General features: G+C 46.2%; 1 protein-coding gene across 2 annotated transcripts; it reads left to right on the forward strand.

The window, feature by feature from the left end:
* Positions 1-241: 241 nt before the first annotated feature.
* LOC138303514 (zinc finger protein ZFP2-like) lies at positions 242-34,125 on the forward strand. Of its 2 annotated transcripts, none has more exons than XM_069242699.1 (4): positions 242-352; positions 1,395-1,917; positions 16,871-16,926; positions 29,995-34,125. In XM_069242699.1, exons 2-4 carry the CDS (start codon positions 1,524-1,526, stop codon positions 31,387-31,389), a joined length of 1,845 nt encoding a protein of 614 aa, XP_069098800.1. In that variant the 5' UTR covers positions 242-352; positions 1,395-1,523; the 3' UTR covers positions 31,390-34,125. The 2 variants fall into 2 exon arrangements, with proteins under 2 accessions (XP_069098800.1, XP_069098801.1); XM_069242700.1 differs by lacking the exon at positions 242-352 and adding an exon at positions 403-883.
* Positions 34,126-72,089: the final 37,964 nt, after the last annotated feature.

Here is a 72,089-nt window from a genome sequence, read left to right on the forward strand (position 1 = left end):
CGTATTTTGACATATGCGTTCGTCTGTAAAAGCGGTTGTGTACGCGTGCTTTACGGTGTTCAGCTTGTTGAACGCATGCGTCTTGGATTAGTACAAGTATTTTAAGCATGCGCACTAGAACATAAGCGGTTTCTGCACAAGCGCGCTGTTATAGGTATCGTATACGCATGCGCCAGAGGATGGTGGACATGCGAGAGACACTTACTAGCCAGTTCAGGCATGCGCTGCGGATCAGTGTACTGGTCCTGCGCATGCGCCGTGGGACGCTGTCTGCCCACTGCTTGCTGTGCACTAAGGGGGATGTTTGTGTCCTCGGGGCTTCCCTGCCCGTGAAGCCGCCGCCGCCGCGCCGGTGAGTCTCCGGGGCCCCGCGGCTTTCGGGTGAGGTCCCGTTGGGGCAAAGGCCAGGAGCAGCTGCGCGCCGTGCGCCTGAGAGCGGGCAGCCCCGAAGCGGCCCCGCGGCCCGTGACATGAAGCGCAGTCCGGCCGCTAGAAGAGCCCCTCTCCGAGGGCGGTGCTTTCACCCTCATTCCTAGAGGAGTGGAGAGAGTCGCTGACGCGCAAAGTCCTCACTTTATTTCTTACATAGCACGAGTCTTGCCACAGACATAAGAGCGCTTCGCGACAGGCACAGAGTGTCTTTCGTTTCAGCGCCTGGAGCCTGGCTGGGACGCGCATTCACCTTCTTCCCTATCTTGCATGCGTGGCAGCTGGGACCGCTAGGCCACATTGCCGCTCTGAAAGCTTCACTTGATCTGGGCTGAAGGCTCCAAGAGGACTTCCAGCTGACCAGAGCCAGACATGTGGCTCGAAACTGGCTCAAGGTTTCATTGGCTTTTCCACCTCCACAAACATCCACGCTCTATAGACTTCAACACAGACGGTTAGCTTTGCATCAGTTAGCTCACTGTTTCTTCTTTCAGACCTCCCACACCACAAATATCTCAAAACAGCAAATCCCATTTACGCAGAAAACAAACACTCTGCTCCTCACCAGAACAATCCTAAACCACAATTGTTCCTTACCTTAATGATAATCACCAGCCTCTACACTACCTATCCACTTCCTATCACTTATTATAGACCCTTCTCTCTCTCAATGCCACAAAACACCCATTATTTTATTTCATAAATCCAGACTCTATTCCATACCAAAAACCATGGCTGACAAGCGACTCCATTACATGCGTGGCAACTTCAACCACAGCAGCTGTTGTTCTTTAGCCAGTGGTGCTGGGATTTTCAAGTCCTTGCAATTGAAGAACCTACTTGTGAGGTGCTGGCAGCAGCACAACTACTGCCTGTAATGTGTGTTCTGCGACTTCTTTCTCTTCAGTTAGTCATTGAGATATTTGATTAATTCTTCTAACTGAATGTCCCTGTGTTCTGTCTAGGTTGTTGGTCCATCTCCCAGTGATCACCCGGAGTCCATCGACGAGCTAAAGGTTGAAAACGAGGAATCTGATGGGTCCCATCAGCACTTTGGAGACTGGGTGAAGGTGAAGGTAGTGGACGGGCTTCCTATGGACCACCAGGGCTCAATTCGCTTGATAAAGGTTGAAAAATCAGACGATTCCTCTTCCAGTAACAGCTGGAGCTCTGATGACTGGATGAAGGATGAAATAGAGGAGGAGTCCAAGGACTACCCGTTCTTTAATAAACCGATGAAGATGCAAGAATGGGAGGAGGCATCTGCAGATGATTACGAGGATGAACTTTGTATTGTTAAAGTTGAAGACGAGGAGATACCAATTGAATATTGCCAAGTGTCCAAGAACCATTGGAAGAATGAAGGAGAGGAGAAACCTCCTAATAGAGAGCCTCAGGACTTTATGAAATGTAAAGATGGCGAGGAGGGATTTCCCACGGACCCTCAGGATTCAGTAGAAGAATGGAGGATCCAAAATTCAACTGAAGGTAAGAAGAACTACATCCAGGAAAATAATTTCTTACAAAAAATGTGTGATGCGTTCCATAACACACAGTACATTAGTCACTCTTAGAGGCTAGCACTAAGATACTTTATAAAGTACAATATAAATAATTTACGCACTGTGAGAAAGTAGCCTCTTTCTAGCCTTGTTACCCCCACTTTAGGCCTGTTTGTGAGTGTATGTCAGGGTGTTTTCACTGTCTCACTGGGATCCTGCCAGCCAGGGCCCAGTGCTCATAGTGAAAACCCTTTGTTTTCAGTATGTTTGTTATGTGTCACTGGGACCCTGCTAGTCAGGACCCCAGTGCTCATAAGTTTGTGACTGTAGGAAGTTGGCTCTGTATGTGCTATTTCAAAGTAAGGAATAGCATGCACAGAGTCCAAGGGTTCCCCTTAGAGGTAAAATAGTGGTAAAAAGAGATAATACTAATGCTCTATTTTGTGGTAGTGTGGTCGAGCAGTAGGCTTATCCAAGGAGTAGTGTTAAGCATTTGTTGTACATACACATAGACAATAAATGAGGTACACACACTCAGAGACAAATCCAGCCAATAGGTTTTGTTATAGAAAAATATATTTTCTTAGTTTATTTTTAAGAACCACAGGTTCGAATTTAACATGTAATATCTTGTTTGAAAGGTATTGCAGGTAAGTACATTAGGAACTTTGAATCATTTCAATTGCATGCATACTTTTCAAGTTATTCACAAATAGCTACTTTAAAAGTGGACACTTAGTGCAATTTTCACAGTTCCTGGGGGAGGTAAGTTTTTGTTAGTTTTACCAGGTAAGTAAGACACTTACAGGGTTCAGTTCTTGGTCCAAGGTAGCCCACCGTTGGGGGTTCAGAGCAACCCCAAAGTCACCACACCAGCAGCTCAGGGCCGGTCAGGTGCAGAGTTCAAAGTGGTGCCCAAAACGCATAGGCTAGAATGGAGAGAAGGGGGTGCCCCGGTTCCGGTCTGCTTGCAGGTAAGTACCCGCGTCTTCGGAGGGCAGACCAGGGGGGTTTTGTAGGGCACCGGGGGGGACACAAGCCCACACAGAAATTTCACCCTCAGCAGCGCGGGGGCGGCCGGGTGCAGTGTAGAAACAAGCATCGGGTTTTCAATGTTAGTCTATGAGAGATCAAGGGATCTCTTCAGCGTTGCAGGCAGGCAAGGGGGGGCTTCCTCGGGGAAACCTCCACTTGGGCGAGGGAGAGGGACTCCTGGGGGTCACTTCTGCAGTGAAAGTCCGGTCCTTCAGGTCCTGGGGGCTGCGGGTGCAGGGTCTTTTCCAGGCGTCGGGACTTAGGTTTCAGAGAGTCGCGGTCAGGGGAAGCCTCGGGATTCCCTCTGCAGGCGGCGCTGTGGGGGCTCAGGGGGGACAGGTTTTGGTACTCACAGTCGTAGAGTAGTCCGGGGGTCCTCCCTGAGGTGTTGGTTCTCCACCAGCCGAGCCGGGGTCGCCGGGTGCAGTGTTGCAAGTCTCGCGCTTCTTGCGGGGAGTTGCAGGGTTCTTTAAAGCTGCTTCTTGAAACAAAGTTGCAGTCTTTTTGGAGCAGGTCCGCTGTCCTCGGGAGTTTCTTGTCGTCGTCGAAGCAGGGCAGTCCTCAGAGGATTCAGAGGTCGCTGGTCCCTTTGGAAGGCGTCGCTGGAGCAGAGTTCTTTGGAAGGCGGGAGACAGGCCGGTGAGTTTCTGGAGCCAAGGCAGTTGTTGTCTTCTGGTCTTCCTCTGCAGGGGTTTTCAGCTAGGCAGTCCTTCTTCTTGTTGTTGCAGGAATCTAATTTTCTAGGGTTCAGGGTAGCCCTTAAATACTAAATTTAAGGGCGTGTTTAGGTCTGGGGGGTTAGTAGCCAATGGCTACTAGCCCTGAGGGTGGGTACACCCTCTTTGTGCCTCCTCCCAAGGGGAGGGGGTCACAATCCTAACCCTATTGGGGGAATCCTCCATCTGCAAGATGGAGGATTTCTAAAAGTTAGAGTCACCTCAGCTCAGGACACCTTAGGGGCTGTCCTGACTGGCCAGTGACTCCTCCTTGTTGCTTTCTTTGTTCCCTCCAGCCTTGCCGCCAAAAGTGGGGGCCGTGGCCGGAGGGGGCGGGCAACTCCACTAAGCTGGAGTGCCCTGCTGGGCTGTGACAAAGGGGTGAGCCTTTGAGGCTCACCGCCAGGTGTTACAGCTCCTGCCTGGGGGAGGTGTTAGCATCTCCACCCAGTGCAGGCTTTGTTACTGGCCTCAGAGTGACAAAGGCACTCTCCCCATGGGGCCAGCAACATGTCTCTAGTGTGGCAGGCTGCTGGAACCAGTCAGCCTACACCGATAGTTGGTTAAGTTTCAGGGGGCACCTCTAAGGTGCCCTCTGTGGTGTATTTTACAATAAAATGTACACTGCCATCAGTGTGCATTTATTGTGCTGAGAAGTTTGATACCAAACTTCCCAGTTTTCAGTGTAGCCATTATGGTGCTGTGGAGTTCGTGTAAAACAGACTCCCAGACCATATACTCTTATGGCTACCCTGCACTTACAATGTCTAAGGTTTTGCTTAGACACTGCAGGGGCACAGTGCTCATGCACTGGTACCCTCACCTATGGTATAGTGCACCCTGCCTTAGGGCTGTAAGGCCTGCTAGAGGGGTGTCTTACCTATACTGCATAGGCAGTGAGAGGCTGGCATGGCACCCTGAGGGGAGTGCCATGTCGACTTACTCATTTTGTTCTCACTAGCACACACAAGCTGGCAAGCAGTGGGTCTGTGCTGAGTGAGGGGTCTCTAGGGTGGCATAAGACATGCTGCAGCCCTTAGAGACCTTCCCTGGCATCAGGGCCCTTGGTACCAGAGGTACCAGTTACAAGGGACTTATCTGGATGCCAGGGTGTGCCAATTGTGGAATCAATGGTACATTTTAGGTGAAAGAACACTGGTGCTGGGGCCTGGTTAGCAGGGTCCCAGCACACTTCTCAGTCAAGTCAGCATCAGTATCAGGCAAAAAGTGGGGGGTAACTGCAACAGGGAGCCATTTCTTTACACAAGCCCCCCCCAGCCCACAGGCCAGGAGACTCAGCCAAAGCTGGGAGAGTCTTCCTAGTCTGTCAGGCGAGGAAGAGTAGAGGAAATGGGCTGGTTTGTTGCAGGGCCTACTCTGCCTTACATCCTCCTGTTCAGGTCATTCCCTCTGGGGAACTGACCCACTTCCACAGTGATAGGACCTAGTCTGAACTGCCTTTTGTCTGTGCTTTTTATGTCTTCACCCATTCTCTCTATTTTGGGGTTAGAGGTATCCACCTCTGCTAATCTTATCTTAGCCAGGGTCACCCCTAGTTTACCCAAAGAGGTTACCCAGAGCTGGAGTAACCCCACCATGACCAACAGGGGCAGGGGGCCTAACTTGCTATTTGGCATGGGGTCAGACCACCATGCCAAGGATAGTGCAGCCATAAAGGCTAACACCCAGCAGAGGCCACTGACAGCTGTCAGTGCCCAGAACCACACCTTTAGCTCTTCACCTACAAGGGAAGGGGCTAAGTTACAGGCTTCTTTGGGTTCAGGGTGCCTGTCTGCTGTATTAGAGTGGGGGGTTACCACATCTTGTAGTAAACACCCTTCTTCCACTCTTTCTTCTGTTAGCTGAGGAGCCACCCACTCAGGCTTAACAGTTGCCGGACTAGCCAGGACTTCTTGTGGGTCAGGTTGGACTTTATCAGAGCCACTTTTGGAGTTCTCCTCTACTGGAGCAGAATCTCCTTGGCTTGCTGGAACCTTGGCTAAAGGTTGTCCACCCTTCCTACTCTGTTTCCTTTTCTTTTTCTTCTGGGGCCTACTTGCATTTACTGCAGAGGCAGGCACTCCAGAATCCTTGGGAGAGGACTGGCCCTGGACCAGTTCTTCTCTTAGGCTCTGACTAACCTCTGGGTAGTCATTTCCAAGGAGACAATCAAGGGGGAGGTCTGTACTGACTACCACCCTTCTCCAGCTAAAAGTTCCACCCACTTCTATGGGCACAAGAGCCACAGGCCTATTGGTGACCCTGTCTGGGCTAACTCTTACTCTGGTCATCTCACCTGGGATGTACTGGTTTGAGAGCACCAGCCTGTCATGCACAATAGTGTGACTGGCACAAGTGTCTCTCAGGGCAGTGGCTGGGATTCCATTCACCTGTAGGTGGTGGAAGTGTCTACTTCCCTCTGGAATCTCCAACTCACCTGTTGGGCCCTTTTTCCAGTTGAAGGCTATGAAGACCTCCTCATCTGAGGAGTCATCCCCAATGGCTACACTGGTCACCCCTGGGATTTTGCTAGGGGGTTTGTTTTTGGGACAAGAAGTGTCCTTGGTGTGGTGCCCTGTCTGTTTACAGTTATGGCACCATGCCTTAGTGGCATCCCAGCTTTTACCCTGGTACCCACCTTTGTTTTGGGTTGTGTCTCTGGGCCCACGCACCTGGTCTGGTTTTTGGGGGCCTACAGGGGACTCTTTTTCTTTGTTTCTAGTGTCACCCACTTTCTCCTGGGGAGGCTTTGTAACCCCTTTCTTTTGGTCACCCCCAGTGGAAGTTTTGGTTACCCTAGTCTTGACCCAGTGGTCTGCCTTCTTTCCCAATTCTTGGGGTGAAATTGGACCTAGGTCTACCAGATACTGATGCAACTTTTCATTGAAGCAGTTACTTAAAATGTGTTCTTTCATAAACAAATTATAAAGCCCAACATAGTCATACACTTCATTTCCAGTTACCCAACCATCCAGTGTTTTCACTGAGTAGTCAACATAATCAACCCAGGTCTGGCTCGAGGATTTTTGAGCCCCCCTGAATCTAATTCTATACTCCTCAGTGGAGAATCCAAAGCCCTCAATCAGGGTACCCTTCATGAGGTCATAAGATTCTGCATCTTTTCCAGAGAGTGTGAGGAGTCTATCCCTACACTTTCCTGTGAACATTTCCCAAAGGAGAGCACCCCAGTGAGATTTGTTCACTTTTTTGGTTACACAAGCCCTCTCAAAAGCTGTGAACCATTTGGTGATGTCATCACCATCTTCATATTTTGTTACAATCCCTTTGGGGATTTTCAACATGTCAGGAGAATCTCTGACCCTATTTATGTTGCTGCCACCATTGATGGGTCCTAGGCCCATCTCTTGTCTTTCCCTTTCTATGGCTAGGATCTGTTTTTCCAAAGCCAATCTTTTGGCCATCCTGGCTAACTGGATGTCCTCTTCACTGGAGTTACCTTCAGTGATTCCAGAGAGGCTGGACCCTCCTGTGAGGGAGCCAGCATTTCTGACTACTATTTTTGGAGTCAGGGTTTGAGAGACCCTGTTCTCCCTAAATAGGACTGGTAGGGGGGAATTTTCCTCCAAGTCACTATCTTCATCCTCTGTGTTGCCATCCTCAGAGGGGTTGGCCTTTGCAAACTCTGCCAACAGCTCCTGGAGCTGTAGTTTGGAAGGTCTGGGGCCCATTGTTATTTTCTTTATTTTACAGAGTGACCTTAGCTCCCTCATCTTAAGATGGAGGTGAGGTGTGGTGTCGAGTTCCACCACAGTCACATCTGTGCTAGACATTTTGCTTCTAAAAGTTGGAATACTTTTTAAGAATCTAAAACTAGTTCTAGGTTCTAATTCAAACTTTTACAAACTTTTAAACTCTAAAAGAAATGCTAAACAGGATCTAACACAAGGCCCTAGCAGGTCTTTTAAGAATTTAGAAAACTTTTCAAATTGCAAAAATCAATTTCTAATGACAATTTTGGAATTTGTCGTGTGATCAGGTATTGGCTGAGTAGTCCAGCAAATGCAAAGTCTTGTACCCCACCGCTGATCCACCAATGTAGGAAGTTGGCTCTGTATGTGCTATTTCAAAGTAAGGAATAGCATGCACAGAGTCCAAGGGTTCCCCTTAGAGGTAAAATAGTGGTAAAAAGAGATAATACTAATGCTCTATTTTGTGGTAGTGTGGTCGAGCAGTAGGCTTATCCAAGGAGTAGTGTTAAGCATTTGTTGTACATACACATAGACAATAAATGAGGTACACACACTCAGAGACAAATCCAGCCAATAGGTTTTGTTATAGAAAAATATCTTTTCTTAGTTTATTTTTAAGAACCACAGGTTCGAATTTAACATGTAATATCTTGTTTGAAAGGTATTGCAGGTAAGTACATTAGGAACTTTGAATCATTTCAATTGCATGCATACTTTTCAAGTTATTCACAAATAGCTACTTTAAAAGTGGACACTTAGTGCAATTTTCACAGTTCCTGGGGGAGGTAAGTTTTTGTTAGTTTTACCAGGTAAGTAAGACACTTACAGGGTTCAGTTCTTGGTCCAAGGTAGCCCACCGTTGGGGGTTCAGAGCAACCCCAAAGTCACCACACCAGCAGCTCAGGGCCGGTCAGGTGCAGAGTTCAAAGTGGTGCCCAAAACGCATAGGCTAGAATGGAGAGAAGGGGGTGCCCCGGTTCCGGTCTGCTTGCAGGTAAGTACCCGCGTCTTCGGAGGGCAGACCAGGGGGGTTTTGTAGGGCACCGGGGGGGACACAAGCCCACACAGAAATTTCACCCTCAGCAGCACGGGGGCGGCCGGGTGCAGTGTAGAAACAAGCGTCGGGTTTTCAATGTTAGTCTATGGGAGATCAAGGGATCTCTTCAGCGTTGCAGGCAGGCAAGGGGGGGCTTCCTCGGGGAAACCTCCACTTGGGCGAGGGAGAGGGACTCCTGGGGGTCACTTCTGCAGTGAAAGTCCGGTCCTTCAGGTCCTGGGGGCTGCGGGTGCAGGGTCTTTTCCAGGCGTCGGGACTTAGGTTTCAGAGAGTCGCAGTCAGGGGAAGCCTTGGGATTCCCTCTGCAGGCGGCGCTGTGGGGGCTCAGGGGGGACAGGTTTTGGTACTCACAGTCGTAGAGTAGTCCGGGGGTCCTCCCTGAGGTGTTGGTTCTCCACCAGCCGAGCCGGGGTCGCCGGGTGCAGTGTTGCAAGTCTCACGCTTCTTGCGGGGAGTTGCAGGGTTCTTTAAAGCTGCTTCTTGAAACAAAGTTGCAGTCTTTTTGGAGCAGGTCCGCTGTCCTCTGGAGTTTCTTGTCGTCGTCGAAGCAGGGCAGTCCTCAGAGGATTCAGAGGTCGCTGGTCCCTTTGGAAGGCGTCGCTGGAGCAGAGTTCTTTGGAAGGCGGGAGACAGGCCGGTGAGTTTCTGGAGCCAAGGCAGTTGTTGTCTTCTGGTCTTCCTCTGCAGGGGTTTTCAGCTAGGCAGTCCTTCTTCTTGTTGTTGCAGGAATCTAATTTTCTAGGGTTCAGGGTAGCCCTTAAATACTAAATTTAAGGGCGTGTTTAGGTCTGGGGGGTTAGTAGCCAATGGCTACTAGCCCTGAGGGTGGGTACACCCTCTTTGTGCCTCCTCCCAAAAGGAGGGGGTCACAATCCTAACCCTATTAGGGGAATCCTCCATCTGCAAGATGGAGGATTTCTAAAAGTTAGAGTCACCTCAGCTCAGGACACCTTAGGGGCTGTCCTGACTGGCCAGTGACTCCTCCTTGTTGCTTTCTTTGTTCCCTCCAGCCTTGCCGCCAAAAGTGGGGGCCGTGGCCGGAGGGGGCGGGCAACTCCACTAAGCTGGAGTGCCCTGCTGGGCTGTGACAAAGGGGTGAGCCTTTGAGGCTCACCGCCAGGTGTTACAGCTCCTGCCTGGGGGAGGTGTTAGCATCTCCACCCAGTGCAGGCTTTGTTACTGGCCTCAGAGTGACAAAGGCACTCTCCCCATGGGGCCAGCAACATGTCTCTAGTGTGGCAGGCTGCTGGAACCAGTCAGCCTACACAGATAGTTGGTTAAGTTTCAGGGGGCACCTCTAAGGTGCCCTCTGTGGTGTATTTTACAATAAAATGTACACTGCCATCAGTGTGCATTTATTGTGCTGAGAAGTTTGATACCAAACTTCCCAGTTTTCAGTGTAGCCATTATGGTGCTGTGGAGTTCGTGTAAAACAGACTCCCAGACCATATACTCTTATGGCTACCCTGCACTTACAATGTCTAAGGTTTTGCTTAGACACTGCAGGGGCACAGTGCTCATGCACTGGTACCCTCACCTATGGTATAGTGCACCCTGCCTTAGGGCTGTAAGGCCTGCTAGAGGGGTGTCTTACCTATACTGCATAGGCAGTGAGAGGCTGGCATGGCACCCTGAGGGGAGTGCCATGTCGACTTACTCATTTTGTTCTCACTAGCACACACAAGCTGGCAAGCAGTGGGTCTGTGCTGAGTGAGGGGTCTCTAGGGTGGCATAAGACATGCTGCAGCCCTTAGAGACCTTCCCTGGCATCAGGGCCCTTGGTACCAGAGGTACCAGTTACAAGGGACTTATCTGGATGCCAGGGTGTGCCAATTGTGGAATCAGTGGTACATTTTAGGTGAAAGAACACTGGTGCTGGGGCCTGGTTAGCAGGGTCCCAGCACACTTCTCAGTCAAGTCAGCATCAGTATCAGGCAAAAAGTGGGGGGTAACTGCAACAGGGAGCCATTTCTTTACAGTGACCTATAGGTATGTGTTCCCTGTGTGATGCCTAACTGTCTCACTGAGGCTCTGCTAACCAGAACCTCAGTGGTTATGCTCTCTCTTTACAAATTGTCACTAACAGGCTAGTGACCAATTTACCAATTTACATTGGCTTACTGGAACACCCTTATAATTCCCTAGTATATGGTACTGAGGTACCCAGGGTATTGGGGTTCCAGGAGATCCCTATGGGCTGCAGCATTTCTTTTGCCACCCATAGGGAGCTCTGACAATTCTTACACAGGCCTGCCACTGCAGCCTGAGTGAAATAACGTCCACGTTATTTCACAGCTATTTTACACTGCACTTAAGTAACTTATAAGTCACCTATATGTCTAACCTTCACCTGGTAAAGGTTAGGTGCAAAGTTACTTAGTGTGAGGGCACCCTGGCACTAGCCAAGGTGCCCCCACATTGTTCAGAGCCAATTCCCTGAACTTTGTGAGTGCGGGGACACCATTACACACGTGCACTACATATAGGTCACTACCTATATGTAGCTTCACAATGGTAACTCCGAATATAGCCATGTAACATGTCTATGATCATGGAATTGCCCCCTCTATGCCATCCTAGCATAGTTGGCACAATCCCATGATCCCAGTGGTCTGTACACAGACCCTGGTACTGCCAAACTGCCCTTCCTGGGGTTTCACTGCAGCTGCTGCTGCTGCCAGCCCCTCAGACAGGCAGCTGCCCTCCTGGGGTCCAGCCAGGCCTGGCCCAGGATGGCAGAACAAAGGACTTCCTCTGAGAGAGGGTGTGACACCCTCTCCCTTTGGAAAATGGTGTGAAGGCAGGGGAGGAGTAGCCTCCCCCAGCCTCTGGAAATGCTTTGTTGGGCACAGATGTGCCCAATTCTGCATAAGCCAGTCTACACCGGTTCAGGGACCCCTTAGCCCCTGCTCTGGCGCGAAACTGGACAAAGGAAAGGGGAGTGACCACTCCCCTGACCTGCACCTCCCCTGGGAGGTGTCCAGAGCTCCTCCAGTGTGCTCCAGACCTCTGCCATCTTGGAAACAGAGGTGCTGCTGGCACACTGGACTGCTCTGAGTGGCCAGTGCCACCAGGTGACGTCAGAGACTCCTTGTGATAGGCTCCTTCGGGTGTTGCTAGCCTATCCTCTCTCCTAGGTAGCCAAACCCTCTTTTCTGGCTATTTAGGGTCTCTGTCTCTGGGGAAACTTGAGATAACGAATGCAAGAGCTCATCCGAGTTCCTCTGCATCTCTCTCTTCACCTTCTGTCAAGGAATCGACTGCTGACCGCGCTGGAAGCCTGCAAACCTGCAACATAGTAGCAAAGACGACTACTGCAACTCTGTAATGCTGATCCTGCCGCCTTCTCGACTGTTTTCCTGCTTGTGCATGCTGTGGGGGTAGTCTGCCTCCTCTCTGCACCAGAAGCTCCGAAGAAATCTCCCGTGGGTCGACGGAATCTTCCCCCTGCAACCGCAGGCACCAAAAAGCTGCATTACCGGTCCCTTGGGTCTCCTGTCTGCACGACGAGCGAGGTCCCTCGAATCCAGCGACTCTGTCCAAGTGACCCCCACAGTCCAGTGACTCTTCAGTCCAAGTTTGGTGGAGGTAAGTCCTTGCCTCACCTCACTGGGCTGCATTGCTGGGAACCGCGACTTTTGCAGCTACTCCGGCCCCTGTGCACTTCCGGCGGAAATCCTTTGTGCACTGCCAAGCCTGGGTCCACGGCACTCTAACCTGCATTGCACGACTTTCTAAGTTGGTCTCCGGCGACGTGGGACTCCTTTGTGCGACTTCGGGTGAGCACCGTTTCACGCATCCTCGTAGTGCCTGTTTCTGGCACTTCTCCGGGTGCTACCTGCTGCTGAGAGGGCTCCTTGTCTTGCTCGACGTCCCCTCTCTCTCCTGGTCCAATTTGCGACCTCCTGGTCCCTCCAGGGCCACAGCAGCGTCCAAAAACGCTAACCGCACGATTTGCAGCTAGCAAGGCTTGTTGGTGTTCTTTCGGCGGGAAAACACTTCTGCACGACTCTCCACGGCGAGAGGGATCCGTCCACCGAAGGGGAAGTCTCTAGCCCTTTTCGTTCCTGCAGAAACCTCAGCTTCTTCTGTCCAGTAGAAGCTTCTTTGCACCCGCAGCTGGCATTTCCTGGGCATTTGCCCATCTCCGACTTGCTTGTGACTTTTGGACTTGGTCCCCTTGTTCCACAGGTACCCTAGATTGGAAATCCACAGTTGTTGCATTGTTGGTTTGTGTCTTTCCTGCATTATTCCTCTAACACGACTTCTTTGTCCTTATGGGAACTTTAGTGCACTTTGCACTCACTTTTCAGGGTCTTGGGGAGGGTTATTTTTCTAACTCTCACTATTTTCTAATAGTCCCAGCGACCCTCTACAAGGTCACATAGGTTTGGGGTCCATTCGTGGTTCGCATTCCACTTTTGGAGTATATGGTTTGTGTTGCCCCATCCCTATGTTTCCCCATTGCATCCTATTGTAACTATACATTGTTTGCACTGTTTTCTAAGACTATACTGCATATTTTTGCTATTGTGTATATATATCTTGTGTATATTTCCTATCCTCTCACTGAGGGTACACTCTAAGATACTTTGGCAAATTGTCATAAAAATAAAGTACCTTTATTTTTAGTATAACTGTGTATTGTGTTTTCTTATGATATTGTGCATATGACACTAAGTGGTACTGTAGTAGCTTCACACGTCTCCTAGTTCAGCCTAAGCTGCTCTGCTAAGCTACCATTATCTATCAGCCTAATCTGCTAGACACCCTATACACTAATAAGGGATACCTGGGCCTGGTGCAAGGTGTAAGTACCCCTTGGTACTCACTACAAGCCAGTCCAGCCTCCTACACGCACACCATCTTTCCTCTATGCGTGGTGGAAGAGGGTTATCAAAGACCAGAAAATCTGCTGAAACTGTTGGGGTCAGGTGGAGCCAGATGTTGAGAAGACATCTTATTTGAAGAACATCTTCTCCTTCGTTCATCCCTACCTGACTCTCCATCATGATGCTGGCCGCTGTACTTGTCTTGTCCTGTGTCTGTTTCGCTCTCTCTTTCTCACTCCCTTCTGCCCTAGCTCTAGTTTAATGAGGCACCAGATGGAAGGTGGATTTCACGCAGGGTGTAGCACTGGGTGACACAGGACACAGACTACTTAGTGCTAATACCCTCATTAGCCCTGTGGCTGATATCGTTGCCTCAAAAGTCATCCATTGTTGGTCAGTAGAACATAAGGCCCTCGTTCTTGTAAAATAAACACAAAAGGCACACCTGACATCCAGGTTGTGTAATCCCTCCTTAGTCTGGGAGGCGTGAATAGGTGGGATGAATGCCAGGGGAACAGTCTCTCCATTACAATGGAATTCAAAATGCACTTTCGGTAAAAAAGTAGGATGAATCCATAGAATCTAATTATTATCGCAGACTAATTTCTGCAGTGCAAATTGATTACAGCTCAGTAAATGCCAGGCTTATGAGAAAGTTAGCAAGAAATAAGTCTTAACGTAAGATGCTTTGGCTCAAGAAATTTGTGCATCAACATGATGTGGACCAGATTTAAGTTCCAGGAGGCCATGGGGTGCTTCACTAAATAAAACAGATGCATTAGTCGCATCAGTTGTCTTGTTATAGAGTTTGTTCCAATAGAGGAGTACTCCTTAAGCCTGTTTTGACAGGCTCCAGTGGCCGCAAAGGTGCGCCTTGCAGGTATCAACCTGCCTGCTTTTGTTGGACTGGTGACAAGAGAAAGATCTAACACAGTGGACTCAGATGGTAGGTAGTGTGATGTTCCTAGCTGGTGGCAACTGGCAGAATCCCTGTCACTTTCTGCACTGCTGGGTCTTCATCTTTCTAGCAGCCACTAGGGCTTTCAGGTTCTCCGAAGAGAGATCTAGGTGTGCAAAGGTTAGCTCCTCAGAAGCCATGTGATCACACAGAGCAACAGTTGTAAGGGATGGAGCAATTTCTCACTCGAAGAACTGGATGACCTTTCTCTGGCGAAGGTTGATATGTTTTTTCTGAATCGATAGAGCAGTTCTAGGAATCACACTTGCCGAGATCAAATCGGAGACACCATGATGACCGAGCACCCTGGGCTCTCTCTGACCTCCTAAACAACCCTCAAGGTTAGAGGTGCTAGCTGATAGTCAGACTAGAATGCCCTCTCCAGTCCATCATCATGTTATTTAATGTTCAGGTGAGTGGCAAAGGCATCTATGCACAGAAGACCACAGGCCTTACAATAGTGTTGAGAACTTGTAGAGAATTTCGCAGTCTTGGCAAGAGGAACTCCTCTCTCTTGCTGTCCATTTTGGTGTTGTCCAACCCCGCAATGCAGAAACATATTATTGAGGTCCACCAGCTTGGGAATGGTGTACAAGAATCATTTGCCCAGCTATCGGGGCCAACTGCATAGAGACTGGCTGGCTTTACCAAAAAGGTTAGTCAGTCAAGGAGGTGAGTAATTACTGGGACTCTCTATGATCTACAGTTGAACTCCCCTAAGAGTGGATTGCTCTAGCAGTCATTAAATTAGGCCCTCACTTTAAATGCACTTGATTTTGATGCAGTAAAGAATAATTCTAGGCGATTGCACGTTTCCTTGACTACACAACCCAGTACAAGGACATGCTTTTACTTGTTCTTCCCCACCCCTTCTGGGAAGAAAACTACTGATACTTTTCACTAGGTCAGATCAGGTGGAAAGCCTCAGTGAGAGGGCCGGTACAGGTAGGGGCTTTGGTTTGGGTGAGTTCAAAGGGTCAGGGCAGGCTTGGGCCTGTCCATGGGGAGCAGTGTTGGGTCCCCAGTGCTGCTGTAGGGTTCAGGCAGGGACCGGGCTATGCTCCTGCACCCAGCACCTGCCCCTGGAGTGTGAAACCGAGGGTGAAGTACCCAACAAGCTGATTGGTATTCATTAGATAGTAAGAGTACTTAATATTTTTTATTTTGCATTCGTAGTGAAGTGCCATGTTATATAGTAGTTGCCTGTTGGGACTTAATGAGCGAAGGGATGTTAATTCTGTACTGGACGTTCAAGCTACTTGAGTTGGGCTTCCCGAAGGAGATTAGATTTGCTGCTTATGGAAATGTAAAGCTGAGGTACAGGGCACATCTTTAAAATAATTCAGTCTAAGAAGATACATTTGAAGTTAAGGTGTAATTTCCTTGACTTAGTGCCAGAATGAATGGAATGAAATAACTTGGGGGAGACGTGCAAAACGTTTTTCTGGTTTCTAGTCACAAACTGTCTAAATCGGTGTTTGTAACCGCAGAAATGTTTTCTACAACATGCTAATGCCATTTTAGGAACGGTGATTTTTTTTGTTTTTGCCAACGCCTAAACTGTTTTGTGACTCAATGCAAAACTACTATTTGAAAGGAGGTGTTTAAGGTGTCCATTCTAAATACGCAGGTCTATGTTTTGAGACTGAAATTCGGTTGCAAAACATTGAAAAGTTACAGACTTTCGATTTGGGGTTGTAATACATTGACAAAAGGGAAGGGATCCCCTAGGACCTCTTCTCATTTGTGAATGTACAACAAAAAATGTTTTTTGGGAGTAGGTAGTAGTCTTTGTGACCACTGCCAAGTCTCAAAATAACTTTCCACAAAAAGAAAAGATTTCTTTTATATACAGCACCATTTACTTCAAACAAAACTGGCTGCATTTAAAAAAAAATGTCTACTTTATTAAAAGGTGATCACCGACATGGTGGTGGGCTTACCCTAAATGGGCATAAATTAGACTGAGTCATTAATTAATATTAATGAGGTAGGTTGTTGGATTGTGACAGACTCCGAATCATATGTCAGTTAACTAGCCTATTAGTATTTAGGTTGGTTTGTTGAATTATTTTCAGGTTACAAAAATACTGATGACAAAGTGGAAGCAGATTTTTGCTGCCCATTATGAGTATATTGGGCCCTGAGTGCCACCGCCTTTCTGTGGCATGCATCTCAAGCAAGTAAGGAAATACTGCCATAAAAGGTCCTCCAAGAATGGTTCTTAGGTGACTGAATGTTCATAAAAACAAAGGAAAAATCAGTGCCACCCTACTGAGAAAATGAAAACAGTCATTTCCCTTGTTCCTGTAAAAGGGATCTACCCCGGACCAAGAAACGGGAAAGCATTGCAATAGGTCGAAAAGAGTTCTGCCTCATCACAGCTGAAGAATCCTAAATGGGAAAGGCCCTCGCTGTCTGTGCTGAGTACATTTGCTCATTTAGATTTGTCTCCTTAATCTAGTGTGCCTTTATCTGTGAGGGGGAAGAAGTGTTGTATCTGGAGTCTATGTGCATATCTTTAAATAATTCCAAATCATTCAGAAGGTTGCAGATCGGAAAGACGTACAGCTTCTACTGCGGAAGCCCACCTGGACTCTCTGCTCCCTAACAGATGTCTTCTCTTTGCAGGTACCCAGAAGAAGAGGAGTTCTAGGAAAGAAGGACCAACACATGCTACGGAACAGGTAAAGAAAAGAACTTGTGCCGTATAATAACACTCTGTTTACTTGCATCGAGTGTGGGAGATTCTTAATGGTTTGGGGTAAAAAGTGGACTCAAACTGGTTGCACTGGTCAAATCCTGCAGAGAAGGATGAAAACTGAAAATGTAAGATAGGTATGTAATATGAGTGAAAAATGTTGTGCTGTGGATGATAGGTCCTCTCCTAAATGAAAGGGACAGCAGATTCTGTAAATGCTGTTGCACAAAGCAGATAAACAACAAGTGCACCACGCTGTGTAAAAGAGATGGGCAGATGAAAGCTACAGCTGTTTCCCAAGCCAGCCGGTAAAAAGAAGGCAGCACTCCTGGTAGCCACAGGGCAGGGGTTGTGGCGTACAAGTTCTGCCTTAGGGCCTACAGGGCTTATCTTTATGCAGTACATGTTGTGGAGCTTCTGTACACTATTGGCAACGATTGTGTGCAGGTGCAATATAGAACTTACTAGTTTGAGAAGATACAAAAAGAAAGCAGCTCTTGGAGAGCAAGGAGGGGAGGCTGGAGGTGATTCTAGGAACAGCTTGGAAATAAATTCACCAGCTCACATGAAGGAGTGGTGAGAAGTGCGGGGACTGGAAACGGAAGCCTTGCCACCTGTGTAAGTAACAGCAAAGATAATGTATTGGAATAAGGTGCATGATGGGGACATATTGAAAGGAAATGAGGTAAAGAGGCGATTAAAAATAAATTTTTGTTTCAGGACAGTATTTGTAGCAGAAACATTGAGCACCATAATATATTTGACAAACAGGGAGTGCAGAATTATTAGGCAAATGAGTATTTTGACCACATCATCCTCTTTATGCATGTTGTCTTACTCCAAGCTGTATAGGCTCGAAAGCCTACTACCAATTAAGCATATTAGGTGATGTGCATCTCTGTAATGAGAAGGGGTGTGGTCTAATGACATCAACACCCTATATCAGGTGTGCATAATTATTAGGCAACTTCCTTTCCTTTGGCAAAATGGGTCAAAAGAAGGACTTGACAGGCTCAGAAAAGTCAAAAATAGTGAGATATCTTGCAGAGGGATGCAGCACTCTTAAAATTGCAAAGCTTCTGAAGCGTGATCATCGAACAATCAAGCGTTTCATTCAAAATAGTCAACAGGGTCGCTAGAAGCGTGTGGAAAAACCAAGGCGCAAAATAACTGCCCATGAACTGAGAAAAGTCAAGCGTGCAGCTGCCACGATGCCACTTGCCACCAGTTTGGCCATATTTCAGAGCTGCAACATCACTGGAGTGCCCAAAAGCACAAGGTGTGCAATACTCAGAGACATGACCAAGGTAAGAAAGGCTGAAAGACGACCACCACTGAACAAGACACACAAGCTGAAACGTCAAGACTGGGCCAAGAAATATCTCAAGACTGATTTTTCTAAGGTTTTATGGACTGATGAAATGAGAGTGAGTCTTGATGGGCCAGATGGATGGGCCCGTGGCTGGATTGGTAAAGGGCAGAGAGCTCCAGTCCGACTCAGACGCCAGCAAGGTGGAGGTGGAGTACTGGTTTGGGCTGGTATCATCAAAGATGAGCTTGTGGGGCCTTTTCGGGTTGAGGATGGAGTCAAGCTCAACTCCCAGTCCTACTGCCAGTTCCTGGAAGACACCTTCTTCAAGCAGTGGTACAGGAAGAAGTCTGCATCCTTCAAGAAAAACATGATTTTCATGCAGGACAATGCTCCATCACACGCGTCCAAGTACTCCACAGCGTGGCTGGCAAGAAAGGGTATAAAAGAAGGAAATCTAATGACATGGCCTCCTTGTTCACCTGATCTGAACCCCATTGAGAACCTGTGGTCCATCATCAAATGTGAGATTTACAAGGAGGGAAAACAGTACACCTCTCTGAACAGTGTCTGGGAGGCTGTGGTTGCTGCTGCACGCAATGTTGATGGTGAACAGATCAAAACACTGACAGAATCCATGGATGGCAGGCTTTTGAGTGTCCTTGCAAAGAAAGGTGGCTATATTGGTCACTGATTTGTTTTTGTTTTGTTTTTGAATGTCAGAAATGTATATTTGTGAATGTTGAGATGTTATATTGGTTTCACTGGTAATAATAAATAATTGAAATGGGTATATTTTTTTTTGTTAGGTTGCTTAATAATTATGCACAGTGATAGTCACCTGTACACACAGATATCCCCTTAACATAGCTAAAACTAAAAACAAACTAAAAACTACTTCCAAAAATATTCAGCTTTGATATTAATGAGTTTTTTGGGTTCATTGAGAACATGGTTGTTGTTCAATAATAAAATTAATCCTCAAAAATACAACTTGCCTAATAATTCTGCACTCCCTGTAGTCAGAGCAACATGTTTCACTCTACATTAGAGAAGTCATCATTCTTAGACAGGAGATATATTTACCTACTACCTTCTTGACAAACCTGTCACGCATCCGTATGCTTCACACATACTGCCAAATTAGCCTCCACTATACTTGAGGCTCTTGATGAATGTAGGAGTAGGCATGTGCCTTCTGTGACTGAAAAGTGCTCTACTCATGTCCAGTCCACACCTTCACAGTGTTCCCTACATAAGAGTAGGCATGTGCCTCTGTGACTGAGAACCTCTCTACTCATGTCCACTCCACACCTTCACAGTGTTCCCTACATAGGAGTAGGCATGTGCCTTCTGTGACTGAGAAGTGCTCTACTCATGTCCAGTCCACACCTTCACAGTGTTCCCTACATAGGAGTAGGCATGTGCCTTCTGTGACTGAGAAGTGCTCTACTCATGTCCAGTCCACACCTTCACAGTGTTCCCTACATAGGAGTATGCATGTGCCTCTGTGAATGAGAAGTGCTCTATTCAAGTCCAGTCCCCACCTTCACAGTGTTCCCTACATAGGAGTAGGCATGTGCCTTCTGTGACTGAGAAGTGTTTTACTCATGTCCAGTCCACACCTTCACAGTGTTCCCTACATAGGAGTACGCATGTGCCTCTGTCACTGAGAAGTGCTCTATTCAAGTCCAGTCCACACCTTCACAGTGTTCCCTACATAGGAGTACGCATGTGCCTCTGTGACTGAGAAGTGCTCTACGCATGTCCACTCCACACCTTCACAGCGTTCCCTACATAGAAGTAGGCATGTTCCTTCTGTGACTGAGAAGTGCTCTACTCAAGTCCAGTCCACACCTTCACAGTGTTTTCTACATAGGAGTAGGCATGTGCCTTCTGTGACTGAGAAGTGCTCTACTCATGTTCAGTCCACACCTTCACAATGTTCTCTACATAGGAGTAGGCATGTGCCTCTGTGACTGAGAAGTGTTTTACTCATGTCTACTCCACACCTTCACAATGTTCCCTACATAGGAGTAGGCATGTGCCTTCTGTGACTGAGAAGTGCTCTACTCATGTCCACTCCACAACTTCACAATGTTCCCTACATAGGAGTAGGCATGTGCCTCTGTGACCGAGAAGTGCTCTACTCATGTCCACTCCACACCTTCATAATGTTCCATACATAGGAGTACGCATGTGCCTCTGTGACTGAGAAGTGTTTTACTCATGTCTGCTCCACACCTTCACAATGTTCCCTCCCATAGAGCAGTATGCTGATCTGTTCTGACTTGGGAAGGAGGTTGCTGCCCATCAGCATGTGTTAGTGAAAGCTTAAGGTGATTTGACTCACAGTAACCCAAGGGGACATGATGTAAGTGTGTGGAGTTTAATAGAAGTATTATATGGAGGTTCATCATTCCAAAGCATCAGAGCGGCGATACAGGATGAATAATGCCTCATCTCTCGGGTCTGAGGTTTGCACCACCATGCAGTGGGACCCAGTGTGAAAGATAGGATGAAACCACAGCAGCTTGCAGGAGATCACAGGTCTGCTCTTTCCAGACAAGATAACTGAGAAAGCAAAGGAATAAAAGTTACAGATATGGATGTCCTCAGTTGCAGGACTGCCTCTCATTTACTTTAAGTATTTATGTAGCTGAGACTTAGTTGTAGGGATTTGATGATGTGTTTTGTGCAAATGTGTGTTGGGTTGCTTGTTATTTATTATATTATTCTTGCTGGTGGTGTATATCTGATGCTTGGGTGCCCATTACCTTGCCTTAAAATAAAACCTGCTAAGATAAAGTGCTTCCTCTCTGACCCAGGAAGATCGACAGGCTCTGACATCCAGTTATGGATCCCTTCCGAGCAGATGATGGTATCGCCCTCCCAACTTTGGCTGAATCACTGTGCTCCTGTGGCTTCCTTCCTCCTGCATTCCTGCAACCCGTGCTGTACCTCCTGAGTGGAATAAACCCGTCCTCCCTGCTTACTCCTTTTGAAACACTGTGCAGGCTGTCCAGTTTCATGCATACGTGGGGGAAGTACTATCTTAGTAGAGATTTTAAAATGTGCACCACTTCCCCTCATAGTCTGTACTTCACTCTGCACCCCTCTCATTACTCATTTGAGGAACGTTGACCACCTAACGCCAATTCTCATATCCTTGCACTGGCTGTATGGATAAAATTCAGCTTTGGTTGCGTGTATGGATAAAATTGTGCTTGGTTGCGTGTATGGATAAAATTCGGCTTTGGTTGTGTGTATAGATAAAATTCGGATTTGGTTGTGTGTATGGATAAAATTCAACTGTGGTTGGCTGACTAACAGTGCTGTGATCCTTGAGCAACCTCCGTACCTTGCAACATATCATACGTCGCACCGTGTAGAGTCCTGACTCCTTGTTATTCTAACATTAAAAAATCTCACGTCTTTAAACAAGAGTTTTGAGTATTAGCCCGAAACCCAATATCCACTTTGTTGGCAGTGCTGAGTAGTTTGCTGTTGGCTCTGTACCCACGCATTTTCACTCTGTGTTGAAATACCCAAATAACTAAATGTTCGTCGAATTACAGTCAGTCAGGTAAGAGTAATTAGAAGCACCTGAACACAGGACCGAACATATCAGGAATAGATGGTAAATATTGTATGATCTTCCTCAGCAGCAAAACTTCTTATAATTGGAGTCTTACCCAGAAGGGCTTTTCACCAGTGGGTGTCCGAGGTTGCCAAACCTAGGGTAGAAGAGAGAGATGGCTCTTCCACCTTAATCAGGGTTTTCAGTGATCAGAACATCAGTTATAATTCTATTACATGTTAACCATCTGTTGGGCATCTAGATTTAACGACCGTCCAGACATCTGAAGAATTGATATTGGCCATGCAGCTCTGCCAAGAGACAGTAGCATCAGTGGCCCTTTTCCAGGTGTACAGTGTTGGCAGCAGATGGACTAGCAGATCATGGCAGGGCCTTCTTCCTCCTGGACTGTGTTAGTTATTTTAGTGGCTGGGTCCTCCCTGGGTCGAGGCAGCAACGCTGTCGGCTTCTGGGCTCAGGTCCATGGATGTCAGCAGAGTCACTTCCAGGTGCTTCAGTGCAGCAGCAGCATCCTGGCCTGAACGGACATACTTCACGGTCGGCTCCTCAACAGGCTTACGGTCACTCGAGCACACAGCAGCAAGTTGCTCGAGGTAGCAACTTCACTTCTAGTGGCGTACGCTGCATAGGCACTCCATGTGCAAGTGCCACAGGGCTAGCCGTGATACAAGTCAGTTTGCAAACATTTGGGGCAAGTGCTACAGGCTTACACAGGTCTCTTCTTCAGTGGTGCACTCATTCTGCACCTGGCTATTAAAGCAACACGTGCCTATGATCTCAGGCACACTTGTGGCGAGTGCCATGGCTGCGACAGCAGACTCATTTTAGTCGTCCTTGGTGAGTGCCATCATTTATTAAGTCTCTTCTTCAGAGGTGCGTAGTGCTCGCACTGACTTTTGGGTAAATGCCATGGCTGCAACAGCAGGGTCGAAAGGGAAACCCACTTAGGCATGCTCTGGTAGTGCTGCAAATCCTCTGCTTCAATAACGGTGACTATCTCAAAGCTTAGAGCACACCAGTCACACTCCAGCAAGTCTCAATCAGACGGACCCAAGCACTGGGGTCAGTTGGTCTTGCCCACACCAGTAGTCTGCTTCTCCTGCAAGTTAGGCTCGCTCCTTCCCTCTTCTTCCAGGCAGGATCTTCCAGGTTTTCCGGGACAGGGACCAGCTCTTTTTTGAAGTTGGTGATGTCCCATCACCTCTGGGTCGTTGGCTTTTGGGCAGAAACAACATATGGTTGTACTGTTCCCCTCTGGGTACTCTGTTAAGCACCCCATCCTCGATCAAAGAGAACTTGGAGCTCTAACAACAACAAGGTCAATTTTTTGTTCCCACTTTTATATAGATACAGCGGATGTGTATTCGCTGTTGCACTTTCAGAACTGGTTTTGGTCAGTTCCCCTTTCAAGTGTTCTTCTCAACTGTATTCCAGATTTTGTCTAGAGCAGCGCTTACCAGACTGTTAGTGGTGAAAGTCCAAGGAACAAGTAAAGATGCCTTTAAGTTCTGTATTTATCTTGTCATGTTTGCTGCGCTTCAGATACAGAGTTGAAATGTCCAGCTATGTCTTGTAACAAATTGCTCCTTATTATTTGTTAACACAGGGATTATTATTTACAAACTCCTCTCACTTGACAGTTAGAGAAACAAAAATAAAGTCAATTATGTGACAGTCTTGCAGGGACTGTGTAAGGAAAGACTGTAGGATATCATTTTTTGCAACTCACAACAAAATGCAAATACCTGTCAATGAACTGTACACATTCAGCAGTTAGGAAAGAAAAAAATAAATACAGATTTTGAAATTTTTAAGTGTGATGGAAACAGAGATTTTAATAGGATCGAAACAAATCCAAAGACATTAAATGGCAATGCACAAATGAAAATGTTCACAGAAACCCAAATTCCACACATAATCATTCGCATACAGTATAGTTTTATCAGTTAAACTATATGTCTGTGCAAATCTAGTTGACTTCTCAGTTGAAAATGTCCTCTCTGTAAATGGCAGTGGCTTCCAAACAATGCTTTATTACATTAAAAGATTGTCTGCCTCGTGTCCATTAAAGCAAGTTGGTTCACTAAAGTAGGTTTTTCTAAGTACTGGGTCATGGTTCTAAAAAGTTTGGGAAGTAGCGGTGATCCTCACTGCATGGTCATCTCCAGATTGGAGTACTGTTGGAAATGTCCCTTTCTGCAGGGTTCCCCATGTCTTTTTGGCTTCTGACCTGTTTTGATCCTGTGCTGGATTTTGTTTTTGCTGGCTTTAGGACTCTGGGCACTTCACCACTGCTGGTGAGTGCTAAAGTGCAAGTGCTCTCTGTCTAAATTGTATTGGTGATTGGTTTATCCCTCATTGGCATCTTTGATTTAGCAGTAAGCCCCTAGTATATTGCGCCATGTTTGCCCACGACCTGTAAATCAAATGCTACTAGTGGACCTGTAGCCCTGATTGTGCACCCACCTGAGTAGCCATGTAAACATTCCTCACACCTGCCACTGCAGTGTCTGTGTGTGCGGTTTTAAACTGCCAGTTTGACCTGGCAAGTGCACCCACTTGCCAAGCCTAAGCCTTCCCTTTTACTACATGTAGGTCACCCCTTAGATAGGTTTAAGGCAGCCCCATGGACAGGGTGCAGTGTATTTAAAAGGTAGGACATTTACATCTCCGTTTTACATGTCCTAGTGAAATACTGCTAATTTAGATTTTCACTATTGTAAGACCTATCTTTCACATAGGGTTACATGAGGATTGCCATGAAATATCTTTTAAGTGTAATTTCCCATTGGGAGCAGATAGACATATGTAGTTTGGCGGTCTCTGAACTCACAATTTAAAAATACATCTTTTGGTGAAGTTGGTTTTTGAATTGTGAGTTTGAACATGCCACTTTTAGAAAGTGGGCATTTTCCTGCTTGAACCATTCTGTGCCTCAGCCTGCTGTGGAATACGCTCTGGGTTAGAAAGACAGTTGGGCTGTTTGTAAATTCACTCTAGAGAGTCACACAAAGGGAGCTGAGGTGTGCCCTGCATATCCTAACAGGTCTCCCTGGGCTAGAGTGGTGGGAGGAGCTGACACTTGCAACTGAATAGTGCTTTGCCTGTCCCTACACAAAGCAGTCTCCAATCCCCTGGAGTGTGTCAGGGGCCAGGGCAGGAAAGGACAGAGGCTTGTGCACTACAAAGACTTTCCTTTGAAGTTTGCCTGCTTCAAAGGCAGAAATGAGTATAAGCATTGGACCTATGAGACCACAACTTAAGAATCCTTCGGGACTAAGGACATTCTGCCAGGGAGAAGAGCTGGTTGCTGTAGGAGGAACTGCCACTCTGCCTGTTGCTTTGCTGTGCTCGCCTGCTGCTTGCTGCTTCTGTCCTGGGAGTGAAAGGACTGGATTTTGCTTTCTACATCCCACTTTCCTAGGCTGTCCAAGGGCTTGAACTGAGCTTGCCTCCTGTTATGAAATCTCAGGGGCATCCAAGACTTCATCTGCCAGTGCCTGGGCTCTTCTGCTGAATGTCCTGGCTTGCCAAGAGGTGCAAAATCCAGTCCCTGCATCCTTGGAATTGGAAAGTGGTGACCTGAAGGAGAAAATCCATGCATCGGTGTGCAGCAGCAGAAAAATAGAAACAGCTCCTGCTCCGTGGCTGAAAAATTGATACAGCACCCGTCTTGTGACAGAATTGACATAGCACCTGTTTTAGTGCTGACCCGTCAACACAGCATGTCTAGATTTTCCACGCATCGTCCCTGGGCATCATTTTCACATCAACCCCACACCACGGCAAGCAACTGACACATCGCCTCCACTGCAAGAAAAGAATCAACGCATTGCCTCACTTGTGAAGAAAGAATAGACGAATCACCTCCCCTGTAGTTAAGAATTGACGCATCACTTGCTTTTCCGACGCATCACCTCCTTTTCGGCCCACATCTTCTTTGATTTTTTTATGCTTCCCCAGTACTGTGTGTTAAAAGGGTATAGTCATTGATACCTATGGATTAAGACTCTTTAAATCCTTTAAAAAATGATTTATTTACTTGTGTATATTGGAATCTTTTTGTTTTGGTCTTGTTTTATTCAGATAAATATTGGCTATTTCTTCTAAAGTGATGTAGAGGATTTTTGCTGTGTTTTCACTGTATTACTGTGTGTGTGTGTGTGTGTGTGTGTGTGTATACACGTACATATACTTTTCACATTTCTTCTGAGATAAGCCTGACTGCTTGAGCCAAGCTACCGAGGGGGTGAGCAGGGGTTATCTTAGTTATGTGACTCCCTTACCCCGACTAGAGTGAGGGTTCCTACTTGGACAGGGTGCAAACCCCTGCCACTTACAGACCCATTTCTAACAAGTAGCAAAAGGTACGATCATGCTGCACCTGGCTATCAAACTAACACAATCCAATGATCAGAAGAGAGCCAAAAGACTGACCCCATTCTAAAGGACCCTTGACAGTCAGACAACAGGAATTGCAGGCCTGCCCTTCTCCCCTCCCATCTACCAAATGACAGTTTTTAGGAATAGTAATCATCAGCTCTCTGTAGCTAAAGGACTGCATTGAATTTCTTTCCACAATTCACTGTTTAGACCCCTCCCTCCAGTCTCAGGCATGTCAGCAATGCACTTCCGCTGCCTGGGAAAGTAACCTCACATCCATGTTGCACACATGAACTGGCCACAGGCTTCCAAAATGGATCCCGAAAGCCGCCTTCCCTCTGGTTCATTCAGACATTCACAATGTGTTTAACTCTCAGACTGCACAGATTCATGCATAAGTATGTGTGTTTGGGATATGAGTGCAGGGATCCCAGTTTATCTGTAGCACTGGAACATTAAAAGAGTTTGCCATTAGGCCACCCCTCCTAAGACATAGACAAAAAGGTCTGGTTATACTAAGATTACCAACAACACGGTATTTTGCTACCACCCGTGACATTTGAATGTTGACAGGGACATAAATCTTCTATCACTGTGGAGAGCTTGGTTGGTGCACCCATTGAGGTCCCAGATTGGACTGGCATCAAGGAACAGGCCTTTGCCACACATGCTAGATTAGCGTGAGACTGAGGCCAAAAATCCAAAAAGTAGACACTAAGAAATGGGCACCCAGGGCAAGGAACACAACTGTACACTAGCAGAGCACATTCCAATTCCAAAAGTTGATGTAGAGTCTGGTTGGAGGCGAGGCCCTGCGCACATACTACGCACTACAGTCCATCCCACTCGCTTGCTTAGTTTCATGCTGTCTATCACTGACTCCAATTCACAGTTTCACTCACCGAGCTTTACTCATGTACATCACTTGCACTGACTCATTCGAAGCAGCTGACTTACAGAGCATCATCATTTTTTTCTTCTTCACAACGGCCCCCTTTGGCATACATGGCCACTGATGCTCGACCGCACATGGGCAACTGCCTATTGGCTCAGCAGTCCTCTTCCCACACTCACTAGAATCCATCACTGGACCTCACACCCTCTAGCAATCTCCTCTTCCTCACAGGGCATACCAGTCTTGGCAAGCAGGCAGGCCCTTGTGCTCCAGGGGCAGGTGGTCTTAGATTTACCCTGGCTGATGTTCCCTCACCCAGCTGGGAGACTGGCAGGCCTTAACCCCAGTCCTGGTCACAGGCAGAGGTCTTGCAGAGCCTTTGGTTCTCGCATAGTGGACTGGCTGCTTGACTATTGACAATTTTGGGGGCCAGCGCTCTTTTTCTTATAGTCCTTTTCCAGGCACCAAATGTCTTGTAGAGTCTGAGTCGTTGAAGTTTATGTTGGCGTCTGTTGCCTTTCGTGGTTCCCTCTCTTCTGCTCTGCCCCTCCCCCAGAAAGCAGGCTGTGATAGGAGTGACACCAAACCTGATAGCTCCTCACAACAGGCCATGGTGTGGCTAGAGGTTCACATTTAGATGCTTACCCCAGGGCCTCAGCCCAACTCTTTATGATTCTCTTATCAGCCCCATCTCCTTCCTGAGATGTGCCCAAGCTGCTTGGTTTCCTCTGACCTTTCTCTGAATCAAAGAGCACCATTTGAAGTGTACTGAAGAGCCTGGCTCTCGTTTCTCCTGTGTGTGTGTGTCCCACACAGCTTACAGGACTGCATCAATCCACAAATCTGTTTGGGAGATTCCTTTACCTCCTCATTCTCTTCAAGTCAGCTCTTAAAGGGGAGCCAGAATCTTCCATGTATTGTGCCATTCACAGGCAAGCATACACCCTACAAATACAAACTGCACAGCACTACGTGCAAACAGTGTAGGCAAAGGGTGAGATAAAGCACACAACGGCAGGATTTTAAATGAGTAATCCTGTAGGCCTCACTCTAGTGGCACAGGTAAAAATAGCTTGCTCAGGTCTCCTGGTCATTGCATGGTGTGCTGACACCACTGCTCTCGTGGTACATAACTCCTGCAGAGGCAGTAGCCTTCCACCACTATGAGGACAGCTCTTGACAGGCCCTCACACTGCAAAAAGACCACAGTCTGTGAGGCCGACCTATGATCACATGCATGATCTGTGTCCTCTCATGACAACAAAAATCAGCACCAGGGAACCTGCCATCATTGCAGCAGGGGCACTCAAGCAACTCCGGCAAGGGTCCACACCTGTCACCATGGCAGGGGCTTTTCCGTCCAAACTGCCTCACATCTAGTAGCAAGTAGTCTCCATTGTGTAGCCACTCCACCATGTCCCTCCCAAGTTTACTACTGTAAGGTATGCCTATGTTTGCGGAGATCTGCAGTCGGGCGGAGATCTCTGCTCTCGTATCTTTTATAGGTAGAGACCTTTGCACATAGGTTGGTAAATAGCAATGTGTAGTTCTATTTCAGTACTACTAAATGTATTACAAAATTACATTTGTGACTACGCCCCAGAGATTTCAGCATTTAATCTATCAGTATCTGAATAGCCTGTGTCCACATATCACATTCAGATCCAACGATCAACGGTACCTTGTGGCGCATCTAACCTGCCATCTCAGTCCTTACAGAATCCCCACTCCAAAGAAATTAATGAAGTGCACAGCATCCACCCTACCCTTATCATGCCTGCCGAGCTGTACCCGGAGCGCATATCTGGATCTGTTGCATGGCACAGGGCTGTGCCCCTCTCACTGTCCTCAACCCTGTAGTCATGTTCTGTTGTCAATCCCTCTTGAACTATTTTTTAATACACTGACTCCCATCAGGTTTTTGCTTCATGAGAACACATCTCAAGCGTTCTTGCACAACACTTCCTTTTTACACCCAAGTCCTACCTCTTCTCCATATTGCTGAACCATTATTATTTATTTCCATAATTAAGCCATACATACTCTTGTTTTATTACAACTGATACACTATATCGACAGCCGCCCATAAACTGAAGGGCTTGCAGTAGAAACAACGCCCATGGAACTCATGCACAAGAGTAGTCTCCATGCACCAGATTGTGTGTATGGTGGTTTCATCTTGAGCCTGAATTCACCACAGCACACAGTCGCTTCCTTTTGGAATCTGTCAGATTTCATCCTGATCCTGCAAACGTTTCAGATCTTTATCCACAACTGCTGAAAATAATTTCTTCTGAAATTCAGTGGTTGAAACTGGACAGAGTTGTACTGAAAATGAAAACTTTTTTTAAAGAGGTAAACCACAGAGATTCTGTCAGTGCTTACAATATAGATTAAGAACAGCATACACTTGCTCTTCTAAGCTTTTATATAATTTGTTGTGAATATTTTAACCTTTGAAAGCTGTAAAGCAAATACTTGTCATCTTTGGGGATAACGACAAAAAACATTGCAGTCAATAAATAGAAAACCCATTATTTGAGGATTTACTCTATGGTTCTTTGTAAAGGTACATCTGCTCAAAGTCTTGAAATCCCTGTACATCAGTTCAAAACTATCATCCCCTCTCACGGAACATTCAACCAGTGGCAACAAGTATGTTTTCCCAGTAAACGTATGAGCATAGGTTCTCATGTGCTTCCTGTATGGCAGACACTGTTGAAAGCGCTGTGCTCCACAGCCGTTTCGACATTAAATAAAAATTCAGGCTATGGTTTCAGCATTTCTGAGAACACCGTTTTCCAGCATGGAATCTGCTCGTTAATGTTAATTTTAAACATTATTACCACTCTGTTTACTTCTGCAGGTGACCAAAGAATGGGCAGGAAACGCAAGATGGGGATTTAGTAACATGCTTCAGAAAATTGATACAGTGAAAAGTTCTGCTTGGCTGAAAGAAAAGCTGCCCGACTACAACGAAAAGGAAACTACTCCTAGAATACAAGAGCTGGGAATGGAAAAATCGCCAGAATGCAAAAGTGATATTTGTCACCCAGTGGATTTAATTTTACGTCAGAGACTTCAGAGATCAAAAACACATGATGAGTGTGGGAGTAATGCAGGAAGTGAAACTTCTCTAAATTGTAAGCAAAGTACCCAGGTAAACTGGAGGCCTAATGCAGTCCTGGGTGAGGGGAATATTTTCACTGAAAGCGGGCAACCTGATATCTACAGGAGAATGCAAATATGTGAAAACCCAGATGTGCTTACTGCTAATGAGAGAAAACAGAAATCTAAACTCAATCCCATAGTACTTGAAAGAGGTCGCAATCCTGCAAAACCTTTTCAGTGCCCTCAATGTGAGAAATGCTTTATTCAAAGATCACATCTCGCTCAACATGAGATAACCCACACCGGGCAAAGACCTTATCAGTGCAATGAATGTAAAAAAACCTTTAGCCAGAAATTCAATTTAACTAAGCATGAGAAAACGCACACTGGGCAAAAGCCTTATCAATGTTCTGGATGTGAGAAAAGTTTTAGTGAGAAATGTAATCTGGTACAGCATGAGAAACTACACACGGGTGAAAAACCTTATCGATGTGCTGAATGTGGCAAAACGTTTAGTGAGAAATACAACCTCACTAAGCACATGAAAACACACACGGGTCAAAAACCGTATCAGTGCTCTGAGTGCAACAAAATCTTTACATGGAAATCCAGCTTGACTATGCATGAAAAAAAGCACACAGGACTCAACTGCTTTCCGTGCGATGAATGCGGGAAAAGCTTTAGACAGAGAGCCAGCCTAATTCTGCATGAGAGAACCCATAAAGGGCAAAAACCTTACCAGTGCCCCGAATGTCAGAAAAGATTCACGTATAAAAGCAGCCTCACGCTACACGTGAGAATACACTCAGGACAAAAGCCTTTTCAGTGCCCCGATTGCGACAAAAGCTTCACTCAGAAGAACAGTTTGAACCTGCATAGAGCAAAACACACAGGCCACAAACCCTTTCAATGTGGAGAATGTCAAAAAAGTTTCAGTTTTAAAAGCAGTTTAATCCATCACGAGCGAAGACACCGGGGAGAGAAACCGTATCAGTGCAGTGAATGCCAGAAGTGTTTCACTCAAAAATCTCATTTGACTCAGCATGAGCGAACACACAGGGGAGAGAAGCCATATCAGTGCTCTGACTGCCAGAAAAACTTTAGTCAAAAGTCCCACTTAATTCAACATGAGAGGACACACGCGGTATAAAACATGGGATCACAGGAAAGAAAGCAATAACAGATGGGCCCTCACACTCCCGGCTGATGCCAGGAATCCAAACAAATAGCTAAGAGAGAAACACAAGGAGCTATGATTTTAGAGATATTGAAATCTTGGTTTAACTGTGTCTTGCTTAAAGAAACGCTCAGGATTACGGAGTAACTTTTGTTAAAAAAAGAAAATAGAAAAGCAAAATTTTTAAACAAAGCAATAAAGGGCATCCCAGTCATTTTAGGTGCATTATAAGTGCACTGGGATTGAGGAGAAAACCTGCAACGACATCCTAGATTAACAGTGCCTGGAAGTGACTACATTTGGACTCGAGAAAGCACTTGCAGTATATTTGGGATATTAATCCAGTTCCAGTTTTCCAATTTGGAATAATATTGCTTTTCGCCATTAAATATATGCAAATATAACCTAAGCCAGCTGAAACATAGAGAAGCATAAAACGGGTTGGCCAACTGGGATACCAGTTCAGGTTTTGGAACTGTGTTGGGACAGTCACAAAGAGGCTGGAGATTGGCAGAAACATGGGCTGGTGGACAGAAATGAAGAGATGAAAGAAGACGCGGCCTAGAGGACAGAAATGACGATATGAAAAAAGACACGCCCTAGAGCAGCAGTTCCCAACCTGTGGTCTGGGGACCCCTGGGGGTCCACAAAGCCTCCTCAGGGGGTCCGCAACGGCACAGAAAATGAAATAATATTAAGAGATTAGGTCCCCAGCTTTCAGTAATGATTTAGTGGGAGGGTCCCCGGATTCGAAATGTGATTCAGTAGGGGCCCCGGGTTCCAGTAATGATAAAGTGGGGGTCCACAGAAGTCAAAAGGTTGGGAACCGCTGGCCTAGAGGACACGAATAACGAAAAAGACAAGGTGTGGGACAAGATGAACACAATAAAGTAGCGCTGCAAGGGCACAATGACAGCTAGAGGGAGAGCAGGAGCCACACGGGGAGACTCTGGGCTGCCGGGTACCCTCACTCTTGAGAAGAAGCACCTTCCAGGAAACCCTGTGCATTCACAGCTACTGCGAGAGGAATGGAGGTAACCTGGATGAGACCGATATCTGGCGCCTGATCCACATTAAGTCTGAGATAACAATGTTCTGTCAGGGAAATTGTCTTGTATATGATTACATGTGTGTACTAGCAGCTCACCCGTATCTCCTTTCATTTATATTGAAGTATGGGACAGTATGTGGTGCAGCGCCACATACGGTGATGATGTACAGCGCCACATACAGTGATGATGTACAGCGCCACATACGGTGATGATGCACGGCCCATATACGGTGATGATGTACAGCTCCACATACGGTGATGATGTACAGCACCACATACGGTGATGATGTCCCCACCACATACGGTGACGATGTACAGCGCCACATACGGTGATGATGTACAGCGCCACATACGGTGATGATGTACAGCGCCACATACAGTGATGATGTACAGCGCCACATACAGTGATGATGTACAGCGCCACATACAGTGATGATGTCCCCACCACATACGGTGACGATGTACAGCGCCACATACAGTGATGATGTACAGCGCCACATACAGTGATGATGTACAGCGCCATATACGGTGATGATGTACATCGCCACATACGGTGATGATGTACAGCGCCAGATACAGTGATGATGTACAGCGCCATATACGGTGATGATGTACAGCACCACATACGGTGATGATGTCCCCACCACATATGGTGATGATGTACAGCACCACATATGTTGATGATATACAGCACCACATACAGCGTTGATGTCCCCAACCACATACAGTGATGATGTACAGCGCCACATATGGTGATGATGTACAGCGCCACATATGGTGATGATGTACAGCGCCACATACGGTGATGATGTACAGCACCACATACGGTGATGATGTCCCCACCACATATGGTGATGATGTACAGCACCACATATGTTGATGATATACAGCACCACATACAGCGGTGATGTCCCCACCACATATGGTGGTGACGTACAGCGCCACATACGGTGGTGACGTACAGCGCCATATACAGTGATGATGTACAGCACCACATATGGTGATGACGTACAGCACCACATACGGTGATGATGTACCGCACCACATACGGTGATGATGTACCAAAACAGAAACCTGTTGGAACAAATTAAAACGTACAGTCACACCCTGCCAAAAATCGGACTCCAGACTGAGCCCAAGTCATGTCTGCTGGAGGCCACCAGTGAATTGGACAGAGAAAAGCTTAGAGCTAAGGGTACACAATTGACCAATTACATACTCAGAATATAAAATACTTTATTGCTCAGTTCTGGACAGTTCTGGTCAAGTCTTGGCAAGCACTAGCAATGGAAAACTGAAAGTTGCTCTCAGTAGCACCACTGCTAAACACGTGACTCCTCTCGTAAATTGTGAACTATGAAAAGTGAAGACAAGCTTAGAAAAGCAAGCTCCTAAATTTCTGACTTTACTAATGAAAGAGCAAATTGATAACTTTCTGTGCCTTGTACCTATAGGAGTAAACTGAGAAGTAGAACATTGCCTGGCAAATCTTTCTGAAAATGTTAGAAAGAGGAATGTATCACATCTTTGTTTCTTGCAATTGAAACCCTTGTTGCTCAGACACCTATCCCTATGCATCGTCTTAGTTTACTGTTACAAATCATTCTGCTATTTACTCTCTTGAACTAAATAAAATAGAAATATGTATTTGAAAAATGCACCAGTAACACTCATCGCTGTATTTCACCGACTGCACGAGCTCTTATGAATCAGTGTGATTTGACAGAGGTGATGATGTGGGTTAAAAACCCAGAGTGCTCTACTGTAGGAAGCATGTGAGTGACTATGCAAGGACAAGAAAGATGAATCACTCCTGCATTTAAACATGGATCTAACTCAGAGAGATAACCCTGGGGTAAGGACAGGGGGAACCGAGCGCTCACTGTGAAAGGATAGTTAATTGTACAGTCAGTCTTAGCGCCAGAATGCCCAAGGGAGTAAACATTATTAACTAAGGGAGGAGATGTGGTCTACTGGCCTCGCTGGTGACTGTCAAACCTGGTGACTTAGCTTCTGATTTCAAGTTTGGCACTAAAGAAAAAGGTGAGATTCTGGGGAGTCAGTTCATTTCCCTGTGCCTCAAGTTAATGGTGTGTTTGGTGTGCAGTATTGCCCAAGTTACATGTATCCTTCACTCACTGAAATTAACTCTGAGCAATATCTTTCACAGTATAAATGTAGGGTCAAGTCACAGAAATATTCCGAGCTGTAGGTGCTGGATGGCGAAGAGAGAAAAACATAAGCCTCCAAGCAGCCCTATGAGATACACCCACAAACACTTAAGGGCTGGATTAATCCACAATGAACGTTATTCATCCACCATGTGACCATGGAATGGCATTCATTCTTGCCATTGCAGGTGCCCTTAATAATTCCCAGATGAAATGAGTTCAGCAATGGTGGACACATCCTTGAAGTTACGCTTCATCCTGCATTGTCTTCAAGGGTACTAGGGCGGTAACTGGAGGACTGGAAGGGACTTCTGGAAGAACAGCACGCACATTGCAATAAAGAACTACAAAATATGATTTCAACAAACATGAAGAGAGGGATATGCAAAATGTATGTTTGAAGAGATTCTGTACTTCAGTGCTAAAGTCACAAAATGGCTCACTACTAAAAGGAAATAAGCATATCTGTTATTAAACTCCTAATCTAAACATAAAGACAAATTATGTGTAAATCACATAAACAATGGAATCATCTAAATGAGAGCTCAACAGGAAATTGTAAACTGTGCAGATTGAAAGAAGGCGAAGACACAAATATGCAAAAAACAGAAACTCGTGAAATAAAGGCTCACCCCCTAGACCAGTCTGGGCTGATACAAACCTAGTTTAACGCAACCACAGGAAATGCAGTTTCCTCCATTTCTAACTCCCTGCGGAGGAAGTGGCAGCACCGACCCTCCACTGTACCTGCGACTGTAGCTAACTGAGTTGTTTAGTCCTCCACGGAGTGTGTTGCAGTGAAATCACTGAAAAGGTGCACAAGCCTTTCATAACATTCAAGAAATCAATTTTTACACCATCATTCACAGAAATTGGTGGTGGGAGAGCTTCAGTAACTAAAGATTTTACCTATTGCAGGCGCCGAGGCGAAGGTCTATCTGGGTTATGGGTTGTAATATGATTGTTTCTCAACACAGATGCTTAGGACATTCTTTAAAATGCACAAGCCTTATCTGGAAGCCCTTCAAGTAGTGTAAATTGGAAAAACAAAGTAAAAATGTCCCCTGTACATCTGCACTTTAATCACATGGTACCAATTTCTCAAGTCGTCCGATGACTGAGCGCATGTCACTTGTTTGTTTTTCGGCACAGAGTCTCTCTGCAAGCTTTTTTTTTTTATTGTTTATCGTCATCAATGTTGTACACACACTGACTGCAATATTTATATTCTTCCATTCGTAAGAGCTACTGTCTCTGTCAAGCATTAGGGCGAACTATATAATTTAATATTACACATTTATTTTTATGATTGTATTGATAACAATGCTACTTAAACCTGGAATTAATTAACTCAAACAAGATATTATCTACATGGGAATTATTACTAATAACACAATCGTCCAATAAACGCAGTAAATTTGCTTGTTCTATTGTGATATTAGAACCCATGAGTTCCAATCCCAATCAGCATGCTTTGACTTAATACAAGGGCTTTGCTCATTAGTAAAGCTGAAAGCCCCACGACGTAACACATCCCCCTTGTAGGTGTGCCGGTCTGTACACAAGTTGTTCTACTTGGGTACAAACATTTTCAACTCTCAGGAAATATAAAGTCATTAAATATCCATAACAGTGCTATCATGTCCGGACAGCATAGATTGGAAACTATTAATCAGAGCACTGAAAGTGTAGATGTTTCACCAAAGATTTAACATTCAAAGGTATTGGTGAAAGATCAGAGCACTGAGAGAATGGACTTCATACCAAAAATGTAACATGCAGAGGCATCAGCGATAGAGCACAGAAAGAAGGGATTTCATACCAGAGATCAGATTTCAGAGGCATCAATGATACATCAGAGCAGGGAAAGAATAGTTGTCACACCAAAGATTTAACATGCAAAAGCATCAATGATAGATAAGAGCACTGAAAGAAAGAATAGTTGTCACACCAAAGATTTAACCTGCAGAGGCCATCAGTGATAGATCAGAGCACTGAAAGTGTAGGCCTCACACCAAATACTTAACATGAAGAGGTCCTCGGTGATAGATCAGAGCACTGAAAGTATGGACATCACACCAAAGATTTAACCTGCAGAGGCCTTCAGTGATAGATCAGATCACTGAAAGTGGAGGCCTCACACCAAATACTCAACATGAAGAGGTCATTGGTGATAGATCAGAGCACTGAAAGTATGGTCGTCACACCAAAGATTTAATGCTCAGAGGCCATCAGTGATGGATCAGAGCACCCTAAAGTGTAGTGAAGCGTCATACACAAGATTTAACATGCAGAGGCATCAGTGATAGATCAGAGCACTGAAATAATGGACGTCGCGCCAAATATTTAACAAGCACAGGTCATCGGAGATAGATCAGAGCACTGAAAGTATGGTCCTCACACCAAAGATTTAATGTGCAGAGGCCATCAGTGATAGAACAGAGCACTGAAAGAGTAGGCCTCGCACCAAATACTTAACATGAAGAGGTCATTGGTGATAGATCAGAGCACTGAAAGTGTAGGTGTCACACACAAGATTTAACCTGCAGAAGCTACTGGTGATAGATCTGTTTTTTTAGACACTGACTGGTGACCTACATCTTCCGTTTTAGTACCTGAGAGGCCGTAAATGGCAAAATAGAATCTTGTTTATGTTTTTTTTCTAGGAGACAGTCATTCAGAAACAGCCAGATGGATCTCCAGCTGCTTTAGACCATGACAACATGAGTGTCATTTTGGTGTAATTCACTTATGTGTTCAGTCGAAAAACAAACTGTCATAAGCATTACCATCTGGTCTGAAAGGGCAGCTACAGAGATTCATCCTGGAAAGTCACTCTTGTACATGCTGGAAAGAAGCACTCTACCGGCACACCTTGGGATAGTCATTATTCATAGAGGGTATCCCACAAGAGCACCAGCAATAGAGCTATGCGCTCTGTGTTGAGTGCCAGGGTGGAGTTGCACTAAAGCTTCAGTCTCATTTCAGTTTGAAAGGTAAAATGTAATTTGTTGCAGCAGATTATTATTTTTGTGGCAATTGATAGTGGCTCACATGAGCAAATGGTTTTCCTGCAGACGGTTTCACTCAAGCTGCAGTGTTTTAACTGCATAATTTTCTTAAGGTCTGACCTGAAGGACAATGCATGCACCCAACAAGAAGAGAGTGCTATCTCCACACAAACTGTAGTAAGTAAAAATTAATGCACTCACTGATGAATCACTTGCCAAACTGAATGACACAGTGATGAATAGATGCTGGTAATTCCTCTTGGAGGGCGGGGTGGAAGATTTGGCATGGTCTCCCTCTCAGGGACGCAGATGAAGGTATATCTGTTTGGTGACTGTCTTCTTTAATTTAAAGCTATTATCTTTATTTGGAGAAGCGGCGTTCCTAAAGTTTATAATTGGTTTTCTTGTCGTCCCCTCCCAGTCTGCCTCCACAGGGGGAGAGGGAGAGGTAAGTTAGGGTTCCCCCATGCAGAGGAGTGGATAAGGATGTTAAGTTAAGTAACTGTAAATAATCAAGCCACAAAGTTCATTATTACACTGTTATTACTACTTTGGATTATCTCTTGGGATTTAAAAATCATTTCAATATATGGATTAATGTTATGGGGTCAGTGGCTCTTGGTCCCGTCTGTACTGTCTAGTCCAGCGGTTCCCAACCTGTGGTCCGTGGACCGCTGAATGTCCGCAACTGCTTAGAAAATTAAATAATATTAACAGATTAGGTCCCCAGCTTTCAGTAATGACTCAGTAGGGGGTCCCCAGATCCCAATACAAATTCAGTGGGGGTCCCTGGACTCCAGCAATGATAAAGTCAGGCGGTCTCCACAGAAATCAAAAGGTTGGGAACCACTGGTCTAGAGTCATAAGGTGGAAGCCGGGGTGCCTAGAGCCTAAGTTGGAAGCATGTAAGCCACTGGGGTGGTGAAGATGGATGGAGCTGAACGGAATAGAAGTTCCTCCTTGGAAAGTAGGACCCATCCAGCAACTCGGGAAGACCTGTAATGACACACCTTTGCAATTATTTATTGGTTTCTTTGTGGACACCTGGGTTATTAAAGTAGATGTAGTTTCTTAATTTTGAATTTAATTAAGTGCAAATAAGGAGCTCAGCCTTAATTGGGATGTACCGGTGTTATGAATGTTTTGAAGGAGTTACTAATTTTAATGTGAACAACAGGTAAAATAGGTTTCCCAGTGGCGAACACTGGAGTTATATTAGTTGGTGATTAGCTTTGTTTACCCTGCTCTTTGCTTTTTAGAAGTTGCTTTGAGGTGTTGGACACTAGTCACCCACAACAACTAAAGAGAAAAGCTGAGTTGGCATACCTAAAGATTGGCCCTTTTTAACAGGGTACTCTTTAGGGGGATGAAGCCAGTCGGGACCCACTATGGCTTCCGAGCCGTTCACCACTTGACCTTGGTTTGGTGGTTGTGGCACCTTTTGTGGAGCTAAAGTTGCCCTTAGTGGGAAGGGTATGCCCAGACGTGGGACCTTTGCTCACTGTGCCACTGGATTCAAGCTAGCCTGGCTGATGAAGGGTGAAACCCTGAAACCGGTCCCAGGATGCTTGTTTCTGGTCTTGTGAGGGCCTGGCTTGGCAGTTCGGGCTGGACTGTTCCCATGAGGAACAGGGTCAAGACTGATTTGCATAGGACTGGGTTCAAACTGGGGTGCCATGGTGAGCAAAAGAACAATGGATTTAACCCAGATATGTGACTGGGGGTGAGTGTTTGCATTGTTCAGCACTCCGTCCATCATCCTTTTGTGTAGCTAAGGTTCTCTTTGGTTACAGTTCAAGCATGGAATAAACTCCCCAAAGAACTAATGGCTGAGCCTAATCTTCTCAAATTCTGCAATATGTTTAAATGCACCTATTACAATAACTTTGTCTGCATTGATGCCTTACTCTGAGCACCAGGACACCTGCAGGTAATTGTGTGTTCTATAAACTAATAAATAAGAGCTTAACCTGCTGTTTGATGCCCTCCAGTATCATGAAAGCTAAACACTGTGCTCCATCTTAGCTGATGCCGAAGCCCTTTGAGCCACCCACAGGGCGGATCTCACGTCTCTCATGAATGACAGAACTTCCCCTAATTCTGACATCAGCAAGCGAGTAGTCTTCCTGGACTTTCAGAAGAAGCTGTTTATGTAGCTTCAGAGATACTGTGCTATATTCACCTGGCAGGGAAGCAGGGATGGGTTGGGTAATAGCAAATTTATGCCATGTCCATCAGACGAGGAGCAATGTGTCCCTGTACTACTTAAATATCCCCAAGGGCGTTACTGCACTACGTGTATGAATGGGCACATTGAGGGATCGATAAAAGTGTGATGCACGATACGACGCATGCCTAGAGGAGAAGACCTTTATGTGAGGTGCCATGTCTGCCAAAATGCCAAGGGAACCAAAGATGCACATATCCTTACCTTGATGGAGATCCTAAAAAACAAACTGTAATCCTTTGAATACCCGACATGGCCTGACCTTATCCCTTTTTCCTTTTACCCCAGTCAAGAGGAATGTCAAATTTACTCCAGGCATTGAGAGACGAGCCTTTGCAAATTAAAAGGAGTGGCGCATATCATTAAAGGATTTATTTGCATAGTGAGATGTTAAAACGTTTGAACATGTCTTAAAGAATCGTGGATTGGGTGGTCACAAGAGGTTCTGTTACACACAATTGCAACACAAGGTACAAAATCCGGTGGCCAAGGTGGATGCCTTGGGGGCATCCTGTGGCTTGTTAGAGTCTGTTAGTGAGTCCAACTGGTAGGATTTATGCCCTCTCTTGACATTTTCGACTCCCAGAAGAAAGAAGGGGAGCCTGCAGCAAGCATGGGGGGCTTGGAATATAACAGGATCATAATCCGTGGTAGTTGGTTCTAGGGAGAGGTAAAAATAATTCCCCACATTTCGATGGAAAGGAAACACTGTAACATTCTCTGTAAGTGGTACAGTGCCCTGAAACACATTCACGCTGTTGACCAACTGCGAAGCAGTGTATGCTAGAGAGGTTGTGTGGGAGAGGGTAGTTTCACTTACTTTGTTTTCCTTCCTCCTCATTGCTCATTTCTGAATGGAAGAACTTAAGAAGATCAAGAAAGCCACATACTTGGACTTGGCAGCCTTTCTAGAAGTGATCTTACTAGGGTTCCCATCAGAGGAAGAGTGCCCACTGCACTCCAGGAAAAGGAGGTTGATAACCCGCATCCTATGTCACTTTGGCTAGATGGGGTTCAGAGGGGCCTGGTGGCTGAAACCGTGGTGGCTTCTGGGAATAGAAAAGTGCAAAAGGCAGTTCAGGAAAGAGAGCAACATTTTCAGAAACAATGGAGCGTACCACTCTGTTATTCATCAAGAAAATTCAGAGGACTCAACTGTCAAAAGACACTTAGGGCCTAATGTAGGAAACAGTTTGCACGTTGCAAACAGCGAATTTTGCTGTTTGCGACGTGCAAACTGCACTTTGCAATGCACAAAACCCGTTTTGCGATTCGGTAACCTGGTTACCGAATCGCAAAATGGGTTTACGAGTCTCAATTAGGAAGGGGAGTCCCCTTCCTAATTGCGACTCGCAGTGCAATGCCAGATTGCTTTGTGACCGCGAATGCGGTCGCAAACGAATCGCAGTTTGCACCCATTTGAAATGGGTGGTAACCCATTCGCAAAAGAGAAGGGGTCCCCATGTGACCCCTTCCCTTTTGTGAATGGAACTGCAAACATATTTTCAGAGCAGGCAGTGGTCCTATGGACCACTGCCTGCTCTGAAAAAATGAAACGAAAACGTTTAATTTTTGTTTTTGTAATGCATCTCGTTTTCCTTTAAGGAAAACGGGCTGCATTACAAAAAAAAAACTGCTTTATTAAAAAGCAGTCACAGACATGGTGGTCTGCTGTCAGCAGCCGGCCACCATCCCTGTGAATGCCACCACTCGCAAGGGGATCGCAAATTGCGACCCACCGCATTAATATTAATGAGGTGGGCCTTTGCGACCCCCATGCAAGTCGCAGATGGTGTCAGGGACACCATCCTACATTCCAATTTGCGAATCGCAAATTGTAAGTCGCTCTGACTCGCAATTTGCAAGTCGCAAATTGGAATCTGCCTACATCTGGCCCTTAGAATATTGTTACACGGTTCCTACTAAGATAATAGGACTGTGTATTAGGACAACCGAACTTCAGAATGTGGAAGACTAAGTCCATCCACATTATTGGGGGCTGTTGGCCCAATTCCTGGCTAGCTCACGGTGCCTCACCTAAACCCCTAACCCAGTCGGGGTTAAATGTGATTGTGGTAACCTGAACATGACACTCTGACTTCCAAGGAAGTTGTGAAGATAGATCTTACCCCTCTTGTTGAATTACTCATACATGCCAAGGTAGAAACAGAATTGATAGACAAAGTACGTTTTCGATACATTTATTGAAACAGTTGTAATCTTGCATAGAGAGAATGGCCCATATTTATACTTTTTAAGCGCCGCATTTGCGTCATTTTTTGACGCAAAAGCAGCGTAAACTTACAAAATACAATTGTATTTTGTAAGTTTGCACCACTTTTGTGTCAAAAAGCGGTGCAAATGCGGCACTAAAAAAGTATAAATATGGGCCCATGTGCTGTGATAATTAGGCAGATGTAACAAAGCATTGTTACCAGTATGGTGAACATGGAAAAGAAAAGAAACAATCCAACCATGACAAATGATTATGGATGCTCCTACATCGCCCATAGACTATACTGAGAGCATAGTGGGTGTGCCCTTCTGCCTGTGTCCAATCTAAAAGGTTAGCCTTTACCCCATACCTGTGAAACAGTATCTGGAGTCAGCCTGTAGTGTAGATGGCAATCCCTTCCGAAGCTGTTCACCCCAGGACGGTCATGGCTGGAATGCCCCTCTGACCTCTGCTGCCGTGCCAGTCAGGCCATAGCCTGTGGGTGGAGTGAAGTTGGTAACTCTGTATGCCAGCAAGGGCCACCATGAAGATTACTGCTGTGCCGATTCCGCAGTGGCCCATTTGGAGAGTTAAGTTTATTAATAAGCGGCAAGAAAACAGCGAAGAAGGAACTCTGGGCAGGAGTAAGAATTCCTAAATAGATGGGGAGTTGTTACCCTGTTGTGGCTTGCTGCATTGTGGCTGGCATAATTAGCTCAGCTGCACATTGCCAGAAGAGCTCAGTTGACCAGTGTCCAGTGGATTTTAAGGATTTGACATTGTGCATTGTGGAATTTGTATTCCCAACTCTTCAAGGAACAACTCGGAGCTTCTGGAACCTTGGTTGGAGTTGTGGACCCTTCAAGACCCCAAAGTGACTTTCTTGAAGAAGCTCCAGAAGTTTGGAACCATGTGGAGCATTTTTTGGAAAAAAAAGCTCCATAAGTTGACCAACCCATCATTGAGAGTCAAGCCGTCGATGTTGAATCATAACTCACCCTGAATTTCAGGTTCATCTTGCTGAAGCTCCGGAACTCCAATAACTTTAGGATTTTACTGAGGCCTTGCCCTGAAGCAAGCTGCCATTGTTGACTCAGAAGCCAGCCTACCAAGGATACCCACTCAACGATGAGAGAAAAAGAACCAAAAAATTTACTAAGTGTGAATGTAAAATTTTGACTGAGGCTTCCCGCTTAGTATATCTGACCCACGATCCATTGCGGTCGGCTTTAAACTTTGACCCGGTCAGTAGCTACCAGATAGCCTCAGTTGGCATGTTTCACTTTTAGGCGCTAGAAGGCACATTTTTTTATTTCATTTTTAAAAAAATCATATTTGCAGATCCTTACTTTGGATTTTTGTTTTAGTGTCATTTTTAAGGTAAAAATATTTCCTATTTTTACAAATTGGTGTTAGATTTTTATTGTGTATTGTGTCTTACTTATTTACTGTTTTGGTGATATTAAATGCTTTAGACACCTGTCTCTTAATGTAAGCCTGATTGCTTGTGAGCCAGGCTACCAAGGGTTGAGCAAGGGTTAATTTATTGAGACTCTGACTGGACTTTATTTGTGATTGTGGTGTTATCACTAGCTATAGGTACCTACCTGCACCTACTAATAAACCACTTTCCAACATCCACTGTACACTATTCCACTCTACGCCATCGTACTGTATGCCCCTCCACTCTACTCTATTCCACTGTATGCCACTCCACTCGGCAACACTCTTCTGTAAGCTGTTCCACTGTATGCCACTTCACTATATGCTACTCGACTCTATGCCACTCCAGTGTATGGCATCCCACTCTACGTCACTTCATTCTATGCTATTCAGTTGCACCCCACTCCAATGCACAGTACTCCACTGCATGCTACTACACTGTACCCCACGCCACTGTATGCCTCTCCAGCCTACACCACTCCATTATACAACACTCCACTGTACGCTACTCCTCTATACACTATTACACTCTACGCCTCTCCACTGCACGCCACTCCACCCTGTGCTATTACACTGTACACAACTCTGCTGTACACCATTCCACTCTACGCAATTACACTGTACACAACTCCACTCTACTCAGCTCTTCGCTATTACACCACATGCAACTCCACTATATGCTACTCCAGTATATGCCATTCCACTCTATGCTATTCCACTGTATGCCACTCCATTCTGTATGGTATTCCACTGTACACCATTCCACTCTATGCCAGTAAACTTTACGCTATTACACTGTATGCAACTCCACTGTACGCCTCTTCAGTTACGCCACTTCACTGAATGCCACTCCACTATACGCTACTCCAGTATATGCTGTTCCACTCTACTCCATTCTACTATAGCCCATTCCACTGTATGCCACTACACAATATGCTACTCCACTCTACACTACTCCACTCTACCCTGTTCCATTGGACACCACTTCACTGTACGCCACTGCACTGTATGCTACTCCACTTTACGTCTATGCCACTCTACTGTACACCACTCCAGTCTATGATATTCCTCTGCATGCCACGCCACTGTACGCTACTCCATTCTGCGCCACTGCAATGTACACCACACCATTTTACACCATTATATTCTACGCTCGTCCATTGAACACCACTTTACTCCTCTCCACTATATGCTATTTTACTCTACCCCGCTCCATTATACACCACTCCACTGTACTCCACTCTAAGCTATTCTTCTCTACGCTATTCCACTCTATACTGTTCTACTCTAAGCCACTCCACTGTACTCCACTCTACGCTATTTCACTGTATGCCACTCCATTCTACGCTATTACATTGTACACAACTTCAGTGTTTTCCCCTCTGCTGTATGGTATTCCACTCTACCCAACTCCACTGTACGCCACTCCACTGTATGCTATTACACTATACCCACTCCATAGCACATCACTCCAGTCTAAACCACTCCACTGATCGCCACTCCATTGCACACTACTACACTAGGGGCCAGATGTACCAAAGGATTTTACCCATTCTGTGTCTATGGGAAAAAGCTTTCGTACATATGGCTCTAGATGCTTTTAAACTTTACGCCACTCCACTGTACGCTACTACACTATACACTATTACACTCTACACCCCTCCACTGTACACCACTCTAGTCTTTGCTACTCCGGTCTACGCTATTCCACTTTATGCCACTCTACAGTATGCTGCTGCACCCTATGCCACTCCAGTGTACTCTCCTTCACTCTGTATAACTCCACTCTAGAAAACTCTCTGCCACTCTACTACACACTATCCCCGTACACTCCACTGTCCAAATTTGCACTCAACTCTATGCCCGTACACTCCATTGAACAACACTCTACTCCACTTCATGGCAGTTTCCAACACTGTACGACACAGCACTCATTTTACTGTGAAGCCACTCCAGTTTATAAGTTTCCTCAACTCTGCACTACGCCACTTCAATGTATGCACCTCACTCTACGCTAATCCACTGTACACTATTCCACTCTACGCCACTCCACTCTTCTACACTCCAATGTACAGTATTCTCCACTGTACGGTATTCCACTGTATACTACTCCACTTTATGATAATCCATTCTACACCACTACAATGTACACCACGCTGCTCTACGCTGCTACATTGTATGACACTCTCCTCCACTTCATACAAGTCCACTTTATAAAAGTATACTATACTTCATGGCATTCTATGACACAGTACTCCGTTTTATCCCTGTACACTCCACTGTCCAACTGTATACTCCATCTATGCCTGTACACTCCAATGTACATTACTTTTTTCCATCATACGACACTTCTATATGACACAGCACAGTACGAGACCCTACTCCAGTTTATAAGTTTACTACCTACTCTACGCCAGTACACTTCACTCCATGCCACTCTACGGCACACCAGGACTCTCTATTGTACTTTACTCCACACTATGTTACACCACTCCACTTGACTCTACGCCACTGTATGAGATTTTACCTCACTCTACGCTACAATCCATTTTATGCAGCTCTACTGTTTCACACACTATGGTACTCTATGCAACTCCATTGTACAGCACTCTGCAAATTGTATGCCACTGTCTGACAGTTTACCCCTCCACATTAATCCTCTGTAGATTATCAGTCCATGGTAATCCTCTGCATCCTCTACCAGTCCATATTAATCCTCTGGGGTCTCTGCCACTCCATATTAATGCTCTGCAGTCTCTGTCTGTCCAGCCTCTGTCAGTCCATATTAATCATCTGCAGCCTCTACCCCTCCACATTAATCCTCCGTAGATTATCAATCCGTGCTAATCCTCTGCAGCCTCTACCAGTCCATATTAATCCTCTGCAGTCTCTGCCACTCCAAATTAATGCTCTTTAGCCTCTTTCAGGCCATATTAATCCTCTGCAACCCCATATTAATGTTCTGCAGCCTCTGTCAGTCCTCAGTAATGTTCTGAAGCCTCTACCAGTCCACATTAATTCTTTATAGCCTCTACCAGTCCATATTAATCTTCTGCAGCCTCTACCAGTCCTCTTTAATGTCCTGCAGTCTCTGCCAGGAACTCACGTGATGTTCAGGTTCCATCCTTTGTTAGGAAAATGGGAAATAGTAATTCTCATTAAAGTGTGTTTGATTGAATGTGCTTTTGAGAGGAAGACTCAAGAGCAACACATTAAAAAGGGTCTGTTCCGGTATTCATTGAACATGGGACCGTCCCCCCAAAAGAAGGTGTGTTAGTGGTTGTGGAAGGGCACGGCTTATCCGTGCCACTCATTACATCAACACAGAGCAAACATAAGACACTTAGTACCCGCCCCCACCTCTAACAGTGAAAGAACCAAAGGACCAGCAGTAGTTGAACCAACATCATCCTTCATTTTAATGAGCAGGAGGTACACAAGGGGTCTGCTTAGTATTTTTGTGAGAGTAAGTAAAATAATGGCAGGAAAGGAAATATATTCCTAAATCAATGTATTTGAACGTGAAACAAATGAATATTTAAGGAGAATATGTGGAGCGTTCGTCATCAGCTCCTGAAACATGGAGAAACCCCATTCTCTAAACCAGCAGCATCCAGGCTGGGATGCGATGGAGGCCGGAGCCTGTACACCAGACGCATATCTGCCCCAAAGAGATAGAAATACGGGTACACACTGCCATTGAAGGGCACGTGGGTAAATGTGTAGAGAAGCTCCATGGTGTCAGCGTTATATACGGACAGCTGGCTGCCTTCATAGTCCAGGTAGACCCCTAGAATCCGGGGGCGTTCATGCGGCGAGAGAAGAGTTTTAGAAGAGCCGAGTGCCTGGTACCGATCTTCCCACCGGTGTACAGACCAGATTCCATCCTCAGGCAGCTGCTCAAAGCTGCCGTGCTGTCGCGTCACAGACTGTTGTGCGACTCCCACAGACCATCCTATGCCTTCCGTCACCAACTGCACCTCCCAGTAGTGCTTCCCTGAGGAGAACTCGTTACTCCCCAGCACAGCATTTTTCTCAAATCTCTTGGGACTCTCTGGGTAAGACTGTTTTGGCCCTGGGAATCTCACTCGCCTCTTATCCTCCAACAGGACCAGCCACACACTCACTGTGTCTGGGTCCAGAGTCACCAGCACTGCAGAGAGAGGAAAGACCATAGAGATTTAATATGGACATAGAGTATTCCAGTGCACTCCATGCAGAGAGGATGCAGAGACTTAGGGCCTCATTTATGAGGCCAGTAGCGCAGGGTGGTGCAGTTAGTGCCTTGCTGCGCCACCCTGCCCCACCGGGAATGGGGCAGAAATGTGCTGTCTCTACAAGTTACAGCACATTTCCGTCATCTTCATCTGCGCTGGCGCATAAATTGGTGCCATGCACCAACGCAGGCAACCTTGCACCATGGTCCAAGGGTGTCTGACTTGTTGGCAGGATTGGTTTTGTGCAGGAAGGCACACCTTCCTGTGCAAAAACAATCCCAAGAGGTATTTTCCTCTTTCTATATGTGCTGCAGTATGCAGCACACATAGAAAATTGAAAAAACAGGGAGAAATAACCCCGAGGTGGTATAGGAATCTGACACATTCCCAGACTTGTAAATCTGGGAATGTGTCAGATTCCTTTGAGTTCCATGTGTGTTGCATGATAACACCCCTAGCAACACCCATGGAACGCCCCTTTCACGCAGTGTTATGCATGAAAGGGATCCATATTTACAAGGCCATGGAAAGCCACGCAAGTTGGCTTTGCGTGGCCTCGTAAATATGGGCTGGCACACTCCGTCACCGGAGCGACAAGAAAATGACACTCTGGTGGCACAGTGTGCCGTTAGGGCCTCGTAAATGAGGCCCTTAATGTGCAAAGGGACATACTCATGTGACATTCTGTACACATACAGGACATAGAGAGCTAATATGCAAAATAGCATGCTCTGATGTGGCTCTCTCCTTATAGTGAAAATAGAGATTTAGGGCCAGATGTATCAAGGTTTTTTGCATTCGTAAACAGTGCGAATGCCGTTTGCGAATGCAAAAAGCCAGTTCAGAATGTATGAAAGACATTCTGAACGCGATTATAACGAATCGCAAAAATAGCGGTTCTTTAAAATTGCGACCCTGTTTAGAGAGTCGCAAATTGCGACTCTCTAAATAAGAAATCGCAAATAAGGAATCCTTATTTGCGATTTCTTAGCACATGTATGAAGCCATTCCTAAATGCAATTTGGGCATTTAGGAATCGCTATTTATCACCAGGTTGAACCTGGTGGTAACCATGTGCAAAATTTTAAAATGCATTTAAAATGCATATTTAAAATGTACATGTAAAGCACACATGCCCTTTTGGCATGTGTGCACCTTACATGTCCCCCAAAAACATTTGGGGGTGCAGCAGAGGGGGCCTTAGGCCCCCAGCACCCTGGGGTTTTGCATTTCCAAAATTCTGATTTCTTAACCAGAAATTGCAATTTTGGAAATGCAAAAAATTTGCAGATATGGGCCAACAGGCCCATAGGTGCAAATGGGGACAGATTCCCTATTTGCGATTCGGTAATAGCATTTGCGATTTTTAAGAAATTGCTATTACCGAATCGCCAAAATCATACATACCTTTTTGCATTTCTGAAATAGCGATTTCTTAAAGATCGCAATTTGAGAATCGCAAATCGGTTGTATGATGCATTTGGCCCTTATGGTGCATCTTGACATGCTCTGGTGGCCCTTCTGTACATCTACTGGACATAGAGACCTCATTGACATATCCCTGTAGCAGTCTACATAGAGGACATTGTATTTTAATGTGCACTTAGACATACTCCTGTGGAGTTCTGTATGTGGATACAACATACCAATTTAACATGCATATAGGCATACTCTTGTGGCACTCTAGGCAAGGAGTCTTAGGAGCTTTGCACACCAGATACTCTTGCCACAGCTGTGCAAGATATCTCATTCGCTTTATTACAATACATTATAGCCTGTGGTACTTGTAATGCCGCGGACCGGATACCCGTCATTTTTTGACAGAGTATCCCAAATGCCAAATTCTAAATAAAGCTGTTAATGTGGATAAAGGCATGCTTTAGTGGGAACCTATGTAGAGAGGACATAGAGACTAAATGTACCTCTAGACACACTCTTGAGGCACTCTGTACACAGGGAACACAGATATTTAAAGTGCACACAGACATGCTCTGGACATAGAGAGTCCTGCTCATGCTCACTCTGCTCGTTACCAGTGTGGCAGTCTACAGACCGCCACACTCGCGGTGGCGGTCAGGACCACCGCTGTTGTGGCGGTCCGACCACCACATTACAACCCAGGTGGTGAGACCACCAGAGAACTGCCAGCACCACCAGGATCCATGATCCCGGCGGCCTGGCGGTGGCAGGGATCGTAATCTGTCAGGGCAGCGCTGCCCTGCGGATTACAGCCTTGTTCTCAGCCAGCCTCTTAATTGCGGTAACAGTGCCATGAAAAGGCTGGTGGAGAACAGGTGCGAGGGCCACAAGGGAGCCCCTGCACTGCAAGGGCTGGGCAGGCCCCACCCCCCCGCCGAGCACCATCTTTGCAGACAGTGAACATTGTGAGGGTGCTGGTGCACCCTGCGGGCTACAGCATTGCTGCTGCATCGATTACGAGCTGGAGGCAATGCTGTAGCCTGTTTCCTGCTAGGCCGGCGGGCAGAAACTGAGGTTTCCACCCACCAACCTAGCGGGAAGCTCTTAATAACTCCAGCGGGTAGGTCACCACCAAGGCAGCAGCCACCCTGTGGAGAGTTTGCCAGATGGGCTTTCCCATCCGCCAAACTCGTAATGAGGGGCTAAATGTAGCTCTAGACACAATCTTGAGGCACTCTGTACACAGAGAATATAGCGCTTTAAAGTGCACATTGACATGCTCTGGACATAGGGACTAGGGGCCAGATGTATGACGCGAATCCTGTTATCGACTCGCAAAATAGGGATTGCGACTCACAAACAGGAAGGGGCATTTCAAGGGCATCCCTTCCTAATTGCAACTCGCAGGCCCATTTATGATTGTTTTGTGGCTGTGAATGCAATTGCAAAACAATCACGGTTACCACCAATTTCAAATTAATGGTAACCCACTCGCAAACAGGAAGGGGTCCCCAAGGGACCCCTTCCCCTTTGTGAAGAGGGGCGCAAACATTTTTCCAGAGCAGGCAGTGGTCCCACTGACTACTGCCTACTCTGAAAAAATGAAAAGGTAACTTTTCATTTTTGTTTTTTAAATGCAGGCTGCATTTAAACAAATGCTTTATTGACAATGCAATCACAGGCATGTGATTGTGATTGTTGTTATTCATTCACAAATGGGTCACAATTTGCAACCTTCCTCATGAATATTGATGAGGCAGGTCCCTTGCGACCCATTTGTGAATCGCAAACAGTGTGGTTGGCACTGTTCTACATTTTGCTTTGCAACTCTTAATTTGCGATACACAAAAAATTGCAAATTGTGAGTCGCAAAACAAAATGGTCGTACATCTGGCCCTAAATGTACCTCTAGACATGCTCTTCTGGCACTCTGTACAGAGAGAACATAGAGATTTAAAGTGCACATAGACATACTCTGGACATATAGACTAAATGTACCTCTAGACATAGAGGGTCATTCTGACCCTGGCGGCCGGTGGCCGCCAGGGCCACCGACCACGGGAGCACCGCCAACAGGCTGGCGGTGCTCCAACGAGCATTCTGACCGCGGCGGTTCAGCCGCGGTCAGAAGCGGAAAGTCAGCGGCCTCCCGCCGACTTTCCGCTGCTCGTGTGAATCCTCCATGGCTGCGGAGCGCGCTCCGCAGCCATGAGGATTCCGACCCCCCCTACCGCCATCCTGTTCATGGCGGGAAAGCCGCCATGAACAGGATGGCGGTAGGGGGGGTCGTGGGGCCCCTGGGGGCCCCTGCCGTGCCCATGCCAATGGCATGGGCACGGCAGGGGCCCCCGTAAGAGGGCCCCGCAAAGTATTTCAGTGTCTGCCTTGCAGACACTGAAATACGCGACGGGTGCCACTGCACCCGTCGCACCTTCCCACTCCGCCGGCTCGATTACGAGCCGGCATCCTCGTGGGAAGGTCGTTTTCCCCTGGGCTGGCGGGCGGTTTTTCAGCAACCGCCCGCCAGCCCAGGGGAAAACTTGTAATACCCGCCGCGGTCTTTTGACCGCGGCGCGGTATTTCGGAGGGGGGAATTCTGGCGGGCGGCCTCTGCCGCCCGCCAACATTGGAATGACCCCCATACTCTTGTGGCACTTTGTACACAGAAAGATCATAGAGCTTTAAAGTGCACATAGACATGCTCTGGACATGGAGACTAAGGCCCTCATTATGAGTGTGGCAGCCTGAAGACCGCCACACTCGCAGCGGTGGTCTTTCCACTGCTCGGCTGTTGGTGAAGACCGCTGTAGAAGCCAAACCACCGCAGTGCCACCAATACCGCACCGCCACGAAAACCCTGGCGGTAATGCACCCGGTGACAGGAATCCCCATTCCTGTCGCTGGCACACGCACCCCCAAACGTCCACACACTTGCAAACACCCGTCCACATACTTGCAAACAACCCCCCACCCATCCACATACTTGCAAACACCCCCCCACCCATCCACACACTTGCAAACACCCCCCCCACCCGACTGGACACTTGCAAACACATCTCCCCACCCGACCGCGTGCATATATACAAACACCCCCGCTCACTCACAAACTGACAAACACCCCAACTCATCCGCACACCTTCATACACGCACCCCCATTCATCCGCACACCTTCATACATGCACCCCCCACTCATCCGCACACCTTCATACACGCACCCCCACTTATCAACACACTTGCTCTCACACTGACATACATGCACCCCCACTTGCTCTCACACTAACATACGCACCCCCACTCGTTCTCACACTGACATACACTCACCCCCACTCAACACACTCCCTGACATACACCCCCACTCGGTTGCATGCACCCGTACAAACACCCCTACTCGCATGCATCCCAATACACACTCCTACTCACTTGCACCTCGACCCCCCCGCCCCTCAGCTTCCATTCAGACACAAACACCCTCCACGCACACATAAATACACACACGCACACCCATACCGCTACACATACACGCACACACCACACACATGTGCCTACCTGTCCGGGCAAAGTGGTTGTCCCGGAGGGGATGGGTGTGGGCGTTTGTGGCGTGCTGGAGGTGGAACCGCCTCTCACCCGTCACCGGTCAGGCCGACGGTGTCGGAGTTCTGCCCTTAAATGGGCAGAAATCCTTGGGTGACTCCAAATACAGCGGCCTTTGGACCACCAACACTGGTGTTCTTTTGGCGCCCGCAACTTCGACGGTCTTTCCAAAAGACTGCCAAAGTCATAATGAAGGCCTAAATGTGCCTCTAGACATCCACTTGTGGCACTCTTTACATAGGGAGATCATAGTTAATAGAATGGAAATTACCATATTGCTAATATAACTAACATTGCACTTGAAGCTAAACATTGAAATAGACTTGTGTATATGGGTTCAGTTGGCTCATGGTTTAGTAAGATTGGAAAAGGAATTGTGAAGATTGGTAAATAGTTTGGTGATGGTCGTGTCTTGCTAATGAAGATGCCAACACATAATAACTTATTCTAAGTGTAATAGTTCTAATTCTAATGTTAAAAGTTTTAAAAGTTATCTGTTTTAAGGGATATCTGAAATGTGATTGTGGACAGAAAAAGTAGACCAGATAAAGGAAAAGAGATGATGACTTCAAAGCAAAGATGTATGACAAAATGTAAGGTAGTGTAGGGTAGTTTGGTGATGGTTCAAAAATCATCTGAAGGGGATAATGTTAAAGAAGTGTTTATTTTTTAGAAATAATGTTTGATTAGCTATTGTTTTAAGTTAGTATAACAATGTATAAGTCAGCATAACTAGAACTTAGCCTGTTTTCACAGACTTGCACTTTGCTTTCAATGAGAATTTTTTTTGTTTTTTCCCATGAATGAGCTTTCACATTCATGTCACTAGCCTCTGTTCTTTTCCATTTCAGAAAATAAACAAAATAGAAATAATTTTCATGGTGCTCTAAGAGTCGCAAATAAAATGTATTAATTTGTGTTTCTCGAGAAGGAAGCTGTGTTCAGGATGTGCTACGCAGATAACAAATTCAATGTAATTTGCCTTGTTTGCAGGGTACAGTTTTAATCAAAATGTAAGTGTTTTCTAAATGTTTCTTATTTCATGTAGCACAGTTTCTCCCATAGTGATTGGTTAATGTCATGTTACTTTATTTGTTACAGTCCTTCAATAATAAATATCACCATATCAAGTGCACGGTTTTTCCCTGTCTGAAACCTATGAAATGTACCCCTTCTTTAATGTGTTCAGACTTTTTGTTTACTTTCCTGAAGGCCGAAACAACGTTGGTATGTTTGCTGATTTGTACTTAGAGACTTATCATGATTTGCAAACTGAGCAGATTCTATGTTAGTTTGTCTTTATGTTTCATATTTAGGGCCTTATTACAAGTCTGGCAGTTAACAGACCGCCAGACTCGCGGTGGCAGTCATGATCGCTCTGGCTTTGATGGCCCGGCCGTCAAAAGAAGAGTTTGGCGGTCGGACTGCCAAACGACCGCCATCTCCACCGGAACATTGTTCCCAACGGGCTGATGGCGGTCCTGTTTGTAATTAGCCAGGGTGGCGCTGAAGTCAGCACTGCCCTGCTGATTACAGCCTTGTTCTCCACCAGCCTTTTCATGGCTTGCACTTGCTTTCCACTGCCATGAAAAGGCTGGCGGAGAACAAGTGCATGGGGTCTTATGGGGGCCCCTGCACTGTCCATGCCAATGGCATGAGCAGTGTAGGGTCCCCCTGCCCAGCACCTTCGAAATGCGCACCATCTGCTGGGCAGACAGTGCGCACTTCGAGGGTGTTGGTGCTCCCTGCATGTGGCAGCATTGCCGCCAGCTCTATTATGAGCCGGCGACAATACTGCTGCACCTTTCCCACGGGGCTGACCGGCAGAAGCCTTGGTTTCCGCCCGTCAGCCCAGTGGGAAAGTTGTACTGGGTCTGGCGGAGAGGTCGCCAGCACCGCGGCGACCTCTCTGTTGGGAGTTTGGGGGACGGATGTTTCGATCCACCAACTCATGATCAGCCCCTTAGAGTCTCATTGACTTTTGAACTGAGCAAATCAATACTAGTCCTTTGATGCAGTATGTTTTGGTTCTGGCTATTTACCTGCTTTGAGATTAAATTATTTTATTACTGTAGGAAAGTGCCACTGTTGGCATGGTTACCACCCCCACGTTTTGCCTAGTGTTGATGCCAACGTTGATTGAAAGTGTGCTGGGACCCTGCTAACCAGGCCCCAGCACCAGTGTTCTTTCCCTAAAACTACTGTACCTTTGTTTCCACAAGTGGCACAGCCCTGGCACACAGTTAAGTCCCTTGTAAAAGGTACCCATAGTACCAAGGGCCCTGTGGCCAGGGAAGGTCTCTAAGGGCTGCAGCATGTATTATGCCACCCTAGTGGACCCCTCACCAAGGACATGCACACTGCCTTGCAGCTTGTGTGTGCTGGTGAGGAGAAAAAGACAAAGTTGACGTGGCACCCCTCTCAGGGTGCCATGCCCACAAACCGCTGCTTGTGACAAAGGTAAGTCACCCCTCTAGCAGGCCTTACAGCCCTAAGGCAGGGTGGACTATACCACAGGATAGGGCATAGCTGCATGAACAATATGCCCCTACAGTGTCTAAGTCCATTCTAAGACATTGTAAGTGCAGTGTAGCCATATTGAGTATATGGTCTGAGAGTCTGTCATTACGAACTCCACAGCACCATAGTGGCTTCACTGAATACTGGGATGTTTGGTATCAAACTTCCCAGCACAATAAACCCACACTGATGCCAGTATGGGATTTATTGAAAAATGCACACAGAGGGCATCTTAGAGATGCCCCCTGTATGTTAGCCAAACTGCTAGTGTAAGACTGACTGGTCTGTGCCAGCCTGCCACTTTCAGACAAGTATCTGACCACATGGGGGTGAGTGCCTTTGTGCACTCTGTGGTCAGAAACAAAGCCTGTCCTGGGTGGAGATGCTTCACACCTCCCTCCTGCAGGAACTGTAACACCTGGCAGTGAGCCTCAAATGCTCAAGCCTTGGGTTACAGTGCCCCAGGGCATTCCAGCTAGTAGAGATGTCCGCCCCCCGGACAAAGCCCCACTTTTGGCTGCAAGTCTGTTGGGAAAATTAGGGAAAACAGGGACGAGTGACCACTCCAGCCAGGACCACACCTAAGGTGTCCAGAGTTGAGGTGACCCCCTCCCTGCAGAATCCTCCATCTTGGTTTGGAGGACAGTGACCAATAGGGATCGGAATGTGCCCCCCTCCCCAAAGGGAGTGAGCAAAAGGAGGGTGTATCCACCCTCAGGGACAGTAGCTATTGGCTACTGCCATTTGATCTAGGGTTTAAGGGCCTCCCTGAACCCAGCTCACCAGATTCCTGGTGACCTACAAGAAGAAGAAGGACTGCTAAGCTGAAACCCCCAGCAGAGAAGAAGGAAGACGACAACTGCTTTGGTTCCAGCCCTACCGGCCTGTCAAAGAACCTGCAAAAAGACCAGCAACCCATCCAGTGGGTCCAGCGACCTCTGCCAAACTCCAGAAGACTGCCCTGCAACCAAAAGGACCAAGAACTCCCGAAGACAGTGGCTGTGTCTGAAGAAACCTACAATCAAGGACTCCCACCTCACTCCGGATGCGTGAGTTTTGACCCCTGTGCACCCGAAGCCCCGGCCCGTGTCCAGGTGGTCCACCTAGCAAGAGAGGGTCACCAGGCAATTGCGATCAAGGGCCCATCCTGGGTTGACCTCTCCACCACTCCACGATGACACCTGCAGAGGGAATCCCGAGGACCCCCCCCTCACCAAAAAGCTCTGGATGAAGATATCCGACGCCTAAGAACACACTGCACCCACAGCCCCAGGCCTTGGAGAAACCGACCTCCAGTGTCTTATCATTCAGCATGTGGCCTTCCTCCCTGTCCGGCCGGTGGTGTGCCCGAGACACCCTCACGGACTTCGCCTGCAGCCTCTCAGTGACCCCCGGGATCTCCTCATAGACCAGCATTAGAAACCCGACGTCATGTTTGCACCCTGCACCCGGCCGCTCCTGTGCTGCTGAGGGTGTGTGCTTGGTGTCTACTTGTCCAGTGCCCTTCTAATCCCCCTGGTCTGCCCTCCGAGCCCGGGTACTTACCTGCTGGCTGACAGGACTCCGAGTACCCCCTGTCTCCATAGGAGCCCACGTTAATTTTGCTCAACTTTGACTTCTGCACCCGGCCGGCCCATGTTGCTGGTGGTGGGTGTTTGGGGTTAACTGGAACCCCAACCAGTGGACTTCCTAAAACCTGGAGACTGAAACTGTAAGTGTTGTACTTACCTGTAAAACAGCCTAACATTTCTTTCTCCCAGGAACTGATTCTGAAAATTGCAGTGTCCATTTTTAAAATAGGTAAGTAATACAGTTTTTTAATTATTGGCAATAAACTATTTCAAACCAAGTACTGTTGATACCTGTGTGAAATACAAAACCTTTAAGGTACTTATCTGCAACTTGAATCTTGTGGTTCTAAAAATAAATTAAGAAAATATATTTTTGCTATATAAAAACCATTGATCTGAAGTTAAGTCATTGAGTGTGTGCTTCTTCTATTGTCTGTGGGTGTACGATAAATGCTTTGCACTACCCTCTGACAAGCCTAACTGCTTGACCACCCTCCCACAAAAGAGAGCATTAGTATTATCTGCTTTAGCCTCTGTTAAGCCTCTGGGGAACCCCTGGACTCTGTGCACACTATATCTAATTTTGATAGAGTACAAACAGAACCAGCCTCCTACAATTACCTCTTGCAAATTACATTAAATGATGCATTTCTGATGCTGAAGTAACTCACTACTTTTTGCCTTCTCTGATGATTTTTCAATTTGGTTTATGGTTTTGACTTTGAATTGGTCCTTTGTAAGTTTTCTGCGGTGGCAAAGGGGCACCATCTATTGAGAAACGCATGGCTGATCCTGCATCTCAACACTTTTAATTTATTATTTAAAAGCATTGACAGATTTTATTTTACTTTCTATAATATATTTAAAATGTGTTAAAAATAAAATTCTAAAATATATATACATATTTTATATTAATTTTATGCATTTAAGCAATTGTTTTAAAAATGTTGTCTAATATGTGATTTTAATTTCATTTTTGTGTAAATATTAGTATGAATGTTTTTTTTTGTTTGGTTAAATATTTTTAACTGTATATGTGTATATAGTATTTATATAGTTTGTTTAAACTTTTAATTCTAAATAAATTGTATATGTTAATTGTAATACGTCTATTCCGTTATGTAGATATTTGTTATATAGTTGTTTGTTATATAGTTGTTTATTATTTTTTGCTTTTACACTGGGGGCCTCATTACGAGTCTGGCGGTCACCAGACCGCCAGACTCAAGGTAGCGGTCTGACCACCACATTACAATCCTGGTGGTCCGACTGCCAGGGTACCGGCGTCTCCGCTGGGATCGGTGAGCCCAATGGGCTGACAGCGGTTGCAGGTTACAATCAGCCTATAATTATGGAATTCTTTGCCCCCGACAGTACGAGTTCTGGCCGATTATTCAAAGTCCAGGATATTACTCAAGACTTGGGTGTTTCGGCGAGCCTACCAGTCACCATAACCTATGAAGTAGCTCAGCTATTCGGCTTCGTGTCTTGTCGCTGTTCCCTAGTGTCAAGAACCCATACGGTGTACGTGCGCTCTACAAGTTTTGTTTACCATAACATAACATTAGGCTTTCCTAACTTGACTAAATTATCCCTCAAATACCACTTCATACATGGTAGAAATGTAATCATTCTGCCTGCAAATAGCAGCCTGTCAACTTTCCAAAAAGCAAACATTTATTCCTTTCAAGCAGATTTTTCATGTTTGGTAACTAATTCAAGATCAGCACAAGTTTTCCATTTGCTCTGACAATGCACCAGCTTAGCTCACAAATACCAGCTTTGCATTGTAGTTAGAGATGTCCAGTTCCTCCCATCATAAGCTGTCAAAACACTTCTATATCTCCAAATATTACTTCACATACTTAGGAGATATATAAATGTGCCTCTTTGATCAATCATATGCATGTGTTTTCCAGATGGACAGATTATCAGCTGATTTCTGCTCCGCGTCGTTCCTTGGCCTCTTCCTGTATGATTATAACTTCTCAGTACTGCCCTTCGCCCAGTGTATGTCTCCCAACTTCATAAAACAAACAAATGTACCACAATCCTTCAGGGCATGGCCACCATCTGATAGGGCTAGACTCCATTGTGCCTGGTACAGTCACTGTCACGCCAGGGACAAAAGCCTATGGATTCTCAAAATTATGCCACCGAAGCCCACAGTTACGTGAGATATTGCAGACTTAATGGCAGTGGTGTTTACAATATTCCAAGGTGTCCATCCTTATTCCTGGACCAGCATATTTCTGCGCGGCATGGCCATCACTTTGCCCAAGAAAGCGTTCATTGTGGCGGCGATGGCCACCAAAATAACGGCAAGTATGCCTAGAATATTTCAGGAATGACCAACATTGCTATGTCCGGAGACTTTATGGGGGAGCGGGGCGACACAACTGCCCGTCAGTCAGCTGTTGCGATTAAAATATGGAAACGGGAGACCCAGGCCCTGGGTTAGAAAGGCACGTTAACGCTAGAGACCCCACTGTGGTACCTAGACATACTGAAAGGCCTACGGGTCATAGAGGGATATAAAAAATGGGGCCTACTGGGTATATCTAAAGTAAAAGACATCTCGCGAGACAACGTGATAATACTGTTTCCTGAACCACAGGAGGAGCATGAGGTGATGGGGAGCCAATATGTTCCATACCATCAATGGCGACACATACTGCAGGACTACAGTGATTTGTTGCAAGAGATGCCTGAAGAAACACCTCTAGAGTCCAGGGTGTTTGAGGTCACACTGACCAGCCACACTGCGTCCCAAATATACTCCACACTCGTACATAATAGCCTCCCTCCAATGGACAGCCTAAAGGAGAAATGGGAATATGACCTACGTAGACCTGAGGACGATGACTGAGGTGTGGCATGCTGCTATCCGCAAGAAGTAGCCACACTGGAAGGATTCCAATTGAACTAACTACAATTGCTTCACAAGGGCGTACTTTACTAGGTCTAGGCAGAGCTGACAATGATCTGCGGTAGAGAGGTAGCCAGCAAAGGGGTACCCTGCTGCCCACCATAGAGTGGAGTGGAGTGGATTGCCATAGAGTGGAGTGGAGTGGCATAGAGTGGAGTAAAGTAGCCTAGAATTAAGTGGCATAGAGTGGCTTAGAGTGTAATATAGTGGAGTGGCATAGAGTGGATTGGTGTGGAGTGGAGTAGGGCAGATGTAGAATGGCGTAGAGTAGCATGCATTAGAGTCGCCTAGAGTTGGGCCGCCCAAGGGTTCGAGAGCAATGGGACAAAGTGGGTCATAATATATTGTCAGTGTTAGACATCTCTGTAGAACTCACACCACAGCCGGTGACTGTGGGTATTTGAGGGAAACAAATATGGACTGCTACACACTTCTTTTTTTTTTAATGTCACCCTGATGATCGCACATCGAAATCTGATCAGAAATTGGAGGAGAGGCAAGGTTCCCACGATACAGGAATGGGAATATAATGTTGAGTGGTGTATCAGGGCTGAAAAACACGGGATGCCCTAAAAACGTTTAGAAAAGTATGGAGTCCAAACTCCCTGTACCATCCAAGGTGATCCCACACATTCACCCAGGCAGTGCGCGGATGCATGGGGGATACGGGGTAAGTGGAGTGTGAATGCGTTGCTGGGAATTCAATCAATCAATAAGCTTTTGTAAAGTGCAGCTACTCATCCGTGAGGGTCTCAAGGCGCTGTGTTTATAGCATGTGGACTGAAAGTAATGTTATCAGACATGGATTGGTATGCCTCATGAAGCTCATGAGACAGGCATCAGGGAGCGATGGAGACTGGAGAAGGAGATGGAAAAGAGGTAGAGCACAGGGAAAACAGATGGAACAGAAATATAGAGAAGGAAATAACTGGCGGACTGAGTGAAGGAGTAATAAGTGAAAATGAGGCAATGGCTGGAACAGATCATGAGTGAAGTCTCAGTGTGAGAAGGTTGGAAATGCTAGAGGTGAAGTGATATGAGAGAGGCATAGGGCTGTCTCTCCTGGAGGTCTGAGTGGTCATGTAGAGCATATAAGGAAGCACTGTGGGGAAGAAACCGAAGGGAGGACAGACAGATGTGCTGAGACTTCTTGGAGGAGCAGCGGCGAGGGAGAGAAGAGAGGAGCTCCCAGGAAGAAGAAAAGAGGCCTTCGGCTTATGGGAAGAGGAGAAGTGAGAGGGGTGAGTGGAGAGAGAGCGGTCCGGATACGAAAAGTGAAGACGAGTGTCAATGGGCCTTGAAAGTTTGAGAAGAGGACGACACCAGTAAGAGGACCACAGTGCTTAATTTGAGCTGTTGGTTGTGGTGGGAGCCACGGCACGTATTTTCGGGGACCAACACTTTTTTTCCTGCATCAAAAATTTACCGATTGCATCAGAGGGGAAACATGCTAAGCAGAAAGATGGAGGAAGATAAACAGAAAAACAGTCACAAAGATAGAAGAGTGAGGTGAAGGGGCAGGGGGTGTCAGGTAGTGGATTAAAGAGACCTGAGGTGAATTCGAGACTATGCGGCTTGGGTGTTCGGCGCACGGACTCAACTGCACCAGTCACAGGCTTCTGAGCAGAGCTTTGGGCACTTGCACTCATTCTTTCACAAATTAAGCACTGGAGGATGGTAATACCTGGGGACAGAGTTTTGAGAGGGGACGCGAGCCGAGTGGGAGAAGGAGACAGAGAGCTGAGGAACCAGTTTGAGTCTCAGCATCAGCTCAACGTCCTGTGATTCTGGATGATTCAGGAGATGAAGAGATTTGCCCATAGACTGGTCCAGAATCACAGGATGTTGAGCCGACTCCGAGGCTCGGTTGTGGTACCCTAGCTCTGAAGTCGCCAGGATGTGGCACGAGCACCCTCCCAGCCTGGTTGTCCCAAAACAGGGATGAAATCAGGTCATCTATAGTTCAGTAAGTTAATGGAATGTGTCAATAAATGCTCGTGCGGTGTATTGAGATGCTCATAAGTTCATTGCCTCATGATGATGCATTGGTATCCATCATGAAATGCTTTTAGAAATCCCTCACGGTTCCAACAATGAATGCATTATATTTATCTGTCCCAGTGCAAATCGGGCAAAGCCCTTCTCCTGGGGATATTAATCTAGATCTGAAGGTCCAGCATGGCTGAGATATGACAAGGTCGAGAGAGCGAGGGAAGAAGAGGGGGGGAGTGTGTCTTGAATTGAGTTGGATAACGACTTACGGTTACTTGATGAGACTCACAAGATCTTTGGTAAGGAGGCACACGGCGAGTGGGTACCCCGGAACTCAAAGCAGCCCTGGCAAATTTTGTCAGAACAGCCCCTGTACGTGTGTTGTGAGCGAGCGAGCCTGACCACTACAATGGGACTTGCGGGAGTTTTCACCCCAAGAAAACTTAGGAACAAATGGCAAAAATGGTGCATTCTACAACCTATTTTTATTATATATTAAATTACATTAGCTTTTAAAACATAATAAATGACGACCTAACAGCGCACCGTGTTACCCAGTGATACCCACAGACATTCTCACAGAGAACTCAAAAATAAGACGTCAAGCGTGAAACATGAATTTAAATGTAACACAGGCGTACACATTCACTGTTAAGCACAGCCAAGAAGCAGAGAACCCAATGAAGGACCATTTCGAGGGACGTTAGCGTCTTGCACCCCAGTAAGCCGCGCAGCAGGGCCGGCTTTAGCGCTGATGACACTCAGTGCAGCAATATTTTGGGCGCCGCCCGATCACCTCCTTCTCCATGAATTCCCTCCCCATTACCCTCCAACAGTGCCCCATATCTCCATAGACCCTCTCTCACATGTATTTCATTACAGCTCCTCTCGTACCAGCGTAGGGTGTCGGAGCACTGTACATCACACGCATACAGAGACAACGAGTCATATGTGTGTAAATCAGTGTATAGAAAATGTTGCATAAGGCAAAGGGGGCTACAAGGTGCGGGATTCCCACATCAACTGTACTGGTGGCATTTTTTAAGAGTGCTTGGTCTTGGGAATCACAAATTCAGGATTCAAAATGTAACACAGTGACCAGGGTTGGCTTTACTAATGATAATTTATTTCTACCCTTTTTTGCACCAATAGGAAAAGGAAGTACTAGGAAAAACAGGACTTTCTACCCTGTGCCCTGCAGTCTGCATGCACCTCTTTGATGGCTGTTCATAGCTCACTGGGCTAGATTATGATTGTAGCTTATGAACTGCAAGTTACAAAAGATTTCTGTGACAAAACCAGTTACCCTCTGAGCTGTCCGTACACGTTCTTGCAGCAGGCATGCTAACCCTCTGCACACCTCTAGATGAGTCAAAGCTGCCAGTAGACAAAACTCTGATCCTTCTCCAGCAGGAACATTAATCACCAGAGTTACCTTGACATTTGTATTGTTTCCTGAAAACCACTGGATATAAAAGGAATTCTGCAGAGAGTGCCTTTAAAACCTTAACAGTTTGCGAAACACAGTGCCTCTCACAGTGATCAACCGGCCTCCACCCTTCCAGCCTCCAAGGAAAATGCCCGATGCCCGGTATGGCCAGTCCGGCCTTGCTAGCAGCCTCACTTTCCATCGTGCCACACCCAGGGAAGGGCAGAACAACAGAAAAATATGCTGAAGAGCATGGTGGAGCTAGCTGGTCATTTAACACATGCTTATGAATGTGACAATTGGGTAAATTAAAACACATAGGTACTGGAAGTAAGGGTGCGGGGGTTTGGGGGTGCTGCAGCAGTCCCCAAATAAATATGCTGGAGTTCAGATGATGAAGAAGCAAATAGGCCTAATTTGCTGAGGATTCAAAGACAGAGGTCAAATGATAGGCTCTGTTTTTTGGCAATCTACTGTTTATTCTTTTAACACAGGGACTGGTGTTTCCTTTTATTTCCCTGACTGGAAAATGACAGAGTTTTTGTAAGTGGAATTATCTGGCAATCTTTGCTGAGGCACATGAAGTGTGAAAGGAAAGCCTGTGGAATTTCTTTTCAAACACCTACACAAGGACTGTACAGATAGTTCAGACTTTATCAATTACTAAAACATACATGAAGCACATTTTGTGGTAATTCTGAAGTGTGATGGAAACAAAAATTCATTTTCTAATGTCCAAATGGTAAATATTAGCTGAAACCCAAGTGCCATGCAGTAATGTTTGTCTGCTCTATAGCGTTATCCGTAAAACTGTGTCCGTGAAAATGTTGTGGCCTCAATGGAAAATGTGCTATCCGTAAATGAGAGAGGTTACCATATCATGCTTCAGTAATGTATGTGTGACAGTGTGCTCCAAGACACACCACCAGCTACATAGCACACTGACACCACTCTTGCTGAAAGGGCGTGGCTCATTTGCTACACTTGTTTTTTGTGTGATGCTTGGACTTTTCACAATCCCTATGACTTGGGTGATGTAACATTGTTGTCAACACCACATTTTGAAAATGATTCCAGCTCCGCTGTTCAAGCATGAATGCTTAAAATGTGAAGGCAACACGCCATGCTGCATGGCACAGAAGGTAAGTTGGACTGGAGAAAGAGGTGGAAGGAGTGGGACAGAAAAGGTTTTGGAAAATAGCCAGTACTCCGGGTCAGAGACGTATGGGCAAGGGTGCCCAGGTGGTCAGAAGGGAAAATGATTGCCAAAAATACCTAAAAACAAGCATTGGCAAAGCCAATAGGTCTTGCGTATTCAAGACCTATTGACTTTGCCAATATGTTTTGGCCATGTTGTACAGTAGCATGGCTAAATAAAATTGGCATAGAGTGTAGTGTAGCAGTTTAGAGTGGAATGTACTGGATTAGAGAGGAGGGGCATAGAGTGGAAGGGTGTAGAGTGGAGGGGCTTAGAGTGGAGAGGCTTAGAGTGGAGTAGAGGGGAATAGGCCCTCCTTACGAGTGTGGCGGTCCAAAGACTGCCACACTTGTGGTGACGGTCGGACCGCCGCATTCCTGGCGGTTACTATGCCACATTACAACCCTGGTAGGCAGACCCGCCAAGGGATCGCGGTCTCCATCTGGAACGTGGTTCCCGGAGATTATTACAACTCTGCATTCTGCCAGCCTTTCCATATTGGTCACTCTGCTATGGACAGGCTGGCAAAAGGCCAGTGCAGGCTCCCCCACCCCCTGCCTAGCATCATCGGAATGCGTATTGTCTGCTTTGTAGGCAGTGCGCATTCCAATGGTGCTGTAGTGCTACAGTATTGGCCTTGGCTCCTTTAAGGGAGCCGAGACGAATACCGTAGTACTGTTCCCGCCGGGCAGCCTGGCGAGAAACGCACACTACAATGTTCCCGCCAGTGAGCCTCGCGTGGACATTGTAATATGCTCGGGGGACGCCACAGTCATGGTGGCGGCGTCCTCCCTGCAAATTTGGAGGTCGACTTGTCATAATGACGGCCATAGAGTGTTGTGGCATAGAGTGGAGTAGAATGTTGTAAAGTGGCATAGAGTTGTGTGACGTGAAGTGGCGTAGAGTGGAGTGTTGTTGAGTGGTGTAGAACGGACTGACCTAGAGTGTAGGGGCATAGAGTGAAATAGAGTGTTTTAGAGTAGAGTTTTGTACAGTGAAGTGGATCGGCGTAGCATGGTGTGGAGTGGCGTAGAATAGAGATGTGCAGAAAGGAGGGCTTCTGCTAAACGAGACATTAAAAGGGTCAGTTGCCTCCTTCATGTCGAGGGGGCCACAGTATATAAAAGCACCATGTACACTATGGAGTCCTATTCATTTCAAAGACAACCATACCTAGTGTTTAACTTAAACTCCAAGGTTTTTCATCTTTTTTTTTTTACTCTTTAGACCCTTTTGGGGAGAGGTTGTGGCATAACGGCCTGAGCTGTTGACCTCAGAGCAGGGGAACCTGGTTCGAGTCTCGGCATCGGCTCAACATCCTGTGATTCTGGGCCAATCACTTAATCTCCCACGTGCCTACAATTCAGCGCCTTGAGACCCTCACTGGTGATTTGCCGCACTTTACAAATCCTGGATTTATCATTTACTTATTTTAATTACCATCCTTGAGTTTGATGGATGATGGAAACATCCTTCTGCTAGAGCCAGAAATCTGAAGATATCGTGTATTTATGCCCTGAGTTAACAGACATTAGAAAGAAGCTGCTGCAAAACTGCATCGATAGTACAGAAGGGATAAGAACAAAACCTGAGGCTATTCCTTTCTGCTCCCAGGGCCCCACACGCAAGCAGGTGGGACAGGGGACAAAAGTTTTATCTCTAGCAATCAAAGTTGGGAAGGTAAAATGTAGAAAAGGTCTGGGTTTTAACGGTTTTCTTTAAACTTTATAAAATCTTGGGAGGGTGGTCGATATTTATTATTTATTGTAAGATTTTGTTGTTTCACATATTGTGTATGGTTCTAACTACCTGGAACAGTAAAATATTAGCGTCATACAAGTGACGTAAACCAGTAAAACTGTTTTTTCTATTAGTTACTTTCCAGTGCTGGAAAATGACAAAAAGTAATGCAAAGTGGCGTGAGGCACTGCTGTGCATTACTTTGCATCAAGGGGGCATTACATGGGCGTTCCCATGCAACCACCCACCCTTTTTAATGCAAAACCATATCTACCAAAATGTGAGACAGGGTTTGCGTCACAAATTAGCACCTTTTGAAACCAGGTGTTAAAAGGAGAAATGTTGTCATTTCTCCTTTCTTTTCCTACTTTGCACTCGTGCTGCACACATACAAAGTAGGGACAGTTTTAGAAGTTGGCTAGGCCTAGAATATTTTGTACTGGAATGGTACCCTGGCAGTAAAAGACCTATGCCAGACCTTCGCACACACCCTTGCACTAAGGCACAGAGGTGTGTGCGTGGCACACCCCAGCAGAAATCAGCGCCAGCGCTAGGGAAAGGGGAGGAGTGAGCCATATCTCTGCAGATCTGGCGCTCTCCTGTTCCCTCCCTCTCGTGCAACACAGCGCAGGTTGTTTGCCTGCTGTGCTGCGTTGCAGGAAGGATGGTAAATCTGCCAATTAGTTTTCCCAAATGCAAGGAAGGTGCTGTCAGTGGTTAGTATCTCTGTTCGAAAAACATTATAGATGACACTCAGTACCCCACCCAGCATGGGGGCAGTTAGCTCCCGGGGGGCTAGGGACACCACCTTGGTATCTGTGTTGGCACTTTACTTTGGAAGATAGTGCTCACCTCCCACTACCCTTGAACCAGTAATGGAGAGTGGCTGGTGAATGCACAAGACTGGTGTGAAAGTAGAAAGGCTGGTGTGAGTTACCTGTGCGGAGACACTGGGTCTGCCTCAGGGCGGGCAGTTCCTGTGCCCAGGGAGAGGAGTCTTCTGTCCCAGGCTTCTGTCGTGCACAGGTGCAGCTCTTCCTGGGGGAGCCACCCTGCCCTGCATCAGAGAGGGAGGAAGACAGAGAGTGAGAGACAAGGAGAAATAGAGAGCGGCAGGGACAGAGGTGAGAGGAAGAAAGCGAGGGAATGCAGGTACAGAGAGAAAGAGACAGAAATAGAGAAGGAGTGACAGAGTGAGAGTGAAAAGGAGCAAAAGAGAGGGAGACGATGTCAGAGAACAGGAAAGACAGAAAGATAGCATAGGGCAGGAAGGACAAGTGGGCTGCAGCTGCGTTGTTGGCTTCTGCTGTCCCACTCTCTCGCTTGGCATTGCGTTTCCCACCCTCCCCCCTCGTGTTGCTTGACCCTCCCCAAATCTCCAACCTTCTGCATTGTTTTTAGACATGTTGCACAGCAGTGTGGGCTGCTGTGCACTGTTGCTTAAAGAGCAAAAACCACCACAATACTGTTAAGGCTGGTCTTTTCCTAGTGCCTTTTTATTTTTTCCTTTAAGCCATGTTGCACAGCAGCGAGGACTGCTATGCAACATGGCTTATAGTAAAGAAACAAAAGATCTGTCATACGGCCAGCACCGGCCGCCACATATTGCTATTATTTTCTGTACTCTCAGCCATGTCACACAGCAGCCTGCGCTGCTGTGTAACATGTTTAAAAAACATTGCAAAGCCTGTAGATCTTGCATAGGTGAAATTATATTTTGGTCTTCTGATCCCTTGACAACGTCAGTAGGCGTGCCTTATTTAAAATCACACTCACGCCCTGCGCTCAACCCCTGCTGCCCACGGCCCAGGTGCAGGTGTTGGGTTGGACACCAGTGGGTGCTGGGCACAGTCTTCGCCTGCAGCCAACCCCACACCACAAATGGCTGTGGGATTGGCGGCCAGCGAGGGGTTGCAAATAGGGCCTGGTCGCAAACGGCCTCACCGTGTAATAAGCTCTCAAAACTATCTTGAGTCCTTTCAGGTTCATTTGTAAAAATCTTGGCTTAGCTGCGGCTAAGTGACGAGTGCAACGCTCCAAGGAGAACCAACGCAACGTAACAAGAAAAAACATAAATCTCAAGACTCCCAACACCAATTTGTAAAAATAGACTATATTTGTATGAATTTATAGACACCAAAATTAACAAAATCCACCCGAAGTTTTCAAAGATATTAATACTTAAATAAACCATAAATCACAGGTTTTTACCCAACTGTAAACAAGCACTGGTAAGTACTGCCAAAACAGGCCTCAGGGTTCTTGGGTTTTAGTAAAGTTTGACAAAGTTGTATTTGGTCACTTTCAGTTACTTTAGGCGACCAACTCCAAGAGGGAGTAGGCTAGGGGGCGACTAACAAATGCCCAAGGAACTGTTACCTTGTAGATAAAGAAGCCTCCAATCCAGCTCCAGTATTAATGGCAACTTGTCATTGATGTAAATGAAGTGGTCCTGATGCAAGGGATGCAGGAGGATGAAGATGCTCAAGGATGCTGCAATTGTCGTTCTGGTGATGGGGGTCTTCCTAGGGCCACTCCATAAACACTGTGGGGCAACTTTGGCCACAGAGGTTGATGTCTCTCAAAAGTCCAGATGTAGTTCAGCCGAGAATCAGCTGCCATTGGTCTACTGGTCTCCAGTGATGACAAAACCAGCAGTCTCCTTCTACTGGCAATGACTTTCCTTCTGGGTGACCAAACTGCACTCAGATGACTCTCCTAGATCCAGCAGACTCAGTGCAACTTTTGAGTGTCGGGTCTTGGTCTCCCAGGCTGCACTTCGGCGATGAGAGATGTTCTGGTGATCTTGGCTACTAACTTGCCAAGGCAGGCTTCTTCAGCTTTTGTGGCCCTGCTGATGGAAAAGGGTAGATCCCACAGGCACAGTTCTCTCTTTCCTGGCCCAAGGAGCAGCAGGTGCAGCCTCTGTTTGCTTCTTAGAGGTCGTTCACAGGTCTCCCCAGGAAGCCGGGAGGCTGTCATGAAAGACAGTCTTTGCGTGCAACGATCAGTGGGAACAGGAAAACATTGGGCGACAAAGTTGCAACTTACTAAAGTTGCACTTTGCCCACTAATGACATTAAATTTGATTTAACCACTAAATCTGATTTAATGCATTGATTCTGTTGACCCCTTGAAGTACCAATCTTTCAGAAGTTAGCATTGCTGAAGTGTCAACATCCAATAGGGCTACACTAGCCTGTCAACATTAAAAACGATAACGTGGGGTTTTTACTGTTAGGACCTTTAAACATGACACTACGGGTACGAACTTTTAACATAATGTTCCCCGGCTTTAGAGCTCAGTAGCCCTGCTTTAGGGGTGACTTGCAAATATTATAAAAGAAGGCTTGGGCTTTGCCATGGCCGGAAATGGCAAAGCTGAGCTAGCAGTTTACAACTTCTCTACCAGGCTGCACTGGCATGCAGGGAGTGATGTTTTTTCCTTGTCACACTTGTGGTGGCACACGTTTTGCTATAGTCCATTAGAGATACTTTAGCGTACAGGCCCTAGGTACCCCTGGTACCACATACTAGGGACTTACAAGGAGGTAGGGGATGCCAGTTGGGAATAAGCCAATTAAACATGTGGATTTGAGGGTCAGAGCACATGCACTGCCTCCTGTCAGGGCATTACAGAGCGGTTACACCAGTGCCCAGTAGTCACAGTGGGGCCAAAAAGTGAAAGTGAATTTCCAAAAAGCCTGTTTCCTTACGATATATATGTATATAGTTACCTTAAATATACTTACCATGAATGGCAAAGGCATCTGCATGGTAAAGACATGTGTGGTATAGGCTGCGAGGTAAAGGCATTGCGTGGTAAGGCGTTGTGGTAAAGTAGGGTTCTCTAACCTTTTCTGTAATATTAGCCAGTTATGCAATGGTAATCATCCGGTGCTACTAATAATGTTAGCGTTGTGATGGTGACTGCATCAGTCAAGATTACATTAGTAGCCATTCATGCAACATCACCAGCAGAGACCGCCTCAGGGTTGCAATGTCAAAAATTCTTTGTTAACTTAGAATGCCTCTACCTGGGGGGTGGAAATGGCCCTCGCTGTAGGGTCACCCCCAAGCCTTTGCTTGCTCCCTCCTACCTTTTGCTGGATTTGTGCTTGTTGGCGTTAGGACTCTGTGCACGGTTCCACTGGTAACCAGTGCTAAAGTGCTCTCTCTACCAAAACATGGTTTCATTGGTTTATACCCATTTGGTATATTTAATTTACATGTAATCCCTTTGTAGAGTGGTAATCCAGATACCCAGCGCCTGTAAATCAGATGATACCAGTGGGCCTGCAGCACTTACCGTGCTTCCCACTTAAGTAACACGTCCCAGGCCTGCCATAGCAGCCTGAATACAGTGTCCCACTGCCATGTCACATTGGCATTTAAAACCCCTTGCCAATCTTTAAACTTCCATTTCATTACATATGTTACCTCTAAGGTAGGCCAAACGTAGCCCATAGGGCAAAGTGCTATGTAACTAAAAGGTAAGACATGTACTTTAAAGTTTTTACATATCTAAGTAGTGAAAATCTCCCAAATTCGTTTTTCACTACTGTGAGGTCTACCTTTCCATGAGATACCATTGGGGATTCATTATTACATTTAATAAGCTGTGATTCCTAAATAGGAGGGGGTTGCAATTGCATCTTTGGTACCTATGAACTTGTAATGATAAACCCATTTTGATGGTAAAGTCAAATTGATCGTTACAAGTATCAAAATGCCACTTTTAGATAGTTGGCATTTTCCCGCCCTTAGCCCTCTATGCCCGCAGCCTGTCTTAGGTCAAATGACTGGGTGTAACTGACAGTTAGGACTTCGTGAATTCACCCCAGACAGTCACATAATAGTGGTATTAACTGAGCCTGAATGGACCATTAACTGGCTTGGTGGGGGGTGGAGCTAAGCACAGCCCCACTTATGCCAGAATAGGCAGAGCTCTGCCACTACACAATAGGCTTAGCAACTCTGTATTGTCAGTGCAGCCAGCTTGGAGCCAGGGGAGGGAAGGCAGGAAACTCCCAGTACTTAAAATAACCTTTCCACAAACTTTAAAGGACTGCTTTCGTGCCTGGAGCCTGCTTTGAACCTTCACTGGCCAGTCCAGCTGTGAGCCCTGTGTCTTTACCTGCACCCAGAACTTCCAGAAGTGACTCCAAGGGCCAACCTGAGTGAGTCCTGTACCCACAAAATAACCCAATAAAGGTCTGGACCCTTAGTTGTGGTGCTGGCTGGATAACTGTGGTTGGCGCTTTTATCTTTTAGGTACTATTTTGAACCTTACACTTTACAAACTCATAGCTCTGGTTCAACTGATTGAATTGTTATTGTTTTGATGTCAAATGATTTATTACAAATTTACTCTATTTTTCTAAATTGGTTTGGGATTTTTATTGTATTGTATTTTCACTTTATTACTGTTTGTGTGATGCTAAATACGTTCCACATTGCCTCTAAGTTAAGCCTGACTGGTTTTTGTGCCAAGCTACCGATGGTAAGCACAGGTTAATTTAGTGACTTTTTGTGGTTCACCTTGCAAGAGATTGTGGTTGTTGCTTGAAAAGTGCCCACACCCCAGTCAACCAGCAGCTCAAATTCACAGTCTGGGTCATACACAATCACAGCTGCAAAATGCCTGGCAGGCACCAAGTAAATAATATGAGTACTAAGCCTGATGCTGCAAGAATTATTACTTAAGTGCTTTAAATATATTTTAGACATTCAGTCATTTTTTCACTTTTCAGTTTTCATATATGTATAATAATTCAGCTAAGCAAAAACTTTTAATTTAGTTATCTGGGCTGCACACAGGAGAGCTACTGGTAGCTCCTGAGCTACTCATTGGAGAAGCCTGCTGTAAAGGCTGTTTCTTCATAGCAACAGTTAGCAGACCTAAGAGGGTGCAATAGCTTACACCCTCCTTTGTGAAGGTGGCAGCTG

This window comes from Pleurodeles waltl, chromosome 7 (genome assembly GCF_031143425.1).
Source record: "Pleurodeles waltl isolate 20211129_DDA chromosome 7, aPleWal1.hap1.20221129, whole genome shotgun sequence".
Lineage (NCBI taxonomy): Eukaryota > Metazoa > Chordata > Amphibia > Caudata > Salamandridae > Pleurodeles > Pleurodeles waltl.

What these genes read in the sequence shown, in the direction of transcription:
- LOC138303514 (XM_069242699.1), top strand. Translation starts at nt 1,524, where the DNA reads ATGGACCACCAGGGCTCAATTCGCTTGATAAAGGTTGAAAAATCAGAC. An exon ending in GATCCAAAATTCAACTGAAG is followed by an intron (nt 1,918 to 16,870) that starts GTAAGAAGAACT and finishes TTCTCTTTGCAG; the next exon opens with GTACCCAGAAGAAGAGGAGT. An exon ending in CAACACATGCTACGGAACAG is followed by an intron (nt 16,927 to 29,994) that starts GTAAAGAAAAGA and finishes TTACTTCTGCAG; the next exon opens with GTGACCAAAGAATGGGCAGG.